This window comes from Cynocephalus volans, chromosome 15 (genome assembly GCF_027409185.1).
Source record: "Cynocephalus volans isolate mCynVol1 chromosome 15, mCynVol1.pri, whole genome shotgun sequence".
Taxonomy (NCBI): Eukaryota; Metazoa; Chordata; class Mammalia; order Dermoptera; family Cynocephalidae; genus Cynocephalus; species Cynocephalus volans.
In genome coordinates this window covers 39,351,016-39,423,104 of record NC_084474.1, presented here as the reverse complement: position 1 = coordinate 39,423,104, position 72,089 = coordinate 39,351,016, and positions in this window count along the sequence as shown.

The following is a 72,089-nucleotide window of genomic DNA, read 5'->3' as shown; positions in this document are numbered from 1 at the left end:
CCAGAAAAAGACACAACAACAACAACAAAAAACCTCTACAGACTAATATCCGTAATGAGCACAGATACAAAGATCCTCAACAAAATACTAGCAAACAGAATCCAACAACACTTTGAAAAGATCATACACCATGACCAAGTGGGGTTTATCCCAGGCATGCAAGGATCTTCAACATGAGCAAATCTATAAATATAATACATCACATCAACAGAATAAAAGAAAAAAAAAACCTACAATCATTTCAAAAGATACAGAAAAAGCATTTGATGAAATTCAATGCCACCTCATGATAAAAAAACACTCAACAAATTAGTATAGAAGGAATATAACTGAACACAATAAAGGCCATATAAAAACAAATACACAGCTAATATCATACTGAATGGACAAAAATTGGAGCCTTTTCCTTTAAGATCTGGAAAAAGACAAGTATGTGATGTCCACTTTTCCCACTCTTATTCAACATACTATTAGAAGTTCTAGCCAGCTCAGTAAGGTAAGAGGAAACAATAAAGGGCATTCAAATCAATAAGCAGGAAGTCTAACTATCCCTACTTGCAGATGACATGATTCTATACATAGAAAACCCTAATGACTCCACCAAAATATTACTAGAATTAACAAATTAATTCAGTATAGTGACAGAATACTAAGTTAACATGCAAAAATCAGTAGCCTTCCTATATGCCAAGAACACAATAGCAGAAGAAGAAATCAAGAAAATAATACCATTCACAACAGCAGCTATTGAAATACCTACAATTAAATTTAACCAAGGAGGTGAAAGACCACTATAATGAAAACTATAAAACATCGATGAAAAATATTAAAGAGGACACGAACAAATGGAAAGATATCCGATGTTCATACATGGAAGAATTAACATCATCAAAATGTCCATATTACCTAAAGCAATCCACACATTCTCCACAATTTCAATTGAAATAGCAGTGACATTCTTTCAGAGAAATAGGAAAAGTGACCTTAAAGTTTGAATAAAATCACAAAAGATCCAGTTTAACTAAAGCAATCATAAATGAAAAGAACAAAGTTGGAGGCATCACACTCCTGACTTCAAAATATACTATAAAGTTGTAGTAAACAAAATAGTATGGTACTGGCAATAAAAACAGACAAAATGAGCAGTGGAATAGACTAGAGGGCCCCAAATAAACCCACTCATTTACAGCCAACTGACTTTTGACAAAGGTGCCAAAAATATACACTGGGGAAAGGACAGCCTCTTCAACAAATGGTGCTGGGAAAAGTGGATATCCACATGCAGAAGACTGGAACTAGACCCTTATATCTCACCATACACAAAAATGAACTCAAAATGGATCAAAGACCTAAATTTAAGACACAAAACTTTGAAACTACTAGAAAACATAGGGGAAACACTACACAAAATGGGAGTGAGCAGCACTTTCTTGAGTGAGACTGCAAAGGCACAGGCAACTAAAACAAAAAATACATAAATGGGACTACATCAAACTAAAAGCATCTGCACAGCAAGTGACACTATCAAAGAAGTGAAGAAACATCCTCCAGAATGGGAGAAAATATTTGCAAACTACACATCAGACAAGAGGCTAATATCCAGAATGTATAAGGAACTCAAACAACTCAACAGCAAAAATAACAATAATATTAATTCAATTTAAAAATGGGCAAAGGACCTGAACAGACATTTCTCAAAAGAAGATATACAAATGGCCAACAAGCTCATGAAAAAATGCCCAACATAACCAATCATCAGGAAAATGCAAATTAAAACCACCGCACTCCAGTTAGAATGGCTATTATCAACAAGACAAAAACTAACAAATGCTGGTGGGAGAACAAATTGGTACAGCAACTGCAGAAAACAGTATGGAGATTCCTCAGAGAACTAAAAACAGATCTACCTTTTGACCCAGCTGTACCACTACTGGGTATATACCCAAAGGAAATAAAGTCAATATGTCAAAAAGACATCTGCACTCCCATGTTCATTGTAGCACTATTCATAATAGCTAAGAGATGGAATCAAACTAAATGCCCGTTAGTGGATGAATGGATAAAAAAATAGTGGTATATATACACAATGGAATACTACTCGGCTATAAAAAAAAATGATGCCTTTTGCAGCAACGTTGATGGAACTGAAAACCATCATATAAGTGAAGTAAGTCAGGCAGACAAAGACAAATACCACATGATCTCATTCATATGTGGAATCTTAAAAAAAAAAAAAAAAAAAAAAAGTAGTTCTCACAGAAGTAGAGAGTAGAATAATGGTTACCAGAGGGGAGGGAGAGAGGAAAAAGAAAAGTGATGGACTAATGGTTACAAAACTACACTATCTACCCTAAGTGAATCATTGTGCAATATATGCATGTATTGAAACAACACACTGTACCCCACAAATACATACAAGTAAATGTTTAAATGTTTTGAATTTTAAAAATTAAAATTAAAATTAAATGGGGAGAAAAAGAGATGAAGAGGAGAAACCATGCAGATAAAGCTATTTTCCTAATTTGCATATCTTTATAATATTTGGTTTAAAAATCACTTAAAAAACAGACTGCCACAGCACTTATCTTTTAGCCTTGAAACATTTTAAATAAATTTTTATCAAACAATTACATAATGGTTAGCACTCCTAAATTACTACTTGCTTTATTTTTATACTTTTAGATTAAATTAGTAGAACAATAAATGTTTTATAAATACCAGATGTAATTTTAGCTACATAAATTCAGGTGAAGTATATTTTTAACCATGTTTTTGGCACATTTATTTTAACTACATATTGTGTCTAATATTTTTCAGTGTCTATTACTTGTCTAATCAATTATAAGTTGCCTATATATTAGAATTTATATATATTAGATAGAAATAAATATTACCCAGAAATATGTATTTTATAGCTATTATACAATAGAAATATACATTAAATAATATGTATTTCATAACTATTATATATATATTAGAAATATATTTTTTATTTCATTTTTGCCATTAATAAGAAAGTGAGATTTCCCAGAAGTCTGTGTTCCTGATAATGAAGGATTATCTTATTAACATAAATACCTGTGTGTGCATTTAACCTTATTTTTCTTCCTGTTTTTCCCCTTTTCCACTCACAGTCAAGAGGAAGACACATTGCCTCAGAGGAAAAATATTTGAGGGTAGAAAAAGACAGAGTCTACAGTTCTTGTGTTCTCTTGGGGAAAGGAAACTTAGGCAGAGGCAAAGCCCATTGGACATACGCAATAGAAACAGCAGACTTTTTAAATCCGAGTAATAACCCTGACTGGAAAGAATTCCCTGGATGGTGGCTGGGAGAACAGACTGAGAAAGACTAAAGGGACTTGAGGTCAAACTTTTATTAGAGAAAAAGGACTGTGTAGCTGATTTAGGGATATAGAAGCTTAGGCTGCCACATCAAGGCATTTCTAAAATCCAAACACAGTTCATAAGTCACAGAGAACAGCAATTCATGATGGGGCCCATTAAAACCTGAAACAGATATCTCAGTAAACTTATGTGTAGATTGGCGATCAATTCCTACAGCCTTAATTGAACCTCTCCTCTCTACTGAAATCTTGGCACATGTAAGTTCTTACAACTATACCATGACCTCTGAAAAAGGAGTGAGTATCCCAAGAAAGACTAAAATGAAGCTTTTCAATGGAACATCAAGATGATTATCTGGATTCAGATATTTTAAAAATAATTTGAGAAAAGTTTATTTTTTACGTGCTTAAATTTGAAGACATTTTAAGCTCATACTCTAATTTCAGTTGTTAACATTACAGATAGGATTCATACTAAATTACATTTAATCTTCCCAACCATATTTATATGTAGTAAACCTATGCAGTTTCTTATTGAACTGTGGCTATATTAATGAATAATAATTGTGCTATCCTGAATAATAATTAATTAGTTTAATGATATTATAGCCTATATGTTAAATACAACGCAAAATTTTCGAGTTTTATTCCTTGCCATCAGATTTGTTAGCCCTTACTCTTAACCTCCAGTAAATTTCCTCTTTCCACTTAATGTTCATCTTGTAAGCTTTATATATTGAGAAATATCATAACTAATCATTTTGCAATTATTTTTTAATAAGGATAGATTCTGAGTTATGGTATGAAGATTTATTCAGCATGTAACAAGAGTTAAGTTTAGCAAATTTAACTGTGACCACCACATTACTTTCCTGCTTTTACATATGGAATTTGAGTTTTGACTCTCTTAGCAGGAAGGTAGACATACTCATTTGATACTGAATTACCAATAAATATATTTCTTTTCTAAATAGGAATCAGATCTTATTGAAATGAATCATGAAGAAGAAACTTAGACAACTTTAGGTTAGCTTCTCAGATTTTTGTTCACTTTACCCTAATCCAAAGGGAGGGCAGGGACTTTCTTTTAAAATCTCAGTCTCCCCAACATCTGGCACAAGAAACAAGTCAGTCAATTACCTACTCACTTCTTCTTGTTAATGGCAAGATTTACTTATTTTTCTAAATCACCCTCAGGCTAAGAATGTGTCCTTTGTAAGATCCCATTTTTTTATGAGGGAGAGAGGCACTGTTTCCACTTTCAATCATTTCACAGGGTCATAGCCTTGTTTCCTGCTACTCAAGAGTTATTTCTGAGATATTTCTGTTTTAGTAATGGTGAGGAAGTATATTGTAGATCAATCAACTTAATGTACTCTACAAAAACACAAGAAAACATTTATTTGAAAATATTGAAGGGCAACCATGGCAGCCAGTATTTGAAATGATAAGATCCAAGAGAGAATGAGAATGTGATGAAGGAAAGTTGACAAGCTGTAACACCTTTTTCCTCTAGGCATTTCTTATATGTAAGTCACTTTAGCCAGAAAGGGACGGGCTTTCAGCAATGAAGAAGTTTTCAAAAACAGTGTTCATCCAATTCTTTGTCTGCACCACCGTGATAAGAATCAGCAATCAGAAATTAGAGGTCAGATTTCCAATATTTGGAGGACAGGACCTTTTTGCCTTTGTTGGTTCCTACAAACTGTGTGCAGATTACTTATGAACACGTGCCCAGATGCTTCACATAAGACTGGGGGTTGGTTGCAGGGTGGGTAGCTGTGAAATATAGTGGTGTGCAAAGACATGAAAATGACCAAAATTAACTATAATCTGCCATTCAAGCCTTTGGAAGCTACAAGTCTTCTATATTATCCAGAATTCCAAAATAGTTACACTAAATAGAATCCACCAGTGAAATTGTTGTTTAGATGGAAACAGATTCCTGATGTTTCCTGCTCTGCCATCTTCCCAGAATCACCCTAATTGTAACTTCTTTTTTGTTGCTCAGTAGAATTCCATAGGTCTACAGTTACTTTTTTGTACTGTTTTTGTCTTCCTTTAATATCAGTGTAATACTGTGTTCTCAAAATGAGCCATGATGTGTTTTCTTCACTTCTATATCCTGAAAGCCAGGCATTAAAATATAGGACATTCAGAAGAAACTGCATATATGGGGAAAATTGGAGAGTGACCAAGCATGCCTAGGGAAAGGTGCAGTCTTGGAAAAGATCTGAGAAGACCTTTAGTTAATATGACAAGCTGATTCTGTGCACAGAGACAGCCTAAAGCAATAAAAAATAGAAACAAAAACAATAAATGCAATAATTAAACATAATAATAGAAATGGCAAATCTTCTGGAAGAAGAGGGAAATCTGATATACAGAGTTACCATATTATTAGATTCAAATGTCCAATTTGCAAGAAAAAAAAACATAAGGCATACAAAGAAACAGGAAAGTCTGAAGAAAAAAAATTAATCAACAGAAACTCACTCTGAAAAAAGATCTGATGGCAGATCTACTAGACCAAGATTTTAAAGCATTTGTCTAAATAATTCTCAAAGAACCAAAGGAAAGTGTAAATAAAGTCAAGAAAATGATGTATGAACAAAATCAAGCTATCAATAAAGAGATAGAAAACCTAAAAAGAAACCATAAAAAAATTCTAGAGCTGAAAATTAAAGCATCTAAAATTAAAAATTTACTAGAAGGATTCAAAGGCAGATTTGACCAGGCAGAAGAAAGAATCAGCAAACTTAAAGATGGAAAAATGGAAATTATTGAATCAGAGGAACAGAAAAAGAAATATTGAAGAAAAATGAACAGAGCTGTGGGATACCATCAAGTGCACTACCATATGCATGGTGGAGTACCACCGTAAGGAGAGGAGAGAACTAATGGGACAGAGAGAATACTTGAATAAATATTGTCAGAAAACATCCCAAACTTGGTGAAAGACATGAATATAAACGTCTAAAAAGCTCAACAAACTCCAAATGATGTCATCAAAGAAGACCACACCAAGACACATTATAATCAAACTTCTAAAAGAAAAAGACAAAAAGTGAATCTTGAAAACAGCAAGAGAGAAACAATCATCACATACAAGGGGCTTTCAATAGCACTATTGGCAGTTTTCTCATCAGACACTTTGGAGGCTGGAAGACAATAGGTTAATATATTTTAATTGCTAAAAAAACCCAAAAAACAAAAAACAAAAAAAAGTCAACCAAGAATCGTATATCCAGCAAAACTGTACTTTAAAAGTGAGGGAAAAATAAGAATTTTCTTAGAAAAAAAACTGAGAGAGTTAGTTATCAATAGACTAGCCCTGCAAGAAATGCTCAAGGGAGTCCTACAGGATGAAATAAATGGACACTACATAGTAACTTAAAACTGTTTAAAGAAATAAAGATCTCAATAAAGGTAAATACATGGGCAATTATAAAAGCTAGTATTATTATAAAAATGGTTTGAAATTGCACTTTATGTTTTCTACATGATTTAAGAGACTTTTAAAAAAGGCTTAGTCCAAAAGCTAGTATTATTGTATCTTATGTTTATAACTCCTCTTTTTTTTTCTACATAATTTAATAGACTAATGCATTTAAAAGAATTACTAGTTTATGCTTTGAGGCATATGATATATAAAGATATAATTGTGTGAAACCAACAACTGAAAGGGATGGGGACAGAACTCTTAAAGGAATAGAGTTTTGTATGTTATCGAAGTAAAGCTTATATAAATTTAAATTAAGATGTTAGAACTTTAGGATGGTATGTACAATCTCCATAGAAACCAGAAGGAAAATAGATGTAAAATACATACAAAAGGAAATGAGAAAGGAAGAATACACAAGATCTTGGAATAATATTTCTTACTATTGCAAGTATGTCTCCAATTGCCTCAAAAGAAAGCATTCAATTGAGAAAAGCTAAAATAAAATTACAAATAAAATTATAAAAATAAAAAAATGCCTGAAATGAAATACCAAGTAAGAATATAAAAGAGCAAATTAGATATATCAGGTAATAAAACTAGAGAACTAGAAGACTAGAAGATAAAACAGTAAAATTATCCAGCATAAAACACAAAATCAAAAAAAGGTAGATAAATAAATAAAACATTAAAGTCATTGATTTAAATATTCATCTCAAGAAGTTAGAAAAGCTATAAAAAAATCAAAAAAGGATTCAGTGAACAGAATTATAAACATAAAATAGAAATAAAGAAAAGATAAAACACATACTGAAAATTAGGAAAGCCAAAATTGGTATTTAGAAAAGATTAATGAAATTGAAAAAAAGTGATAAAGCACAAATTATCAAAATCAGGACTGATGGGCCGAGCCCGTGGCGCACTCGGTAGAGTGTGGAGCTGGGAGCGCAGCGACGCTCCCGCCGCGGGTTCGGATCCTATATAGGAATGACTGGTGCACTCAACTGGCTGAGTGCCGGTCACGAAAAAAAAAAAAAACGACAAAAAAATCAGGACTGAATGATATCACTACTACATATTACAGTAATTAATAACTAGTGAGTCATAATAATCTACCTTATACTACAAATTTGAAGATTCAGATGAAATGAATAAACTCTTAAAATCACAATTTGAAAGTGACACAAAAAGAGTTAGAAAATATTTTTCAAGGATTTGAATGTGTAATTACAAACATTGCCATAAAGAAATATCTAGACCTTGGTGAATGTTAATATACACTTAAAATAGAATGTAGTTTCCACAAACTGATATTTTATACAGTCGGAATAATGGTTATCAGAAAATCTGACACAAATACTATGAGAAAAATTATATGTCTATATTACTCATGAACATAGATGTAAAGGAATTTTTTAAGTAAATACAAGGACACCAAATCATACTACATGTAAGAATAACACATCATATGCAAATTGAATTTGTTATGAAATACAATTTTGGTATAACATTGTGAAATTAATGTATCACATTAACAGAATAATATAGAAAGATAATGTGGATCTCTAATATATAGCAATAGCCACATTATCAACTCGTGATAACATATTATAGAAAAAACTTTATTTTTTTTTATTTTTTTTTATTTTATTTTTTTTATTTTTTTTATTTTTTTAATTTTATTTTGTCGATATACATTGTAGCTGATTATTGCTTCCCATCACCAAAACCTCCCTCCCTTCTCCCTCCCCCCCTCCCCCCCAACAATGTCCTTTCTGTTTGCTTGTTGTATCAACTTCAAATAATTGTGGTTGTTATATCTTCTTCCCCCCCCCGGTTTGTGTGTGTGTGTGTATGTGTGTGTGTGAATTTATATATTAATTTTTAGCTCCCTCCAATAAGTGAGAACATGTGGTATTTCTCTTTCTGTGCCTGACTTGTTTCACTTAATATAATTCTCTCAAGGTCCATCCATGTTGTTGCAAATGGCAGTATTTCATTCGTTTTTATAGCTGAGTAGTATTCCATTGTGTAGATGTACCACATTTTCCGTATCCACTCATCTGATGATGGGCATTTGGGCTGGTTCCAACTCTTGGCTATTGTAAAGAGTGCTGCGATGAACATTGGGGAACAGGTATACCTTCGACTTGATGATTTCCATTCCTCTGGGTATATTCCCAAGAGTGGGATGGCTGGGTCGTATGGTAGATCTATTTGCAATTGTTTAAGGAACCTCCATACCATTTTCCATAGAGGCTGCACCATTTTGCAGTCCCACCAACAATGTATGAGAGTTCCTTTTTCTCCGCAGCCTCGCCAGCATTTATCGTTCACAGTCTTTTGGATTTTAGCCATCCTAACTGGGGTTAGATGGTATCTCAATGTGGTTTTGATTTGCATTTCCCGGATGCTGAGTGATGTTGAGCATTTTTTCATATGTCTGTTGGCCATTTGGATATCTTCCTTAGAGAAATGCCTACTTAGCTCTTTTGCCCATTTTTTAATTGGGTTGCTTGTTTTCTTCTTGTAAAGTTGTTTGAGTTCCTTATATATTCTGGATATTAATCCTTTGTCAGATGTATATTTTGCAAATATTTTCTCCCACTCTGTTGGTTGTCTTTTAACTCTTTTAATTGTTTCTTTTGCTGTGCAGAAGCTTTTTAGTTTGATATAATCCCATTTGTTTATTTTTCCTTTGGTTGCCCGTGCTTTTGGGGTCGTATTCATGAAGTCTGTGCCCAGTCCTATTTCCTGAAGTGTTTCTCCTATGTTTTCTTTAAGAAGTTTTATTGTCTCAGGGTGTATATTTAAATCCTTAATCCATTTTGAGTTGATTTTAGTATACGGTGAGAGGTATGGATCTAGTTTCATTCTCCTGCATATCGATATCCAGTTATCCTAGCACCACTTGCTGAAGAGGCAGTCCCTTCGCCACTGAATAGGCTTGGTGCCTTTGTCAAAGATCAGATGGCAGTAAGTGTTTGGGTTGATTTCTGGATTCTCTATTCTATTCCATTGGTCAGTGTGTCTGTTTTTATGCCAGTACCATACTGTTTTGGTTATTATAGCTTTGTAGTATAGCTTAAAGTCAGGTAGTGTTATGCCTCCAGCTTTATTTTTTTTGCTGAGCATTGCTTTGGCTATGCGTGGTCTTTTATTGTTCCATATAAATGTCTGAATAGTTTTTTCCATTTCTGAGAAAAATGTCTTTGGAATTTTGATGGGGATTGCATTGAATTTGTATATCACTTTGGGTAGTATGGACATTTTCACTATGTTGATTCTTCCAATCCAAGAGCATGGGATATCTTTCCATCTTCTTGTATCCTCTCTAATTTCTCTCAGCAGTGGTTTGTAGTTCTCATTATAGAGATTTTTCACCTCCTTGGTTAACTCAATTCCTAAGTATTTTATTTTTTTGGTGGCTATTGTAAATGGGCAGGCTTTCTTGATTTCTCATTCTGCATGTTCACTATTAAAGAAATGCTACTGATTTTTGTGTGTTGATTTTGTATCCTGCTACTGTGCTGAAATCATTTATCAATTCCAAGAGTTTTTTTGTAGAGGTTTTAGGCTGTTCGATATATAGGATCATGTCATCTGCAAACAGGGACAGTTTGACTTCATCTTTTCCAATCTGGATGCCCTTTATTTCCTTCTCTTCTCTGATTGCTCTGGCTAGTACTTCCAACACTATGTTGAATAGAAGTGGTGAGAGTGGGCATCCTTGTCTAGTGCCTGTTCTTAAAGGAAAAGCTTTCAGCTTTTCCCCATTCAGGATGATATTGGCAGTGGGTTTGGCATATATGGCTTTAATTATGTTGAGATACTTTCCCTCTATACCTAACTTATAGAGGGTCTTTGTCATGAATGAGTGCTGAACTTTATCAAATGCTTTTTCAGCATCTATAGAGATGATCATATGGTCCTTGTGTTTGAGTTTATTAATATGGTGTATCACATTTATTGATTTGCGTATGTTGAACCAACCTTGCATCCCTGGGATGAATCCCACTTGATCGTGATGAATAATTTTTCGTATGTGTTGCTGTATTCTGTTTGCTAGTATTTTAGTGAGGATTTTTGCATCTATATTCATCAAGGATATCGGCCTGTAGTTTTCTTTTTTGGTTATATCTTTACCTGGTTTTGGTATCAGGATGATGTTTGCTTCATAGAATGAGTTTGGGAGATTTGCGTCCGTTTCAATCTTTTGGAATAGTTTGTAAAGAATCGGTGTCAATTCCTCTTTGAATGTTTGGTAAAATTCTGCTGTGAATCCATCTGGTCCTGGGCTTTTCTTTGTTGGGAGCCTTCTGATAACAGCTTCAATCTCCTTTATTGTTATTGGTCTGTTCAAATTTTCTACGTCTTCACGGTTCAGTTTTGGGAGCTTGTGTGTGTCCAGAAATTTATCCATTTCCTCCAGATTTTCAAATTTGTTGGCGTATAGTTGTTTATAGTAGTCTCGAATGATTCCTTGTATTTCAGATGAATCAGTTGTAATATCGCCTTTTTCATTTCTAATTTTTGTTATTTGAGTCTTCTCTCTTCTTTTTTTTGTTAGCCATGCTAATGGTTTGTCAATTTTATTTATCTTTTCAAAAAACCAACTTTTTGATTCGTTGATCTTTTGAATTGTTTTTTGGTTTTCAATTTCATTCAGTTCTGCTCTGATCTTAATGATTTCTTTCCGTCTGCTAACTTTAGGATTGGATTGTTCTTGTTTTTCTAGTTCTTTAAGGTGAAGTGTTAGGTTGTTCACTTGCCATCTTTCCATTCTTCTGAAGTGAGCATTTAATGCAATAAATTTTCCCCTCAATACTGCTTTTGCAGTATCCCACAGGTTTTGGTATGATGTATCATTGTTTTCATTAGTTTCAATAAACTTTTTGATTTCCTGCTTGATTTCTTCTTGGACCCATATGTCATTAAGTAGAATGCTGTTTAATTTCCATGTGTTTGTATAGTTTCCAGAGTTTTGTTTGTTATTCATTTCTAGTTTTAATCCATTGTGGTCTGAGAAGATACATGGGATAATTCCAATTTTTTTGAATTTATTGAGACTTGATTTGTGACCTAATATGTGATCTATCCTGGAGAATGATCCATGTGCTGATGAGAAGAATGAATATTCTGAGGTTGTTGGGTGGAATGTTCTGTAGATATCTGCCAATTCCAATTGGTCTAGAGTCTTGTTTAGATCTTGTGTTTCTCTACTGATTCTTTGCCTAGATGATCTGTCTAATATTGACAGTGGAGTGTTCAGGTCCCCTGCTATTATGGTATTAGTGTCTATTACCTTCTTTAGGTCTAATAGAGTTTGTTTTATAAATCTGGCTGCTCCAACATTGGGTGCGTACATATTTATGATTGTTATGTCTTCTTGATGGATCAGTCCTTTTATCATTAAGTAGTGTCCCTCATTGTCTCTTTTTATGGTTTTTAGTTTAAAGTCTATTTTGTCAGATATAAGAATAGCCACTCCAGCTCGTTTTTCTTTTCTGTTTGCATGGTAAATCTTTTTCCATCCTTTCACTCTTAGTCTGTGTGAATCTTTATGGGTGAGGTGGGTCTCTTGTAGGCAGCATATAGTTGGGTCCTGCTTTTTGATCCAGTCAGCCAGTCTGTGTCTTTTAATTGGGGAATTTAAGCCTTTAACATTAAGAGTTGTTATTGAAAGGTGTTGATTTATTCCTAGCATTTTATTGGTTGTTTGGTTGTCTTAGGTGTCTTTTGTTCCTTGCTTTCTGATTTACTGTTTGGTTTCTTTGTTTGTTGGTTCCTTAGGTTGTAGATAGTGTTTTTGTTAGCTTGTTTTCTCTTCATGAATGCCATTTTTATTGTACTAGCGGGTTTAGATTTTTCTTAGGTTTTTATGGCAGTGGTAGTTATTTTTCAGGAACCAAACCCAGTACTCCCTTGAGGATTTCTTGTAAGGGTGGTCTTGTGGTAGTGAACTCCCGCAGTTTTTGTTTGTCTGAGAAATATACTATTTGCCCCTCATTTCGGAAGTATAGCCTTGCAGGGTAGAGTATTCTTGGCTGGCAATCTTTGTCTTTTAGTATTTTGAAAATATCATCCCATTCCTTTCTAGCTTTTAGGGTTTGTGATGAAAAGTCTGATGTTAACCTGATTGGGGCTCACTTATAGGTGATTTGACGATTCTCTCTTGCAGCTTTTAAGATTCTCTCTTTGTCTCTGAGTTTTGCCAATTTGACTATGACATGTCTTGGAGAAGGCCTTTTTGGGTTGAATACGTTTGGAGATCGTTGAGCTTCCTGGATCTGAAGATCTGTGATTTTTCCTATACCTGGGAAGTTTTCTGCCACTATTTTGTTGAATATGTTTTCAATGGAATCTCCATTTTCCTCCCCTTCTGGAATACCCATGACTCGGATATTTGAGCGCTTGAGGTTGTCTGATATCTCTCTCAGATTTTCTTCCATGTCCTTGATTCTTTTTTCTTTCTTTTTGTCTGCTTGTGTTATTTCAAACAGCCCATCTTCAAGTTCAGAGGTTCTCTCTTCAACTTCGACAAGCCTGCTGGTTAAACTCTCCGTTGTGTTTTTTATTTCGCTGAATAACTTCTTCAGTTCAGCAAGTTCTGCTACATTTTTTTTCAGGACATTGATTTCCTTGTATATTTCCTCTTTCAGATCCTGTATACTTTTCCTCATTTCATCATGATGTCTAGCTGAGTTTTCTTGTATCTCATTCAGTTTCCTTAGAATTATCACTCGAAATTCCTTGTCAGTTATTTCAAGGGCTTCTTGTTCTATAGGATCTAGAGTATGAGATTTATTAACTTTTGGTGGTGTACTTTCTTGATTTTTTGTATTTCTGGTGTCTTTTTTTTGGTGTTTATTCATTGTGGCAGGGGGTTTCACAGTCCACCGGTTTGAGACTAATGACTAACTAGGATGTTGCTGTGGTTGCCAATTTGGTATGGCTCCCGCCGTGACTGCTCAGTTGGCCTCTAGTGTCTTGTGTGTGTGGTTGCCTCGGGTCTTGGGCTTCTCCGGGGATCCACCTTTCTGGTCAGCTTGTACTCTGCTGGGCTGGTGGATCACGCACCACAGGGTGTGTGATCTCTGTTGAGCTTTCACTTTCTGTACAGGACTTCTCCCCGTTCCGTGTGCTCTGGCCCAGGCTGTTAGATCCTGCAGTGGCGACCCCACCGGGTGTGTGGTTTCTGTCGAGTCTCCGCCTCCCTGGCCGCACGTCTCCCCCCTCTGTGCACACTGTGCTGGGCTGGGGTGTGTCTTCTGCACCCCTCGTCTATCAGCTGGGCCTTCAAGACCCTGCTCAGCACCGCCTCGCCCAGGAAGTCTACCAGGTTTCTGCTAGGCACAGACGACCGGTCTCTCTGGGTGCCTTTGTAGCACTGTGTAGATCTTTCTCGGGTCTTGTTCACCTTTGTATCCCCCCAGTATAAACCGAGTCTAGTGCCCGCCTGCAGCCTGCTCTCCGGCAGGTTCTAGCGGACCTGGGAACTCTCCTACCACACTATTCCCAACCAGAAATTCATTAGGCTTTTTTCCAAACTGGTGGTCGCAGAGATGGTATCTGCCTCCCAGTAACAGGAAGTTTACCGGGCCGGAGTCCAGGGTGTGGTGGAGTGACAGTCGGCCCGCCCGTATTTCCTAGCCCTCCCAACACTGGTCGGGACGCCCCACACCCCCAGCCCTGCCAGAGAACCACGGAGGAAGTGGGAGAGGAGGCCGGCCCGCAGGGTCCGGAAAGCCCCGCGCCAGGCCAAGCAAATGGGCTCAGTGATGGCCGATCAGGGCGGAGCTGCCCGCACCTGGGAAAATGGAGGCAGCACTGGGGCAGTGAGTGGCCTGGTGGTGCAGGCGGGAGCCGGGTGGGCAGGGATCACTCACAGAGCTGTGCCAGGGATCACTCACAGTGCTGTGCCAGGTCGGGCGCTCGCTCTGTCTCTGGTTTGTTGCCTTCCGTGTTCTCGGCGCTGCCGCCTCGGGCTGTTCAGTCGCGGCGCCGCTCGGGCGCTCCCAGGAATCTTCTTTAATGCCGGCCTGAAACCTCGAATCCTGAATAGGGCAGCTGGCCGCCTTCAGTGCGGCCCCAGCCTCCGGGATCCTGGCTGCATCCACAGCAGCCCTGGCGCCGTGTTCCCTGTTTCAAGACTCGCTTTTGCAGCTAAGAATCAGTTCTTTTCCTGCTCCACACTTCAAAGCTGTTGCCGGTAAATGAGGCAGCCTCTCCTGCCGGGGGCAAAGTGGCGTTGAGCCCCCACGACCGGCCAGCAGCAGCAGTCCTCCCTTAAGAGATGGCCAGAGGAAGGTCCACAAGTTTCCCGGCTGCCTGAGGCCCAGTGGCCACCTTTTCCACCTCAGCTACTCCGCGCCAGCCGCCGCAGCCGCCGCCATCTTGAAACCCTCTCATAGAAAAAACTTTATGTATAAAGACCAGAGATATGCTATTGAGCAAAGTTGTCTTTTATATATTCTTGTTTATTTTATTATTATTATGTTATTATTTTTATTATCATTTATATATAGTGTCCTCGGTTTCTGTTAATGTGTTTCACATTAAAATTCATTTTTTCTAATGTTAATATAATTTCTTTAGCTTTACTTACGTCATTATTTGTGCAGTGCATCCCTTCCTTTATTTTCTATCTTTCTGACATTTTCTTTTACTTATGTCACTCATAAAGAGCAGATATCTGGATTTTAAATTTGTAAACTAATGTATTAATTAATAAAGTCACTCATTATTTTCTACAAACTTACTTTGCATTTCTGCATCAATCTCTCCTTTCATCCTTTTCTTTTTCCTGACTTGTGTTAGACAGAATAATTTTTCTCGAGAAACACTTTTTGGTTGTTAATGTTCATTTTGAAACTAAATAGCACGTGGCTATTCTTTTAGTAATTTTCCTTAAATTTAAAATGTATGTAAATAACTATGAATTAACAAAATGCCAGAGTTTTTCCCTACATCTATTTTCCTTCCAAGCACAGGAAGAAATGGAATACATTTGAAACAGGCTCCAATTTCCTCCCTCACCACATCCTAGCCAGTGACAATTATCTTTTTAGAAGTGAAGGAAAGGAATTATATTAAACTTATGGGTATAAAGGTCAATTTTAATAACAATACTTAATTACATTTGCTGACATATTTATCAATGTACATGTTCAGTAATGTTCTGAGAATGTCACATATTCCATTTTGCTCACTTTTCTTCTGAGAAACTCCAATAGATATCTTACAGCTGAGCAATGTGGGGAAATTTTGATGTACATGTGTCTGAAAATGTTCTCATTTTCAAATAATATTTTAGCCAGAATAAAATCCTAACTTTTCAGTTCTTCGTATTAATAATTTGGACCTATTATTCCACTGTTTTCTTTTACCCACTGTTTTGATGAGATATCTATTGCACATCAAATGTCTTTTATTTTACAATGTCTTTCACTGTAGTAATTTTAAAAAATTGTCCCTGACTCTTTTAGTTTCATTATGATGCTTCTATATGTGTAATTGCCATGGGTAGTATTTTTCCAATCTAAGTTCTCTAGTGTTAAATTAGGAAAATTTCAGGTATTACTATTTTTTAACTGCTTCTCTGCCATTCACTGTTTCTAGATTAAGACAACTTCCAAAATAATATATTCCACTACTAGAAATTAAATGTTCTGTGTTTGTTTCCGAATGAATGCTGAAAGTGGAAAGCTTGGAGTAGTTTGCATCACTTTCTCTGTAATATTATGTGATACCTTAGCAATGAAAAGATTACAAACTGGAGTTTGATTAGTTCAGACCCTATATTTTTGAACAGAAAACCCACAGTGAAAAAGCTAAAATGATTTTTACCTGCTTCCAGATGGGTAAGATTGCTCCATTTTTGCGGTTGAAACAATTTAATTCAACCATTGTATTTTTCAATATAATGCCACCAGTCCCAGTGGTTATTGGAAAATACTCCCATATTTTATAAATAAGATAAATGACTGCCTTAGTTTTCCATTTGGTGTTGTATTTGTATGTATTTTCTATTTTTATAGGGATTTTTGGAAAAGACAAAAGAAAATATGTCAAGGATTGGTAGCTGTATGTTTAAACTAAATCAGTGATATTTTAAGGTAAAGGATAGAATTTGAAGAAACCAATCATTGACATGTCAGTTTACTTCAACTAATTATACTCAGCTAATTAACTCTACCTATTAGGGAGGGTGTTTGCATAGCTGGCTGTGAAACTGAAGCTAATATTATCAAAATAATAAACTGAGTTTGACATTCAACCTGAAATGGGCCAATATTGCTTGTGTTGCAGCATTTCACACAAGTAAAAGAAAGAAAGGGGGAGAAAAAGGATACAAATGGTGAATATCTAAAATTTTAAAAACTTCAAGAATTCAAAATATGATAAAATGAAGCTGCATCGCAGCTTTCAACCTTGGTTTTTAAGGTGTACAAAATATTTAATATTTGTTTTAAATTATTTAGACTTCCTATGTAATAAATGATGAAGAGCATATCAGCTTTTTCTAAGAAGAGCAGCTTATTTCTGAATTGAATAACTATAGTATGTTTTCTATTTTTTTTTTAATCTAAGACAAAAAAATGATTTCAATCAAGGTATGTGTCATGAATGTGAATAAACGCAATCTCAGTCCATTAGACTGAAAATGTCTAGGGAAAAAAAATAAGGTGATTTTGGTTAGTATAAAGGCAAGTTTCTTAAGAAAACAATTTTTTAAAAGAGAAAGATAGGAATTCGACCTTCAAAAGATATACATGTTCAACAATATAATTGTTTGCCCTTTGACAAGATATAAATCTGATTAGAGTTGGGGGTTGATAATAGTTATTTCCTCTGACACTTCAAAACCAAGAGTAAGAAAAGGACAAAGCAAAAAAAAAAAAAAAAAAAAAAAAGAAAAAAAAGAAAAATCACTTTATTATCTAAATTATAGCAATATGTACTGCTTTTCTTTTGGTTGCTTTTTAAAATGTTTAAAATACTTCAATGATCATCTCACTACTGACAAAAAGCTCTATTTAGTAGAAAATTATTCTTGCTCATAGAAATAACATTTTCGTTTTAGACTGCCAAAGTGAGTTTTATTAGTGTGTCGTTAATCACTGCCTTGAGGGTGACACCTGGGGAAAATGATTTAGTGCAGATTAGAGCATTTGAATATGATACTGAAAATATCTAATTTATTTCTATTTGTGGTCAGTGAAATGGATTTCAGTAAATAATGACACTGACAAAGATTTAAATTGGCTAGAGATTTCATTCATTTCTATTTATTAATACTATGACTCAGATTTTGATGATTAAATAAATTGTCATTAGTCAACTTATAATTATTAAGTACTGTAAAATAATACATAAAAGTTAAAAATGTAAAGTTATTAATTATTATGTAATACTAAGCATGTCAAAATTTTCAGTTTATTGTGAATTTTTACTCTTAAACTTTCCTCTCTACTTCTCTTTTTCTATTAGAGAAATTTTCTGTTGTCTTATAAAACTAGATATTTTTAGAGTATTTAAAATATAATATTCAAATTGTACCTGATAATCAAGTGAATATAGCATATTTTTTCATTCTATTATTTATTATTAAATGTATTCTTAATTTTTAAATTAACAGTTGCTTATAGATCCCCTAATATATATACCATGTTAACTGGCTTGGTAATAAAATGAGGAATAAAACAAACAAACTAAATAACCTTATCCTTATTAAGATTACTGACTCTTGAGAGAGACACCCATTTTAGTCAAGTACTGCTACAAACAAGTTTAAATTTACAAGTATGATGTGCACTAGATATGCATAGGTCAATGCTAGTAAATAATAAGGAATTTATCTTTTACCTCGAGATTGTTTTAGCCTTTATTGGAAAGGGGGTAAAATGTCATTTTCAAAATTATACATGTGAAAAAGTATTTGTAGTATAGGGTATGTTGAATTAAAATTTACTTTTAATGAGACTAAAAATCTTAACTCTTACTATCTCATGTTTAATTTATTTAGAAAGTTCTAAACTAGGATTTGTAAATAACAAGGAAAGAATGCTAACAATGTCACCAAGCAATTCCCTAGAAATTTTGCAGGATATATTTGCATAATGCCTGAATTACATTTTGCAACATACATTCCCCATACTTGCTCACTTCACCACATACACGCAATACTGCAAATAATAATACATTAAAATGTCAGAGAAACAAAATTTCAATGGTCATAGTAGTTTTTGACATCTAATATTAAAGTCATTTTTAAAATAGCCTTCATGCAATATTTTCAAGTAATCTGGTGAAATAATACATTCAAATAAGACATGTAAATACTCAAAATGTGAAATAATATTCAAAATACATATCCAGAATTTAATAACCTCCAACTCAATTAATCAAAATATAAGTAATGTAGATATTAATATTTAATTGAATCCATTTTGCTTGTGATAAAGGTCAGAGATTCATTTACAGCACCATTATCTCTCAAATATGAAACTTTACACGGCTTGGCTCTCAGTTCTTCGACAACCGCTGAATGTTGCTACAGCAACCAGAAAAGGTAGAAAACAAGGAGGATCAATGCAGTCAGAAAGTAGGACGGCTAACGTTAAACCATGTTTTGGAAACAGGCTTGCTGTTTTTATTGCAAGATGCATGAATTGGCCTACTAAATATTTTTCAAACAAAATATGCACTTATTTCTTTCAAATAAAAAGAACAATTTTATGTTTTATTATTCATTTATTTAGATATTGTTTTAATGTTTTATAATTGTTAATCTCAACATGAAATTAAATTAATCCATTTGCATGGTAATGACTTCACATTATTAAACTCAGCTCTATGAGGTCTGATCACTAATCTGGTATGTTTATTGAATAAAAGCCAATACTTTCATCATGTTCCAATAATGAAAAATCAATCAGGTTTTAAAATATACCTAATTGACTTTTTTCTTCTGTTGGATACACTAATAATAATATCACATTTAGTTCAAATTTAAAACTCATACTTTTCATTCTGATGGTTAGTCACAAGAGTTAGAACATCACAGAAAGAGGGGATAGAAAACAGCTTAAAGATTTCCTTCAAGGTTCTGTCAATAGTTAGTTGCATATAGAAATAGTACTTTGAAATATACAACATGTTATTGTTTGCTATAGTCACCCTACTGTGCAATAGAATACTAGTACTTATTCCTCCTATCTAACTGTAACTTTGTACCCATTGACCAATCTCTTCCTGTCTGAACATCCCACTACTCTTCTCAGCCTCCAGTAATCTCTATTCTACTCTCTACTTCTATGAGATCAACCTTTTACTTTGAAAATAACCAGAAGAGAGAATGTTCTCACCACTGTCAAAGTTAAATAAAAATATACAGACAAATCTCTAAAGGAAGGGTTGGGGGTTTCATTAGAAACAGAAATGCTATACATTGTTTTGAAAGAAAGATAAGTGGCATTAGAGAAGTTTTTGGCAAGCCGATTGGTGAGTGTCAGTGGTAGATAAAACTAGTTTTACAGTCAACTGGAGAGCCTGTGGAATACTCCCCTTTATTTTTAAGGCTAATAATTTATTAATATATCTCATATATGGGCCTTTTTAATAAGTAGATTTGTCTTCTTTTCCTGAATTTTATTATTTTTTTAACTTTTTACTTTGAAATAATTTTAGATTTACAGAAGAAATGCAAAAATAATTCAGAGAATTTGTGTATACTTTTATTCCAGCTTCCTTTAATATTAATATTTTACTGAACTACAATAACATTTAATTTAATTTAAGAAATTAGCATTGGTATACTATTAACTAAACTGCAGATCTTATTGGATTTCCTCAGCTTTTCCACTAATGTCTTTTTTCTGTTCCAAGATACAATACAGAATGACTCTTTTATCTCCTCTAATCTGTGACAGTTTCTAAGTCTTTCCTTGGTTTTCATGGACCAAACATTTTGAAGCAGATTAGTCATGTATTGTACAAAAATCTCTCTCAATTTCGGTTTTCCTCGTATTTCTTTGTGATTAGTCTGATGTTATAGATTTTTGAGAATAATACCAAAGAGCTGAAGTGCCCTTTTTATCACATTAAGGTCTTAACAATATTGACATGACTTGACTGGTGATGTTAGCCTTGACAATTTGGTTAAGGTAGTATATGCCAGTTTCTCCAATGTAAAGTTTGTCATTTGTTTTTGTCAATTTTTGTCTACATTTGCTCTGAGTTTTTGCATTTCTAATTTGAAAGGATTTTCTTTGCATATCTATAAATTTTTTTTTTTTTTTAAGGATATATAACCATGTTCAGGAATGTGTAACCATTTTATTTGTTTCCTGTTTGGTTTCGGAAAAGAATATTTACCATGTGAAGTATTTCAATTCTTTTCCTGTTTTATCCACACATAAATTTTGTATGGTTACTTTTCTCTTTTATTTTGAAATATATTTTCCTGGACATTGAATAACAGTAGTATGCAGGCAGGTATGAGTGTTTGTGATTGCTTACCTTCAAGTTCTTGACTGAATGCTTCTCTGTTCTACTGGTAAAATTAGTCAACGTTATGCTTATTGGGTTGTGAAATGTGTTATAGGACTTTTAATTTTCTCCTCTTTCTTATTCTTCCTCTTTGCTGCATAATCTCCAGTGGGTGCCTCTCCCTGTGAAATTTTTCCACTTTTCCAAGGAATGGTACTTTTCCAATACTGTCATCTGGAATTTTAGCCTTTTCTTTGTAAAGAGAGTCTTGTAGTCCCAGCTCATCCCCAGGTTTCTGGAGTTGGCTCAGCTAGATTTGGGTTTATTTTCCTACTAACAGATAATTTGAAATTTGTAGTATTCTCTGCCTCGTTGTTATTCCCAAAGTGTGGATGATATTATCCTCTCCTTGTTCTTCAGTGTGGTTTTAATGCAAAATGTGTGGGGAGATTCAGATTTAGGAGGCTGTCATTGTGTGAACTCTTTATTTATTGTCATTCTGATCTCTAACAATAGAATTTATTTTGAATACAGAAGAACTATTATATTAAAGATGATAATTATATGTTCTGGATTTTCCAGTCAGTGATTATAAAGACAATACTTAAAACACAGAATTTGAGAAACTATTTTGGAAGGAAAGAAGATGACATTTCCCATCTGATTTAATCTTGAGTGTTTTTCACATTTCAGACATAAAACATTAGTACAGTGTGTTGATTCATTTCAATCATATTATTAATCAGTATTTTTTTGAAGTTTCCTGTCAAAATTTTAAAAAGAGAGAAACTAAAACTTCCAATAAAAATTGTATAGCAGCATCACAATATACTTGTTGACTTACAACATCATAAAATACTCTTTAAATGGTCTGATCTTGTAGGATTTTTACCTTGACCTCTTCCTATTTCATGTAATTCTTCAAAATTGATTATTCTAAGAAACACTTCAATTAGTAGAAAATATTATTTGAACAAAAATAATCTTCTGCTTTATTTTCTTTAGTTTTCACTTATAATTACAATAGTCAATAACTATCAAAAGGTCCCAGAAAAAAATGTTATGGCTTTGAAACTCTTGACAAGAGGATATCAAAACCAGATTTCTAGGATGTAGAATGAGTGATTTCAATAGCATTTACTGTTTATATTAATTATGAAAGGTAATAATACTGTTTATGTTAATTATGAATAGCACTCTCTAACTTTGTTAGAGAGTATGAGGTTATATTTTATTACTAATATCATTATATTTTCATTACAAATGCCCGAAAACAGGCTTATTATTATAAATTCTTTTATCATTTATTCAACAAATATTAAATCAGCATCCACTGTGTTTGGTTTAAAAAATAGCAATGAATAAGTTATTGTCCCAGTATACAGGGCAGCAGTAAAACTAGCTTTCTAATGCAGGAAAGTCTTAAATCAGCAATATTTGCATAGAAAAGAAAGGAGACATTTTTATGATAAAACTAAATTTCACCTGAGGCTGCCATATACTTTGAGTTCCTAGTAGCAAACTGCAACCTAACTTGAGCATATTCTTGTAACAAATAATTGAGTCTTAGCCAATTATAGCAGCTGAGCTTCAGCCCATCATAGGCTGCCAACTGAATCAGACTGGGTCCATATAAGGCCAATGCCTCATCACAACATACCCAAAAAGACAAATACAGACCTTTAGTTAATCAAGCTGTTTCTGAATGCCACTTCATTTTTCTGGCAAATAAATACTGCTTGCCCATGTTGCTGGGTGGAGCTCTCTGAACCTCTCCTGGTTCTGAGTGCTGCCTGATTCATGAATCTTTCTTTGATAAAATAACCTATGCTAAATTTAATTTGTCTAACTTAAACATCTAGCTTAACATCTAGAAGCTTAATTTACCTGGATTTCACTTGTTTTATTTAGGATGAATATTTATTCGCAGTGGATTGTGGCACATTGATAGAAATTAAAGTCAGATGATCTGGCTTCCCAATTTCCCAACGTATTACCTAATTATTACATCAGGGATGTTACAAAGTAAGTAATAAAGAAAGAAAGAATTAAAGAAGGTGGTTGAAATTCAGTGACCTAATGAGAGCTGGGAGTAGCAGAAGGTACTAAGAAGAAAAACACCTTTGTCTTCTGGAAGAGGAGTTATCAAATCTAGGATACAACCAATGGACAGCAGTTCTTCAGGCATCTTATGTAGAATAAAACACCAAAATTACAGGCAAAAGGAATAAAATAAATCTAGAAATAAGACCTTTCTGGAAAAGGAATGTTAAATAACCCTGGTATATAATGTGTGGAAGATGAGAGAAGACAGATTGAAAAACTAGAAATTAAAAAGAATTGATGAATTGCATAGGTCTTACAGGCCATATTATAATCATGGGATTATCACAAGAGCAATGCAAGTTTCAAGCAGCAGAAAATAAATTAAATTCATGTTTAGAATAACTACTTTGCCTAAATTATGTGAATGGGAACGGCCATGGCAGTGAAAAGAGTGGAGTCTGTACATTAGTCTAAAGAGATATGATGCCATAAAAATTTAAATAACACATTAGCAAAATAGAAACACTGCAGTTAACTTTAAAAATTTACTTGAAATAGTGCAATCAATTCTTTTTAAACAGTAGCTTTAGCAACCATGAGAGACACATTTTAAAGCAAAGTATATGAGCAAGAAAAGGCATTAGAAAGTTAGTAGTGAGTCACATTGATGCACACTGCTCACATTGAATTGTGCCACACTAAAATCAATATTTTGAATGATTTAATACCAATTTTACTTCATTTGGTGCAAAACTTTATTTTATGATAATCAAAAGCTTATTCATATTAATAGCTTGCTATATTCTTATTGTTTTATATCTAATGAACTAATCAGTTAAATTAAAAGTAACACAATAATGATGGTCATTGAAGTACCTATCAATGGACAATTCTACAGAGAAGTTATTTGAGATCATCACTACTATCTGTTTATCTCAAATGAATAAATAAATGAATCAAATAAATGGTATATGTGTAAAACAAATGTATTCATACATACAAGAAATATTTTGAACAGCACAATATATATATTTGTATCAATTTAAAGATTATTCTTTTTCTTAGTGACATTTTCTTTATTTCCCTTTTTATTTCAAACATCTCAAAAAGGAATTCTGCCATGCATTTTATAACTGTGAGTGTACCTAATTCACTGGCCTTATGAAATCTGTATTCTTTCTTACCTCTAATCTTCTACCTCTATTCCCTTGATATGTTAGCTTTCACCAGCTTCCTAAAGTAAGGCATTTGTTCCCCCAGAGCTTGCAAAACAATTTAAAGTAATGGAGGGTTGGCATAAAAGAACACCTGTGCAGTAATGAATTAAAAGCAGATAGTTTACATGAGCAAAAAAATAGAATACCTTGTTTATCTTGCTTCTTTACATTTTCAGAGAAAATAATATATTAATATATTATTAGTAATATATTAATGATAGCATATAGTTTGATTAATAGCACTCCTTGTAGAGAATATCCTTTTATTTTTCTTATTCTTAGAGACATTTTTTGAAAGGTAATTTGACAAAAAGTAACCAGATTTTATAGGAGAGATAATCTTTCATCTTGCAACATTTGCTTATTTGCAAATAAGAATATGGCAAATAAAGATGATTAGAAAATTTAAATTATGTTACCTGAATTGTTAAAGTTGATCACTTTGAATAAGACCTAAAATTTGTTTTTGTACTTTCTGCTAGGTTATATTCTCATCAATGATGAATTTTTGTGAAGGAGGTAAATAAAACAGTGCAGCAGTAATACTAGACTTTGTTTCTAGAAGTTGACATCCAGAAGGTTTCAGATTCAATAAGAATTTTGTTGAGTGACATATATATATATATACGTATATATATATATATATATATATATATATATATATACGTATATATATATATATACACACCCACACATATAATGGAGTTGTCACCTCCTTCTAATGGTATGGTTTAGGTATCCATACAATATTGTTCATTTTTCCAGACCTAAGCCAGTTGGAAAGACCTACATTGAGGGAATGCGTGCCTCTTTTTACCAAGATGATAAGTAAGTATTCTGCTCTTATGTCTTCCATTCAGTATAGAAAAGAGTGATGGAATAGACCTTTACAGTTGAAAAACAGTGCTCTATAGAGGGAAATAAAGGAATATGTTACCTGCCAGGCTTATTTTCAGTCCAATCATCTTTCATCATTTCAAGCACAGAGAGGTATATATGTGGTATCTCATGGGGCACTATCTACTCAGCAGTCTATGCATTGCTGTGTATCAGAAAGGAAGGGCACAATCATAGCTTTTATGTGAATTTAAGAAAAAAGTCCTTTGACTATTGAGATGATCTCATCTAGTTGTATTATATGATATAATTCATCTGAAAATATGCTCCCTAAATACGTGACACATGAACAGCTTTTGCTTCTTCTGTGCTTCTAGTATTAATAAATCTGTGGCCCAATAAACCCAGATAAGATGTCAAAAGCTTGCTCACCATCATATATTGTGCCGTTACAAACTGTCAGTGAGCATTAGTACTCCAGATGAAACATTTTTGATGTTATAATGCTAACCTTAAGAATTTATGAGAAAAGCTTCAAGATAAACTGGGCCAAGCCCCACATGGCCATTCCTTGACCAAAACAAAGCTATCAGAATCGCTTGTTGAGCCATAAGACTTCATGAGTACCAGCCAACCATTTTTATTTTGTTCATTTCTGGATTACAAATGAAAATTTCATTATGTTTGCAAACTTTTTTAAAAACCCTGATACAATAAAGATTTTTAAAAATCTGACATCTATAATTTTATTAAATGCTTGTTTAATTTGTTAAAATTGGCTTGTGTTTATAAGTTAATTTTCTTTTTCTGGCAATTTTCTTTTGTTCTATCAGACACATGTAAGCCAGGCAGAGTAAATTTTCCCTTGCTTGATATGTAAAGTTCTTTAACTAAAGCTTTTCAATATTTTATGCGCTTGTCAAAATAAAATTAGGTAAAAGAGCTAATCAGGACTGCAGACATCAAAAAATTCAAAGGAATAGGACTTAAGTGTGAAATTGATTTCATTTGGCAAACAAAATCATATATTAAAGGATTCAAGGTCTTATACTTAAGTCTTTGATCCATTTTGAGTTGATTTTAGTATGGGATGAGAGGTGAATATCTATTTTCATTCTTCTGCATATGGATATCCAATTTTCCCAGCACCACTTGTTCAAGAAGCAGTCTTTTCCCTAATGTAGGTTTTTGTTTCCTTTGTCCAATATCAGATGGCTGTAAGCCTGAGAGGTAATTTCTGGGTTCTCAATTCTTCTCCACTGGTCTGAATGTCTATTTTTATACCAGTACCATGCTGTTTTGGTTACAATAGCTTTGTAGCATAATTTGAAGTCAGGTAGAGTTATGCCTCCAGCTTTATCTTTTTTGCTCAGGATAGCTTTTGCTATTCAGGGTCTTCTGTTGTTCCATAGGAAAGGTAAGATTGTTTTGTTTTTTTGTTTTCTTTTTCCATTTCTGTGAAGAATGTCATTATTTTGATGGAGACTGCATTGAATCTTTAGATTGCTTTGGGTAGTATAGACATTTTCACAATGTTAATTCTTCCAATCCAAGAGCATGGAATATCTTTCAATCTTTTTGTGCCTTCTTTAATTTCTTTCAGAAGTGGTTTTAGTTCTCATTGGAGAGGTCTTTCACCTCCTTAGTTAAATTGATCCCTAGATATTTTATTTCTTTTGTGACAATTGTAAATGAGCTTACTTTCTTTATTTCTCTTTCTGTTAGTTTATTATTTGAGTATATAAATGCAACTGATTTAGGGGCATTTATTTTGTATCCTACAACATTTACTAGCTCTAGGAGTTTTTTGATAGAGTCTTTAGGTTTTTCTATATATAGTATCATGTCATCTGCAAATAGAGAAAGATTAACTTCATCTTTTCCATTCTGGATTCCCTTTATTTCCTTCTCTTAACAAATGGGACTATATCAAATAAAAAGCTTCTGCACAGGAAAGGAAACAATCAACAGAGTGAAATGACAACCTACAGAGTGAGAGAAAATTTTTGCTAACTATGCATCTCTCAAGGGCTTAATATCCAGAATATGCATAAAACTCAAGCAATTATACAGTAAAAAAATGAATGACCCAATTAAAAAATGGGCAAAGGAGCTAAATAGACATTTTTCAAAGGAAGACATACAAATGGCCAACAGGTACATGATAAAAATGCTCAACATCACTAGTCACCAGAGAAATGCAAATTGAAACTACATTGAGATACCATCTCACCCCAGTTAGACTGGCTACAATAAAAAAAAACAGTGAATATCAAATGCTGGAGATGGTGTAGAAAGAAGGGAACACTCCTACACTGTTGGTGGGAATATAAATTAGTACAACTACGATGGAAAACTGTATGAAGGTTTCTCAAACAACTACAGATAGATCTTCCATATGATCCAGCAATTCCACTTCTGGATATATACCCAGAGGAGTGGAAGTCATCATGTTGAAGGGATACCTGCACTCCCATGTTCATTGCAGCTCTGTTTACAATAGCCTAGACATGGAACCAACCTAAATGTCCATCAGTGGATGATTGGATAAGGAAACTGTGGGGTGTGTGTGTGTGTGCGTGTGTGTGTGTGTGTGTGTGTGTGTGTGTGCACATATAACATGGAATACTTACTTACTCTGCCATAAAAAAGAATGAAATATTCCCCTTTACAACAACATGGACGAGCCTGGAGAAACTTATGTTGAGTGAAATAGGCAAAGCACAGAGGGATAAATACCATATGTGCTCACACACATGTGGGAGCTAAGAGAGAAAGAAGGAAGAAAAGAAAGACCACAATAGTGCATCGGTCTTGCAGAGGGAGAGAACATTCCTTGAGCTACAATGTGGAGGGGTGGGGAGGAGAGGGGAAGGGAGGCGGGGGTAATTGATTTCTGATAATGGGTATCCTGCCAGTATGAATCTGGCCCTCACATCATGCCATGAGAGGTGACAATCAACATTGTATCTCATGAATATTCATAATAAAATAAATAAATAAAAAATAAAGGATTCAAGGCATCATATTTATTACAAGAATAAAATATGGTACAAAATGTCCTGCATTAAGGAATTTGAAAGTGAAAGAGAGCTCCGTGAAATTAAAATTGACTGAAAAAGTGTAAAAGGAACTATAACTATAAAAGAAACACAAATTAAATCTATAATTGAACATGCTTATCTATGCTGGTTGCTCACTTAAATAAGGAAACATCACATTTGATCTTCATGGTCAAAAAGATAAAGCGACCTTAAAACTGACCCTTTCATGAAAATGAAGCAAACTTGCTAGCCCAATTAATGATCTATAAATGAAGCCAAAAAGTTATAATCTCTCATTAAATGTCACCTTCTATTGATTTCTTGCCATCATGATGACAGTAACAGAACAGAACTGAGAGCGGTTAAAAGATAACAGTTCTGACTTTAAAGCAAATGAAGCCTTTAGAAGCATCATTGCTATAAGATACTGAGCAATAAAAATGACATTGAGCTAGTCAATTAATGTTGGCATTTATTTTCACCCATAAAATGAGGAGGATGAATTGGTTGATCTGATCATTGCATGCTCCTAAACAAGCCCAGGGAAATCTCATATTTTCCTATTTCTGATATATTTTTGTATATATTCAACTCCCAATTTAACAAATTCAATTTGTAGATTCTATTCAAAGGTTGCAACCAAAACTAAGTCGGGCAACATTCTCATATGTTTTTCTAGGAAATTCTACAAAGATATCCAAAATCGTTTTCTTAAAAATATCTGCTATAAGTTCATATGCTTTGCAAGTGAAGGATGAAGTTCTTTGGTATGATAAGAAATTTACCTAATAAAATGATAAAGTTCCTAGCACTATTCTCTAGACATAAGATTGTCTCACTTAATTTATTATGCAGAAAAATAGAGTTTTATTACGAGGTTAGAAAGTGCTTCCGGAAATTTTTAAGGCATTTTTATGCTCTCTATATAATGAATGAGTGTTTGACCAAGCCTCACTTAGCAAAGCAACAGGAATTAGCAGAACTGTCAATATCTATGAAACCTGAGAATATGTGTTTTAATATTAAGCTTAGGCAATATGCACCATTTTTAAGAGCACAAACTTTGATACAAGACATAAACACCTTTGATTTAAAACTAAAACAACTGGCTAACTGTGTGACCTTTGGCTATTTATTTAACCTTTATAAACTCATTTTATAAAGTAAGGAAACTTGTAAAATCTGTATAATTGGGATATGTTAGTATTAAATAAGTTAATGTATATAAAGCACATGGTATGGTGATTCATAGATAGAAGGAAGTCAGAAAATGTTAATTGTTATAGTTATTACTTTTGGCAATAATTTGATCCTAAATTCAGATTTTTAAAAAGTATAAAGAAAGATGAAAGAAAAGATGTTCACAGCCCTTGCATTTTAATGGGTAGATTATGCTTACCATCACCATAACTACCAAAAACGTTATTTACTGAGTGAATCTGTAAGTTGAATGAAATAACTTTAAGTGGTGTGCAATTTAATTGGAGATTCATTTTCATACATATAGATATCCAATTGTCCCAGCACCATTGTTTTTAAACTGTACTTACTCCACTGATTTTTTTTTTCCGCAAACTATTCAAAAATTAACTGAGCAGAAATACTACTGGAAAATTGTTTATGCATAAAAACAACAAAAACACTGGCAAGAAATTTGAAATCAACGTTTTAAGAATTCTGAAGGCTAACCAGACTTGCAACAACTCAAGGATGATTAGTAAAAAAATAAAAAGGCTGAATCACTGTAAAAACAGCAAGCTTTGCAGGATTTTTAACTTATTAAAAGTTATGTCTAATTAACATATCCCTCTATCCAGCTCTGTGGTAGCCTTGAAAACCAAGAACTTTGCAACTTTGGTTCAAGGAATTTAAAGAAATCTTTGTCCAGTCACTACTGATTCTGCTAACTGAGCAGAATGATTTCTTATAAGAAATCATTATAATCATTATAATCAATATAATCATTTCTTCAATGACTTCTTATAAGAAATGATGTAGACTTTACAGGATTAATCTATAAGGTCTTTAAACAAATAAACAGCAACAGCAACAAACAAATAAAAATCATGAGGAAGGTGAAATCTTATTTTTAGAGTTGCTGGATTATATTATTTAATATGTCTGTTTCCCCACCCTCCACCACAACATTTAAACAAGAGGTACTTAAAGAAAAAATGAAAGAATGGCTGGGAAAAAAATAGCCATTAGAAACCATTATTGAGGAATCCAGGATTGTAAAATTACTAGAAAAATATTTAAATCATATGATGGAGTTTGGATGTGTTGTCCCCTCCAAAACTCATGTGGAAATTTGATCCCCAATGTGGCAGTGTTGGAAACTGATTGAGTCATAGGGGCTGATCCCTCATGAATGGATTAATGATCTCCCTGGGGGAGGGGGAATTAATGAGTGAGTTCTCGCTCTATTAGTTCCCGGGAGATCTCATTGCTTAAAAAGACCCCGGCACCTTCTCTCTCTCTCTTGCTTCCTCTCACCATGTGATCTGCTCATACCTGCCGGCTGCCTGTCGCTTTCCGCCATGAGTAGAAGCAGCTTAAGGCCCATGACAGATGCAGCTGTCCCAGAATTGTAAGCCAAATACACCTCTCTTCTTTAAAAATTACCCAGTCTCAGGTATTCTGTTATAGCAACACGAAACGGACTAAAACATCATCTATTATAAATATAGTCAAAGAACTAAAGGAAACCTAAAGGATGATGGAAAGGCGTGATACAAAATATCAGTACAGTGGTAGAATGATAAAACCAACTAGCAAAAAACCCTACATTCAGGAATGAATTAAAAACCTAGTTAAGATCAAAAAGGGAATCAAAGATTTAAAAAACAACATAAACCAACTAGACACAACAGATACTTATATGTATATATATATATATGTATATGTATATGTATATATATATGTGTGTGTGTATATATATATATGTATGGCACATGGAATATTCATAAGAGCATATGGCATATTCTCTAAAATAGACCATAAAACAAGTCTCAATTATCAAAAATAATTAAAATGTATGAAATTAAGTATGTTCTCCATCCATAGTATTATTACATTAAAAACAAATAGTAGAAATAAATATAGGAAATTCAAAAATACCTAGAAATTTAAAAACACACATCTAAATAACTGTTCTCTAAAAAGAAAATCACACAGGTAAGTAGAAAATACTTTGAAATGATTGAAAATACCAAATGAACATACCAAGACATACAGGATACAGCTAAAATCAGCACTTCAATAGAAGTTTATAGTCTATCTTAAAAAAGAAAATATATTTCAAATCAATACTAGTACCTCACCTTGATAAGCTAGAAAAAGAGTGAACTAAATCAAAAGGAAGTAAGAAGGAATTAGCAGAAATAAGAAATAAATGAATAATGTAGAGAATAGAAAAAAAAGAAAATCTACTAAACTGAAACCTGTTTCTTTAAAAAGATCAACAAAATTGACAAAAATATAGCTAGATTCTGACTACAAAAATGAGACAGAAAAGACTCAAATTAATAAGATCAGGAATGAAAGAAAAGCCATTGCTAAAAATCTTACAGAAATGACAAAACATATGAGAATGCTATTAACAATGTTTGCCAGCGAATTAGATAACCAGGATGAAATGGACAAGTTCTGAGAAAGACACAAGCTATCCAAACTGATTCAAAGTGAAATACACTTACAACAAGTAAAGATATTGAATTTTTAATTAAAAAAAAAAAAAAGAAAAAATTTTTTTACAAAGAATAGCCCAGGTCCAGATGGCTTCATTGGTGAATTCCATCCAATGTTTAAAAAATTAACACCAATCCTTCTCAAACACTTTCAAAACAGTAAAAGAGGATGAAATACTGCCTATCTTATTCTATGAGGCCTCATATCAAAACCCAAGGCTATCACAAGTAAAGAAAACTGCTGGCCAATATTCCTTACGAATCTGAACACAAAAATCTTCAAAGTATAAGCAAACCAAATGAAGAACATATAAAAAAGATTATCCAAGATGACAAAGTAGGATTGTCCCAGGAATGGAAAATCGGTTTAACATATGAAAATAAAGGACAGGAAAACATATGGCTATCTCAAAAGAGGAAGAAAAAACATTTTACAAAATCCAGTGCACATTCATAAAAAAACAAAAACAAAAACAAACAAACAAAAACTAGGAATAAAAGGGAATTTACTTGACTTGTTAAAGGACATCTTCTAAAAACCCACAGCTAAGATCATAACTAATGGCAAAACCCTGAAAACTTCCCCCTAAGAAAACAAACAAGACATCATATACAAAAATCAACTCGAAATAGGTCATAAATTTTTTTATCATAGATAAATTATAACAGCTGAAACTATAAAACTCCTATAGTAAATATTGGAGTAAGCTTTCATAACTTTGGGTTAGACAGTATGTTTTTTAGATATTACCCCAAAAGTTGTCTCGGTTATCAGATCAACTATAACAATATCACAGTACTTGTGTTCAAGTAATCCTTATTTTATTTAATAGTGGCTCCGAAGTGCAAGAGGAGTGATGCTGGCAATTTGGATGCACCAAAGAGAAGCCATAAAGTGTTCCCTTTAAGTGAAAAGATGAAATCCCCTGAGTTAATAAGGAAAGAAAAACAAATTCTAGGCTGAGGTTAGTAAGATCTATGATAAGAACGATCTCCTATCTATGAAATTCTGAAGAAGTAAATATAAATTCCTGCACACTGTATATAGGGTTCAGTACGATCCTTGGTCTCAGGCATCCGCTGAGGTTCTTGGAATGTATCCCCTGTGGATAAGGGGAAACTTCTGTAATATTCTGCTGCCTGGACGTACCAAAGCTTATTTTTCCATTCACCTGTTGAAGAGGATCTTGGTTGCTTCCAAATTTTGGCAGTTATGAATAAAGTTGCTATAAGCATTCATGTGCAGAATTTTATGTAGACCTATTTTTTAAGTCTTTTGGATAAATACCAAAGAGGATAATTGCTCTATTACATAATACGAGAACATTCAGCTTTGTGAGAAACTGCCAAACTGCCTGCCAAAGTGGCTGCACTCTTTTGCATTCTCACCAGTAATGAAGGAAGGATATTGTTTTACATCCTTCCTAGCATTTGGTGCCATTAGTGTGTTGAATTTTGACCATTCTAATAGGTGTGTAGTGGTATTTCATTGTTTTAATTTGTATTTTTCCTGATTACATACAACGTGCAGTGTCTTTTCATATGTTTATTTGCCATCTGTATATCTCCTCCGATGAGGAGTCTGTTAAGGTCTTTTGTACGTTTTTCAGTTGTGATTTTTGTGTTCTTATTGCCAAGTTTGAAGTGTTCTTTGTGTATTTTAGATAGCAGTCCTTTATCGGATGTGTCTTCTCCAAATAGTTTTCTCAGTTTCTGTTGCTTGTCTTCTCATTGTCTTGAAAGTGCCTCTCACAGATCAGAAAAATTTAATTTTAATGAAGTCCCACTTACCAATTCTTTCTTTCAGGGATTGTGTATGTATTGAAAAATTCAGCACCAAACTCAGCGTCATCAAGATTTTCTCCTTTGTTGTTTTCTAAGAGCTACATGGCTTTGCATTTAAGTCTGTGATCCATTTTGAGTTAATTTTTGTGAAGAGTGTAAGATTCATATCTACAAAGATTCTTTTTTTTTTATGCATACCCAATTGTTCCAGCACCATTTGTTGAAATGTCTGTCTTGTTTCCCTGTGCTGCCTTTGCTGCTTTGCCAAAGATCAGTTGACTATATTTATTTGAGTATATTTCTGGGCTCTGTATTATGTTTCACTCATTGGTGTGTCTATTCTTTGGCAATCCAATACCGTCTTGATTACTGTAGCTTTACAGCAATTCTTGAAGCTGGGTAGTATCAGTCTTCTAACTTTATTCTTCTTCAGTAGCAGCTTATTTTAGATTAGTGTTTGTATGGCATGTCTTTTTCCATGCTTATAATTTTAATCTATGTCTTTATATTTAAAATACTTAATTTTAGAAAGCATACATTTGGATCTTTTTATAAAATCTTGTATTTTTTTCCTCTAATTTGGTGGGTTTACATCATTTGAATTGAAATATTATAATTAATCGATTATAATTAATTATGTAGTTATTGATATAGTTTGATTTTTGGTCTACCATTTCATTATTTTAGATCTGTTTGTTCCTTTTGATTTTTATTCCATTGTTCCCATTTCCAGTCTATATTTGGATTACTTGAATATTTTTAATGTTTTGTTCTGATTTTATATATATATAAATTGTCTATGTTATCTTGCATGCTTTTTTAGTGGTTGTGTAGGCCTAACAATATAAATACCTAAACTTTCACAGATATTTTAGTTAATATTTTACCAATATGTATAAGATATCAAAGTCTTACAGCCATATAGGACCTTTTATTTCTATCCCCCATCTTTACATTATAGTTATCATATGTATTACATCTAGATACACTGAAAACTTACCAGGATTCCTTTTTTTTTTTTTTTGCTTTAGTTACAAATATTTTAAACTTAAGAGGAAAAAAAACTAGTCTTTTACATTTACCCCTATATTTTCTATATCATAAATGATCTTGCATTGTGCCTGTTGGGGTTCTGAAAATGATACCCCAAAGTATGTCACTTTGGTATACTGAGTACTTCTAACTAAAGGAGATCGGAAGTCCTCCAAAACAGACTCAGAAAGAAAGTTTCTCTCTGACCTTCTACCCTCCTGTTTCCCACTCCTCTTTCTCCCCCACAGCAAGTCATAGAAGCCATCATTCCTCTTCCCCAAAGCAAGTCACAGAAACTAGAACCCCACTGCCCCAAAGTAAGCCATAAAACCTAGAAAGGTTCCTTCTCTTTTGAAGACTTTCATTCCAGAGGAGTCCTGCCCCATACCCCAGATGATGGAAAGCTGCACAGAGAGGTCTAGAAGAATCTGAATAGACAGGCCTTGCTCGGTTTCCCCCTCAGTCTATTAACATTAGTTAGACATTTTTGTCTGATCACATTTTTACAGGGCTATTCTTCATCAAACTTCAGCATAAGAACAGACAGCTTTCTCTAGGTCTTTGGGTCTTCATTTCTGAAGGTTCTCATGTCACACAAAATTGATTAAATAAGTCTGTGCAGTTTTTCTCTTGTTAACCTGTTTGTTATAAGAGTTTTGGCTATGGGGTATCATATCTTTCACCTCTACATGCCTAAAGCTCCAAGTTTCTCTCTGGTTTCATTTGCCTTTTGCCTGAAAACTGGGGTGTGTGTGTGTGTGTGTGTGTGTGTGTGTGTGTGTGTGTGTGTGTGTGTGTGTGTGTGTGTGTGTGTGTGTGTGTGTAGAGAGACAGAAAGAACACACAGGTTTTCTGGGGACAAGTTCCGTTAGTTTTTATTTATTTGATAATGTATTTCAGGTTCATTTATAAAAGATGCTGTCATTTTATAGAGAATTATAGAAATTTTATTATAATATATCTACAGTCTACAAATATATTTTTGGGAGTTTACCTTACTTAAAATTTCATGAGTGTTCTGTACCTTTGTATTTATATTTATATCTTTTACAAAAATTATGAATTTTGGCCATTATTTATTTCAATAGTATTTTCTGAGACCTTCATTTTATCCTCTCTTTCTGGTTCTCCAGTGACATAAATATTAGATTTTTTTATGTAACCCCCCTATCCATTCCTGAGTTTCTGTTTATTTTTTTCAATCTTTTTTTCTCTGTTCTTCCAAATGAATGATTGCTATTATCTATCTTCTCTCATTTAACTGAAACTTTTCTGTCATTTTCATTCTCCTATATATCTCCATTATGCTATTTATCCCATCCAGGAAATGTGTCATTTCAGGTATTCTATTATTCAATTCTAAATTTATATTTGGTTCTTTTATAATATAATTTTTACCTCTCTGCTGAGAGTGTCTAGCCTCTCTATTCAATTTATCTTTACTCATTGAGCATTGTTATAATAACTGCTTTAAAATATTTGAGGATTTCAAACTCTGGTCATTTCAGTACTGGCATGCTGATTATCTGTTTTTCTTGTTTCTCTGAATGTTAAAAATTTTGGCTTTTACTGTGAATATTTTGAATATTATATTTTGAGATACTGGGTCCTCTTAAAATCTGAGGAATGTTTGACTTTAGTTTCTTCATTTGTTTCAGCAACGATTCATTAGGTTGAAAATGTAATTTCTGTCTCATCTCCTGTGAGCTTTTATTTCAATGTCACTTCAAGTTTAAGGCCTCTTCTCTGATGCTTTAAACTTGACACTAATATAAGCCACTCAGAAATTAATCTGTGACTTTCTTAGTGGTTTATATTGTAGTTTAGGTTTTACTATTTTGCTGTGTTGTTTGGGTCTGTTCCTTCTTGTGTTTTCTCCTCTCTGTGAATAACCACATAGTATCCTTTTCACAGGGGCCCCTTCACTAGTCCTCTAGCCTAAACCCTGGGGTTTCTCTTATGGTTTTAGCTGGCTACAATACATTACTAGGGTTAGCCCTTGCTATAGACTCAGGAGAGAAAAAAGAATAGAAAGAAAAAAAAGATTGTGAAAGACACTAAGAAGAAAATAAAAAGACGAGTCACGGAGTAGGAGGAAATATTTGAAAAACACTTATCTGATAGAAGACTGGTGTCCAAAATATACAAAGACTTATAAAACTCAACAATAAGAAGATACACAGATGGCAAATAAGCATATAAAAAGATGCTCAACATCATGTGTCATTAGAGAGTCATGATTTTGAACAATGAAATGTCACTTCACCCATATTAGAATGGCTAAAATCCAAAACACAGACAACACCAAATGCTGACAAGGATATAAGCAACAAGAACTCTTATTCATTGCTGGTGGGAATATAAAATACTACAGTCCTTTGGCAGACAGTTTGAAATTTTCTTGCAAAACAAAACGTACGTTTATTCATAGGACTTGCAGTCACTCATCTTATTATTTACACAAGTGAGATGAAAATGTTTATCCATACAAAAACCTATACACATTTGTTTATAGGATCTTTTTTTCAGAACTGCCAAATCTTTGAAGCAACCAAGATGTCCTTCAATAGGTGAATGGATAAACTGAGAAATATCCATAAGGTGGAATATTATCCAATGATAAAAAATATGAGCTATCAGTTACAAAAAGACATGGGGGCAACTAAAGTGCATATTGCTAAGTTAAAAAACTGAATTTGAAGTGGATACATATTGAATCATTTCAACCAATTATATGACATTCTGAAAAAGATAAAACTAATAAGAGACAGAAAAATCATTGGCTGCCAGGATTGAGGGAAAAAGGGAAGGAAAGAAAGATGAATAGGTGGAACACGGGATTTTTAGGGCAGTGAAACTACTCTTTATGATGCTGTAATGGTGGAAATATGTCATATTTATTTGTCAAAACCCATAGAATGTGCAACACAATGAGTGAACCTTATTGTAACTATGGACTTTAGTCAATAATGTATCAATATTGACTCATCAATTGTAAGAAAGGTAGCACACTAATACAAGATGCTAATAATCGGAGAAACCATGGGTAGGGGAAGGGTGGGGAGAGAGAAAGAGTATATGGAAATTCTCTGTACTTTCCACTCAATTTTTCTCTAAACTTATAACAGTCCTAAAATATAGTCTAATTATTAAAATAGTAAAGACAGGGCTTCTATCAGACTTTTTGCTGCCTTGATAGCCTGTCACAACTTCGCAAGGAAGTCACCTTGGGGTCAGTGCCAGAAAAGAAAGTAAGAAAAAAAAATTAAAAATTTTTAAAAAATTTAAATTCACTTAATTCCATTTTCCCCTTCTCCCACTCAGTCCATCTGCTTTGTTGAATTTGTAGTCCTCAGTTGATTGGTGTATGGAGGACTGTGGGGGTCATATTGATAGTTATTATTTGCAGAGTTATATTTTAGTGGGCTTATGTCATCTTGGCCAACATCAGAAATCCTCACTGCATTTGTTTTAAACGTATTATTTAACCATTAATGCGTTAATTTATTGTTTAAAAAAGAACTCCTGTCATTTGAGACAACATGGATGAATCTGATTATGCTAAGTGAAATAAGTCAGAAAGACAAATTTCACATGATCTCATAAGTGAGATCTAATAAAGTTTACCTCATAGAAATAGGGAGTATAATGATGGTTACTAGAGGCTGGGAGAGATTGGGAGTGAGGAGATGGGGAGCTGCTGACTAAAGGGTGCAAAGTTTCAGATGGACAGGGGAAACAGATTTTGAAATTTATTGCATACCAGAGTGACTATAGTCAAGAATAATGCATTACATATTTTAAAAAACTAAGAGAAATTTAGAATGTCTCACTGTAAAAAACTGATAGGTAAGTGAGGTGGTAAATATGTTAATTAGTTTTATTTAATCATACAACATTGTATACACATATCAAATATCATATTGTACCCCATAAATAAATACAACCATGATTTTTCAATAAAAAATAATAATAACAAGAAAAAATTAGTGGGTGTAATTCTCATAGGAAGATATCAGAAATATCTTTAGTCATGATTTATTTGGGGGAAGCTGTTCATTTAAATAAATTAATGCACAAAGTAGTCATTTTGTTGATAGGGGTAACTATAAAATGTTAAGGCAATATATAGTAGGTATTATTTGATATTTTTTATTCATAGGCTCTGATTTAAATTATTATACTGCTGTAACATTGATTTCATTCACATTTTGAGCAGCAAATCTTTGTTCCTAAGTAAAGTATATTTAACTTTATGACTTTCAGGATAAGTTTCTTCTAAAGAGAGTGATAGATAACCAGATTTTCATGGGTGAATATTTCTTCTGGCATAGATGACCCTGGATATTGATAGATTTGTATTATGAACACATGAATTTGTGCATCAGATGGCTTAATTTCCTACACAATTTATAATATTGTAAATGTCCATATGTTTGCAATATACTCATTTTGAACAATGTTCATTACTGGTAGGTATGAAAACAATGTAAATATAATGACCTGATTGAATTCTAAGTATATTCAAGAAGGTTAAGGATAGTTAAGATAGTAACTAAACAGACTTAGAGGTGGAAACATACATAAACATATTTGGCTACAGTTGACATGTTATATCGGTAGATATATTTGGGAGCCCTGATCAGTAAGTGTTATTTGGAGCTAAACAACTTGAATAAAACGTGTATGTAATGGCTAACTGTCTGAGAATATGCACAGAGTGTCTTGAGAAAGTAATGCATATTTTTACAACAACAATTAGAGTTAATTTAGCATTCATTTATTTTTTTCAATGTGTTTAACACTGCCCTAGGACTCTGGGAGGAAAATGTTATTATTTCTTCACTATATGCCTAGGAGATAGGAGATATTTCAGTTGTGTGCGCAAGTGAGAAGGCTGAGGCTTAAAGAGGTAGCATAGAAGTCAAGAGTATGATTTTGGGATCAGGTGTCTCTGCTCACAACAAGTCCTAACCATACATGTTCTACAGGTTCTGCCTTTACCCTGGTGATTGGTAGCATTTTACAGAGCATCTCTTCTTAAGGTGAACCAAGACAAGGCACGTCCCTCTAGGCCTTGTAGCTGCCAGTTTTTCAGACCTAAGGTAATAATAATCATCTGAGCACTTACTTGAAATTCAGATACCCAAGTACTTTTTTTGAAATTCTGATAGAGATGATCTGGACAGAATCTCAGGAATGTATTTTTCAAAAGCTTCATAAATAGGTCTATGAACAGCAAAATTTAGACAGCTCAGCAGTACATTGTGGCAAATGTCCTCTGGCTCTAACTCACAAATTGGAGTGTTTCTCAGTGTATTCACACAAGTGTAACTGGTGTAAACTATATAATACACGTAATTCTTATGATTAGCCTTTTCTTGAGGAGAGATAATGTGCTATAAGACATCTATCTTCAGATTTTATGGAATTGGATATTGTCAGATATTTATTTAGGTGAGAAAAAGTAGTGATGATTTGTGTTTAGAACAAAACATTCATCTTACTTGAGATAGATGTCCCTCCAACATTTTGCAGTCCAGTGGATATGTATCCACAGTTTCTTCACTCAGTGCATACTAATAGAGATTATATTTATGATTTTTATCATTTAAGACAATCAGCAGAGGTGCTACCTCTTATGCAAAAGTCCTAAATATTGGCTTACCTAATGCAAGGCAATAACTTGTCAAATTGCACATATGAGTAGTGACCAATGCATGTTATATCCCTACTTTGTTTAGAAAAGTTCTGTGCCACAGAAAAAATGGATTTGGCGTTTTCAGTCAGTTTAATGATTGACTCAGACCACCAACATCTTAGGATGAATAATTATAATGTTGTGTCTAAAATCAGCCAATTCACAACACTGTAAGTTTTTGTCTACTTTAGAAAATAGTGTCTTATTTGTTTTGAGTAAAGAAATTATCATAATTTACTGATTCTGGTATGCTACTTATAACACATGAGTATATCATCCAGTGCTTTGACAAATACTCATTTTGATAAGTACAAATCATCATCATTTGATAATATACTAGTGATTCATGTCATCATTCCTGTATATGAATAAGCAAAAGAAGTTTCATCAAGCTTAAGATTATAAAAAAACTTGATGTATTTCCTACATTTTTAATTATACATCAACTAAATACAATGACAACAAGTCTGGTATCTTATTTTCTTTAGTTTTCTGTATGTTCAAACTACTAGATAAATTAAAATTTATTAAATAAAATAATTATGGAAAAACTTCTTTATTGTGTTGATGATCCAGCATCTTTTTAGGAACAGTGGCCTGTCCACAACCCCAGCAACCTTGATGGTTTCCTCCAGCTGAGGAGCTGCAGAGCAACCCAGCATCGCTCTTGGGGGTACAGAGTCCTGTCCATTACTACAGTGACCTCATTCTGAGTAGTCCCCTCCAACAGCAGAGCTACATGCTGCCCCAGGGTCTCAATTAGGGATTCAGGGTCTTGCTAACAACCTCACAACCTTGTCCAGAATGGCCCACTTTGGCTGATCAACCAGGTGTCTCTCCTGAGGGTGCAGGGCCCTGCTCACAACTCCAACAACCTCACTCAGAGCAGCCCATTTCAATGTTGAAGAAGCAGAGCACACCAGCATTCCTCATGGGGGTCTAAGGGCCCATCCATGACTGCAGTGGCATCATCCAGAGTAGCCAATTCTAGCTGAGCATCTGTAGAGTACCTCAGTGTCTCTCTTGGGGAACAGGGCACAGCCTAAAGTCCCAGTCACTCCACTCAGAGTTGCTCACTTCATTTGAGGAGCTGCTGGAGTGCCTCATCATCTCCTGCAAAGTCCAAGGTCCTGGCCATGGCCTCAGCAATCACACCAAGGATTGACCATGTAAGCTAAAGAGCTGCAGAGCACCACAGTGCCTCTTTTAGGGGCACAGGCTCTTCCCTGGGACACTGGCAAGCAGTCCCAGGGTCACTCACTTTATCTGAGGCACTGTAGAGCACATCAACCTTTCTCCCAAGAACCCAAGACCTCATCTTTGACCCCAGCAATCCAGACTGGTGTTGCCCACTTCAGCAAGAAGCTACTTACCACCCCAGTGACTAGGTCACAAAGGCAATCACAGACAACTTTGAATTCAAATACAGTCAAAGAAATCACATGGAGACTATGCTACTGTGCTCACCCAGAACCAATCCTAAAATACACAATTCACACTATAGAACACATATACAGGAAAGTCTCTCCCTTCAAAACCTATTCCAGAGAATTAGAAGTGACTGTTCCACCAGATACCCAGATATCAACATAGGAATATGACAAACATGAAAAAAACAAGGAAACGTGACACCACCAAAGGGATAAAATAATTTTCCAGTACCAGAAACCAAAGAAGAGAAAATCTACAAAATGCCTAAAAAAGGAATTACAAATAATAATCTTAAGGAAAATCAATTAGATGCAAGAAAATACAGATAGAAAATGAAACAAAATCAGAAAAACAATGCAAGATCTGAATAGGAAATTTAACAAAGAGATAGATATAAAAAAGAACCAAGCAAAATCTTGCAATGGAAGAATTCATTTACTGAAACAAAAAAATAAAATCAAGAGCTTAAGCTTGATCAGCCAGAAGAATTTCTGACCTTGAAGATGGGCTTTTTGAAATAATCCAGTTGGACAAAAAAAAAAAAAATTAAAACTGAAGAAAGCCTATTAGATGTATGGAACAACTTTGAATGTGCAAACATTTGTGTCATGGTTGTTCCAGAAGGGAAAGATAAGGAAAAGGCATTGAAAACCTACTTAATGAAATAAGAGGTGAAAACTACACAGTATTGGAAGAGATGTGGACTTCCAGATCCATAATGCTCCAAGATCGCCAAGCAGATTTAGCTGAAACAGGTCCTCTTCGAGATGTGTTGTAGTCAAATTATCAAACTCAATAACAAAGAGAGAATTCTAAAAACAGCAAGAGAAAAGCCTTAAGTCACTTATAAGTGAATCCAGCAGACAGCAGAATAGCAGGTTTCTTAGCAGAAACCTTACAGGAGAGAGAGGGATAATATATTCAAAGTACTGAAAGAAAAAAAAACAAACTGCCATCCAGGAATACTATACCCAGCAAAACTATTCTTTAGAAAAGAAGGAGAAATAGTGTCTTTCCCAGATAAACAAAAACTGAATTAGCCCTATTAGACATCCGTAAGGGAGTCCTACAGCTGGAAGCAAAAGAACAATAACCATTATCATAAAAACATATAAAATAATAAAACTCACTGGTAGGAGCAGATATTCAAATGAGAACATGAAATTATATCCTATTACTACAAAAAACACCAAATAATAAAAACAAGTAATAAATTAGAAAGAAACAAAAAATATGTAAAACAAATACAAAAAAATAACACAATGTCAGGCATATGGCAATACCTTTCAATAACAACCTTGAATGTAAATGGATTAAATTTCCCATTAAAAGATATGAATAGTCTGGTGGATTAAAAAACAAGACCCAACTATATGCTGCATGCAAAAAATTCACTTCACCTCTAATAACACATATAGACTAATACAGAAGAGATGGAAAAAGATATTTCCTGCAAATGGAAAGCAAAAATGAGTAGGAGTAACTATACTTACAGTGGATATAATATACTTTAAAACAAAAATAATAAAGAGACAAAGAAGAGCATTATATAATGACAAAAGGATCAATTCAGCAAGAGGATAGAACAATTGCATATATATATACACAGACAACATTGGAGCACCCAGATATATAAATCAAATACTATTGGATCTGAAGGGAGAGATAGAGCACCAAAACAATAATGGTTGGGGACTTTAACACCCCTCACTTAGCATTTGACAGATCAAAATATCAAGATAGAAACAATGGATTTAAACAGCACTGTAGACCATACAGACTTGACAGACATTTACAGAACATTTCAATCAGCACCTGTAGAATATACATTCTTCTCATCAGCATATGGATCATTCTTCAAGATAGACCATGTGTTAGGCCACAAATCAAGTATCAACAAATTTTTTAAAAATTGAAATCATATTGAATATTTTTTCAGGTCACAATGGAATAAAACTAGAAATCAATAATAAGCAAAACTTTGAAACTGTACAAATGCATGAAAATTAAACACCATGGTCCTGAATGACCAATGGGTGAAAAAAGAAATTAAGCAGAAAATCAAAAAATTCCTTGAAACAAGTGGAAATACAAACACAAAATACCAAAACCTATGTGCTATGGAATAGGCAGTACTAAGAGAGAAGATTGCTGCAATAAGTGCTTACATGAAAAGGTAGAAAGATTTCAAATAAGCAATCTACCAAGATTGAACCACAAAGAAATAGAAAACATGAACCAATCAATAAGGAGTAACAAGAGTAAATCAGTAATCAGAAATCTCCCAACAAAGAAAAGTGCAAGACTGGAGGGCTTCACTGCTGAATTCTACGAAACTTTTAAATGAGAATTAATCCCAATTATCTTCAAACCATTTCAAGAAAGAAAAGCATTGAGTATTCTTCTAAGCTCATTCTATGAGGCAAACATTATCCTGATACCAAAATCAGACAAGGACACAACAAAAAAAGAAAACTACAGGCTTATATCCCTAATGAACATAGATGTAAAAATTCTCAACAAAATACTGGCAAACTAAATTCAACAGCACATTCAAGAGATTTAACACCACGATCAAGTAGAATTTATCTCAGAAATGCAAGGATGGTTCAACATATGCAAATCAATAAATGTGATATACTACATCAACTAAATGAAGGACAAAAACCATATGACCATTTCAATAGATGTTGCCTTGGGTTGAATGTCCCCCCAAAACTTAATCCCCACTGTAACTGTGGAAGGTGGGAAATCCTATTATGGTGTTTGAAAGATGGGCCCTTGAAGAGGTGAATAGATTGTAGGACCATGCCATAGTGAATGGATTAATAATGGTGGTCAGTTGGGTGGTCCTGAGGGCTCAGGAATGAGAATATGGAGGCTTTCTTAGGACAAAATTTTTTAGTTCGATTTAACACCACATTGTATACATGTATTAGAGTAGAATTCTGTAACCTTTAAATATGTGTAATCAATATGTTTCATTAAAAAATGAATTCCTAAAAAAATCCCAATAGCCATAACAACAACAAAATAATTCCTGTCTAAGATTTTCACTTCTTTTTTACAATTTGAAAGAATAAAGTAGAAGCAATATTTTATTAATTCAGCATTAATTAAACTCTTGTTTCTGATATATGCCTTAACATCGCCAAACATTTTATTAAGAAATATTTAATGGATTAATATAATTTTTCACTGGTTTACCTTTACAATTTAAATAGTCAATTTCATTTCATTACTTAATGACATTATTGTATTAGTATTGTTTGTGAATTAATAAAAATGAATTATTCCTGAAGAAAAACCAAAAAAATTATTGTGTTGAAATAATAAAATAATCCATTTAATTCTTTCATACAGCTAATAGTATAATAACTAATCAGTATAATCATATATTATTATAAAATGATATTGTATATATAAATTTTGCACTCTTAAAATGTAGGTTTTAGAAAAAACCAAATCTATAGTTTTAGATAATAGAAATTGTGTTTAAATGGAAAGTAAATAATTGATACTAACGAACATATTGGGAAATCAGGTTTAAACAATGTCCAATAAAATAAATCTAGTAATTAAAGCATTAGTAAAACTTACTAAAGTAATTAGGAGATAACTGGTACATAGGTCAGTGTTCAAGAAGAGGTAAAGATAAATAAAATATATATGTAATCATGAATAGACAGATAGATACATAGATAGGTAATAGACACAATCGATAGATGATAGACAGGGGGAAGTAGGTAGATAAATAATTGGCAGGCATTTTACAAGTAGCTTTTTAGTTGAAAAAGAGTCTTCGTTTTCTTCATTAGAGAGAGAGAGAGAGAGAGAGAGAGAGAGAGCACATGTTTATTTCGAGTTCCTTAAGCTTATATCGGAACTTACCTGCTTACCTGATTCTTTCATTAGAAGATAATGGGTCTCTGTGTAAGTCATTCTTTACATTTATTGAAGGAAAGGCTGAAGAGAGTAAAGGAGTGAAAAGGGAAAAGAAAGAGCAGGACAAAAGAAGGAAAGAAGAAAAGCATTAGTGTATTTGACTACCTTTAGCAGAAGGAACTATGACGCCAGCTGTTTAGTGATGTAAAATGGCCTTCACTGTAGAAACTGAAGAGAAAAATGGAAATTTGAAGATGAAATCTGTGTACCAGATTAGTGTCTTGGGTTCTTATAGCATTTCCTTTGTTCTGTGCTGTGTTCAGGTAGTGTCAGAAAACAACTATTCTATTTTCCTAAATTAAGTGAACAATTATGCACATAATCACAATCTAAATTACTTAAAATCACTCCTCTTCTGGCAAAACAATGCCCACACATGTACTGTTTTCCATACTAGAGAATAAGTCTCTTGAGGGTCAGAATAAAAATATAATTCTTTAATGATATTTATATATCTATAAGCTCATGTCAGAGGTCTGGATATTTAAAAAGAACAAAACAGGTTTTAAGATGGCGGCAGCTGTGGCGGCTGGCGCGGAGTAGCTGAGGTGGAAAAGGTGGCCACTGGGCCTCAGGCAGCCGGGAAGCTTGTGGACCTTCCTCTGGCCATCTCTTAAGGGAGGACTGCTGCTGCTGGCCGGTCGTGGGGGCTCAACGCCACTTTGCCCCCGGAAGGAGAGGCTGCCTCATTTACAGGCAACAGCTTTGAAGTGTGGAGCAGGAAAAGAACTGATTCTTAGCTGCAAAAGCGAGTCTTGAAACAGGGAACACGGTGCCAGGGCTGCTGTGGATGCAGCCAGGATCCCGGAGGCTGGGGCCGCACTGAAGGCGGCCAGCTGCCCTATTCAGGATTCGAGGTTTCAGGCCGGCATTAAAGAAGATTCCTGGGAGCGCCCGAGTGGCGCCGCGACTGAACAGCCCGAGGCGGCAGCGCCGAGAACACGGAAGGCAACAAACCAGAGACAGAGCGAGCGCCTGACATGGCACAGCACTGTGAGTGATCCCTGGCACAGCTCTGTTCGGGGGGTGGATGCCCACGTGGCTCCTGCCTGCACCACCAGGCCACTCACTGCCCCGGTGCTGCCTCCATTTTCCCAGGTGCGGGCAACTCCGCCCTGCTCGGCCATCACTGAGCCCATTTGCTTGGCCTGGCGCGGGGCTTTCCGGACCCTGCGGGCCGACCTCCTCTCCCACTCCCTCCGCGGTTCTCTGGCGGGGCTGGGGGTGTGGGGCGTCCCGACCAGTTTTGGGAGGGCTAGGAAGTACGGGCGGGCCGACTGTCACTCCACCACACCCTGGACTCCGGCCCCAGTAAACTTCCTGTTACTGGGAGGCAGATACCATCTCTGCGACCACCAGTTTGGAAAAAAGCCTAACGAATTTCTGGTTGGGAATAGTGTGGTAGGAGAGTTCCCAGGTCCGCTTGAACCTGCCGGAGAGCAGGCTGCAGGCGGGCACTAGACTCGGTTTATACCGGGGGGGATACAAAAGTGAACAAGACCCGAGAAAGATCTACACAGTGCTACAAAGGCACCCAGAGAGACCGGTCGTCTGTGCCTAGCAGAAACCTGGTAGACTTCGTGGGCGAGGCGGTGCTGAGCAGGGTCTTAAAGGCCCAGCTGATAGACGAGGGGTGCAGAAGACACGCCCCAGCCCAGCACAGTGTGCACAGAGGGGGGAGACGTGCGGCCAGGGAGGCGGAGACTCGACAGAAACCACACACCCGGTGGGGTCGCCACTGCACGATCTAACAGCCTGGGCCAGAGCACACGGAACGGGGAGAAGTCCTGTACAGAAAGTGAAAGCTCAACAGAGATCACACACCCTGTGGTACGTGATCCACCAGCCCAGCAGAGTACAAGCTGACCAGAAAGGTGGATCCCCGGAGAAGCCCAAGACCCGAGGCAACCACACACACAAGACACTAGAGGCCAACTGAGCAGTCACGGCGGGAGCCATACCAAATTGGCAACCACAGCAACATCCTAGTTAGTCATTAGTCTCAAACAGGTGGACTGTGAAACCCCCTGCCACAATGAATAAACACCAAAAAAAAGACACCAGAAATACAAAAAATCAAGAAAGTACACCACCAAAAGTTAATAAATCTCATACTCTAGATCCTATAGAACAAGAAGCCCTTGAAATAACTGACAAGGAATTTCGAGTGATAATTCTAAGGAAACTGAATGAGATACAAGAAAACTCAGCTAGACATCATGATGAAATGAGGAAAAGTATACAGGATCTGAAAGAGGAAATATACAAGGAAATCAATGTCCTGAAAAAAAATGTAGCAGAACTTGCTGAACTGAAGAAGTTATTCAGCGAAATAAAAAACACAACGGAGAGTTTAACCAGCAGGCTTGTCGAAGTTGAAGAGAGAACCTCTGAACTTGAAGATGGGCTGTTTGAAATAACACAAGCAGACAAAAAGAAAGAAAAAAGAATCAAGGACATGGAAGAAAATCTGAGAGAGATATCAGACAACCTCAAGCGCTCAAATATCCGAGTCATGGGTATTCCAGAAGGGGAGGAAAATGGAGATTCCATTGAAAACATATTCAACAAAATAGTGGCAGAAAACTTCCCAGGTATAGGAAAAATCACAGATCTTCAGATCCAGGAAGCTCAACGATCTCCAAACGTATTCAACCCAAAAAGGCCTTCTCCAAGACATGTCATAGTCAAATTGGCAAAACTCAGAGACAAAGAGAGAATCTTAAAAGCTGCAAGAGAGAATCGTCAAATCACCTATAAGTGAGCCCCAATCAGGTTAACATCAGACTTTTCATCACAAACCCTAAAAGCTAGAAAGGAATGGGATGATATTTTCAAAATACTAAAAGACAAAGATTGCCAGCCAAGAATACTCTACCCTGCAAGGCTATCCTTCCGAAATGAGGGGCAAATAGTATATTTCTCAGACAAACAAAAACTGCGGGAGTTCACTACCACAAGACCACCCTTACAAGAAATCCTCAAGGGAGTACTGGGTTTGGTTCCTGAAAAATAACTACCACTGCCATAAAAACCTAAGAAAAATCTAAACCCGCTAGTACAATAAAAATGGCATTCATGAAGAGAAAACAAGCTAACAAAAACACTATCTACAACCTAAGGAACCAACAAACAAAGAAACCAAACAGTAAATCAGAAAGCAAGGAACAAAAGACACCTAAGACAACCAAACAACCAATAAAATGCTAGGAATAAATCAACACCTTTCAATAACAACTCTTAATGTTAAAGGCTTAAATTCCCCAATTAAAAGACACAGACTGGCTGACTGGATCAAAAAGCAGGACCCAACTATATGCTGCCTACAAGAGACCCACCTCACCCATAAAGATTCACACAGACTAAGAGTGAAAGGATGGAAAAAGATTTACCATGCAAACAGAAAAGAAAAACGAGCTGGAGTGGCTATTCTTATATCTGACAAAATAGACTTTAAACTAAAAACCATAAAAGGAGACAATGAGGGACACTACTTAATGATAAAAGGACTGATCCATCAAGAAGACATAACAATCATAAATATGTATGCACCCAATGTTGGAGCAGCCAGATTTATAAAACAAACTCTATTAGACCTAAAGAAGGAAATAGACACTAATACCATAATAGCAGGGGACCTGAACACTCCACTGTCAATATTAGACAGATCATCTAGGCAAAGAATCAGTAGAGAAACACAAGATCTAAACAAGACTCTAGACCAATTGGAATTGGCAGATATCTACAGAACATTCCACCCAACAACCTCACAATATTCATTCTTCTCATCAGCACATGGATCATTCTCCAGGATAGATCACATATTAGGTCACAAATCAAGTCTCAATAAATTCAAAATAATTGGAATTATCCCATGTATCTTCTCAGACCACAATGGATTAAAACTAGAAATGAATAACAAACAAAACTCTGGAAACTATACAAACACATGGAAATTAAACAGCATTCTACTTAATGACATATGGGTCCAAGAAGAAATCAAGCAGGAAATCAAAAAGTTTATTGAAACTAATGAAAACAATGATACATCATACCAAAACCTGTGGGATACTGCAAAAGCAGTATTGAGGGGAAAATTTATTGCATTAAATGCTCACTTCAGAAGAATGGAAAGATGGCAAGTGAACAACCTAACACTTCACCTTAAAGAACTAGAAAAACAAGAACAATCCAATCCTAAAGTTAGCAGACGGAAAGAAATCATTAAGATCAGAGCAGAACTGAATGAAATTGAAAACCAAAAAACAATTCAAAAGATCAACGAATCAAAAAGTTGGTTTTTTGAAAAGATAAATAAAATTGACAAACCATTAGCATGGCTAACAAAAAAAAGAAGAGAGAAGACTCAAATAACAAAAATTAGAAATGAAAAAGGCGATATTACAACTGATTCATCTGAAATACAAGGAATCATTCGAGACTACTATAAACAACTATACGCCAACAAATTTGAAAATCTGGAGGAAATGGATAAATTACTGGACACACACAAGCTCCCAAAACTGAACCGTGAAGACGTAGAAAATTTGAACATACCAATAACAATAAAGGAGATTGAAGCTGTTATCAGAAGGCTCCGAACAAAAAAAGCCCAGGACCAGATGGATTCACAGCAGAATTTTACCAAACATTCAAAGAGGAATTGACACCGATTCTTTACAAACTATTCCAAAAGATTGAAACGGACGCAAATCTCCCAAACTCATTCTATGAAGCAAACATCATCCTTATACCAAAACCAGGTAAAGATATAACCAAAAAAGAAAACTACAGGCCGATATCCTTGATGAATATAGATGCAAAAATCCTCACTAAAATACTAGCAAACAGAATACAGCAACACATACGAAAAATTATTCATCACGATCAAGTGGGATTCATCCCAGGGATGCAAGGTTGGTTCAACATACGCAAATCAATAAATGTGATACACCATATTAATAAACTCAAACACAAGGACCATATGATCATCTCTATAGATGCTGGAAAAGCATTTGATAAAGTTCAGCACTCATTCTTGATAAAGACCCTCTATATGTTAGGTATAGAGGGAAAATATCTCAACATAATTAAAGCCATATATGCCAAACCCACTGCCAATATCATCCTGAATGGGGAAAAGCTGAAAGCTTTTCCTTTAAGAACAGGAACTAGACAAGAATGCCCACTCTCACCACTCCTATTCAACATAGTGTTGGAAGTACTAGCCAGAGCAATCAGAGAAGAGAAGGAAATAAAGGGCATCCAGATTGGAAAAGATGAAGTCAAACTGTCCCTGTTTGCAGATGACATGATCCTATATATCGAACAGCCTAATACCTCTACAAAAAAAACTGCTGGAATTGATAAATGATTTCAGCACAGTAGCAGGATACAAAATCAACACACAAAAATCAGTAGCATTTCTTTTCTCCAATAGTGAACATGCAGAAGGAGAAATCAAGAAAGCCTGCCCATTTACAATAGCCACCAAAAAAATAAAATACTTAGGAATTGAGTTAACCAAGGAGGTGAAAAATCTCTATAATGAGAACTACAAACCACTGCTGAGAGAAATTAGAGAGGATACAAGAAGATGGAAAGATATCCCATGCTCTTGGATTGGAAGAATCAACATAGTGAAAATGTCCATACTACCCAAAGTGATATACAAATTCAATGCAATCCCCATCAAAATTCCAAAGACATTTTTCTCAGAAATGGAAAAAACTATTCAGACATTTATATGGAACAATAAAAGACCACGCATAGCCAAAGCAATGCTCAGCAAAAAAAATAAAGCTGGAGGCATAACACTACCTGACTTTAAGCTATACTACAAAGCTATAATAACCAAAACAGTATGGTACTGGCATAAAAACAGACACACTGACCAATGGAATAGAATAGAGAATCCAGAAATCAACCCACACACTTACTGCCATCTGATCTTTGACAAAGGCACCAAGCCTATTCAGTGGCGAAGGGACTGCCTCTTCAGCAAGTGGTGCTGGGATAACTGGATATCGATATGCAGGAGAATGAAACTAGATCCATACCTCTCACCGTATACTAAAATCAACTCAAAATGGATTAAGGATTTAAATATACACCCTGAGACAATAAAACTTCTTAAAGAAAACATAGGAGAAACACTTCAGGAAATAGGACTGGGCACAGACTTCATGAATACGACCCCAAAAGCACGGGCAACCAAAGGAAAAATAAACAAATGGGATTATATCAAACTAAAAAGCTTCTGCACAGCAAAAGAAACAATTAAAAGAGTTAAAAGACAACCAACAGAGTGGGAGAAAATATTTGCAAAATATACATCTGACAAAGGATTAATATCCAGAATATATAAGGAACTCAAACAACTTTACAAGAAGAAAACAAGCAACCCAATTAAAAAATGGGCAAAAGAGCTAAGTAGGCATTTCTCTAAGGAAGATATACAAATGGCCAACAGACATATGAAAAAATGCTCAACATCACTCAGCATCCGGGAAATGCAAATCAAAACCACATTGAGATACCATCTAACCACAGTTAGGTTGGCTAAAATCCAAAAGACTATGAACGATAAATGCTGGCGAGGTTGCGGAGAAAAAGGAACTCTCATACATTGTTGGTGGGACTGCAAAATGGTGCAGCCTCTATGGAAAATGGTATGGAGGTTCCTTAAACAATTGCAAATAGATCTACCATACGACCCAGCCATCCCACTGTTGGGAATATACCCAGAGGAATGGAAATCATCAAGTCGAAGGTATACCTGTTCCCCAATGTTCATCGCAGCACTCTTTACAATAGCCAAGAGTTGGAACCAGCCCAAATGCCCATCATCAGATGAGTGGATACGGAAAATGTGGTACATCTACACAATGGAATACTACTCAGCTATAAAAACGAATGAAATACTGCCATTTGCAACAACATGGATGGACCTTGAGAGAATTATATTAAGTGAAACAAGTCAGGCACAGAAAGAGAAATACCACATGTTCTCACTTATTGGAGGGAGCTAAAAATTAATATATAAATTCACACACACACACACACACACAAAACCGGGGGGGGGGGGGAAGAAGATATAACAACCACAATTACTTGAAGTTGATACAACAAGCAAACAGAAAGGACATTTTGGGGGGGGAGGGGGGGAGGGAGAAGGGAGGGAGGTTTTGGTGATGGGGAGCAATAATCAGCTACAATGTATATCGACAAAATAAAATTTAAAATAAATAAATAAATAAATAAAATAAAAAGAACAAAACAGAATAATTCTCAAACATCCCAATGTTCTCTGCCTAATTCTACATTTGCATCTGTCAACTTTTCTTGAAATAAGAATTAATGATGAGAATTTAGTTTACATATTCTGTAGCCATATGTGGTGTTATCAAAGAAATGACTAATCAATGAATAATTAATGACTATAAACAAGTTAACAACCATTTTTACTTTATTTCATGTGTACATGCCATCTGCTGATACCCATAGCTAATGATCACAGGCACTGATTTTTGGATGTGCTGATGAGAATATTATGATGAGTACTTGTAAGACAAATACTCACAATAAAAAAATCTAGTGATATCATGTCATTAAACTCTATTTGTATAAGTCTGGAAGTTTCTCCTTAAGTATTTATTAGAACCCAATTTGTAGAGTATAATTTAAATGTGTTGAAAGAAAAAGGGACCTTTCTTACATAAAGATTTTATGAGGGTGAAATTGCATTCTGCTCTATTTGTTAATATACTACATCAATATCTTAAGCAATGTAGAACTTTTAATGTCTTTGCTAGGTAATGAAATGGAATATAGAAATATTTCTACAGGTTTTGAGTCTTTTTTTATTCAGTACAAAGTTGAGTTGATGCTCGAGGATATTACTGTAGCTATATCACAGCAAATAATAAATGAAATCATATAAGGATAGATAAAAGTACCTCTTGACAGCTTCCTCTGTCAGCATGTTAAGAGATTATTGATGGCAGAAATCTAAAAGAAGCTTAAAGACAGCTAAGGAACCAAAAGAGACAATTTAAATGGAGAAGAAAGCTGTCCCAATTTACATCCCTCAAACTGGCGAGCAACTGAGAATATGTCAAAGTAACGTTATACGAAGAAAATAAATGCCCCTCCCAAAATTAAAAAAAGATATCTATAAAATCATAAATATTATTTTCACACACTCCATGATAAATGAATATATATATATATATATATATATATATATATATATATATATATATATATATATATATATATATGAGATAACAGAATGCTGATCAGACTCAGCTCTTCCATAATAATGGAAATTTTAGTATATAAAATTGAGGGCTAGGAATTTTGATTAGCAATTAGAAGATTAAAATATACACAAGTGGCAATTGGAGCTTTTGAGACAAGAAGTATGAACAGAAATAAAGCTGAAAATGGAGCAATATTTTCTAGGAAGTAATGAATAAGCTATGGAGCAGTTATTTTAAATTTTTGAAGTAACTGATATGTAATAAGACCAATGAATATGTTCAAATACTCATCCGCTTATCCTGTTTTAATACTTCTGTTTTTTTCATTTCTCCATAATCATTACAGAAGATAAACTTGGTTTAAAAAATCCTAACTTTGACTATATCCCATAAATGGATAAATTGTTATGTTAATTCCTGAGAAAATACAACTAAGCTAAACTATTTAAAAAGAAAACTGTATCTATTTGAGATAACAATAAAAGGAAAAAAAATAGTGTAGATATTTGAAAAGATAAAATTTATTTCTGAAATTAAAAACAAAGAAAAATGTTCCTTGAATTATGTTTAAATCCTAAAATGAACAAAGTTATTGGGACAGAGTAGTAAATGGAAATTATTTGTTCCTTATCATTGGGTGTTCTAAGGAGATCAGTACTTGTAAATCGTTGCTTTGTATTGCTTCGCCACCCATGGATTTGTCACCCTTCTTCCCCTGGGTGATGGAGATGCAAAGGATTACTCAAAGCCCATCTCTTCTGAGCATTGAGAAGCCCCAAAGTGGTTAATCTCCCCTGGAACCCTCAAGCAAGAGGCATTCCTTCCATTTGGGAAATTAACCCAGAATTGGGGTTCTCTTCCTGCATTTATTTTCCAGACCAGGAAGTTACAGGAAGAGAACATAGGTGGGGTTATAGTTTAACAATATAGGCTGGTAACTTTCAGTGAAACAAGCCATTTGACATTCCAGTAGATAATTAAGTGGTCCTATCAACAACAGCTTGATTGTAGCAAACATTCCTTCTCCCTCTAACAGTTTCTCAGTATCTTTACATAACCATCAGTAACTAGTCTGTCTATGAGCCAGCAACCCTGCTGTGCCACAATTCTTTATCTTACACCAGAGACTTATAGCCTGAGGAAAATTTCCAGTCCTTGCAAGGTCAACATTTGAAACTACAAGGCTTTGGAAAACCAGACCCTGTGAGGTACATTTGCATTATAGTATATTCCACAGCAAATGGTATTTCATTATTCATATAATAGTAAAACAGAGGAAATTTAGCAGTTATTTGGCTCAAAGAGTGTAGGGAGTCTCAAAGAAATTACTTTCCTTTGAGAAATTTGGATTTAAGATTAAGGTAGCTTATTTAAGTGTCTAGGATAAAGGACATTCATATAAAAAGTGTAGGGTCCGCCGCCGGCCGACCCGAACAGCTCTAGCCTCGTTCCTTTCGGTGGGCGAGCGAACAGCCGGGATTCCTCTTTCCCTCCTGTCCCCTTTGGAAGGAGACGGGGGAAGAGAGCAGTGAAGAGAGGTGAGCACACCGCCGGCCCCCCCAAAAACAGCCTGGTTAAAGGACACTCGGATGCAGCGGGGGTTCTGTCAAGCAGTTCCGTTTATTAGCACACAAGCACTTGTTTTTAAAGGTAAATGGGGAAGGCAGGGTTTTTACATCCTCGAATCAGCTTAAGGGTCCTGTCTCAATGCCTATCTATTGCAATCACGCAGTGTTCACAAGTGCGGCCAATTAAGGGCTAAGGCAAGGTTCCCGCAGACGCTTCCACCCTACTTCCTCCCGGTGCCATCTTAGCCTGCCACGTTGATACGCCCTTATGGGCCCATAATGGTGCCGCTTGTAATGTCACTTAAGGTGGTGTTAGTTTTTAAAGCCCGCCAAAAAAGCATACGAGGAAAGAAATACTTTCAATATGTGGAAAAGCTTAGACTAGGAAATGCAGTTTAAAATAAGATTTATTTTCCCAAAGGGTTAAAGTGTTAAAGGTTATTGTGGTTTGTCCAGCATATACAAATTTAGAGAAGCAAAATTAGAAGTAAATGATTATTTACTCAGAGGTTATGCTTGTGTCAAACCCTCACACATAAATGATCATGTTCTAGGTATTCTTATAATTAGATGTCAATGCTAGTAGATGTACTAGCTAAAGATCACCAGTTATTGGATGTACAGTACTTCCTGCAGTACCACTAGCATTTACTGAAGGAATGAATCTTGAAACATAGAGTTGCTTTGCAATTGATATAACTGAGGAGTCTCAGAAGGTGCCATTCTTTTTTTTTTATACATTACAAATTTATTTATAATAGTAAAAACAAAAACAAACAAAAAACAGAAAAACAACCCAAATATTTATCAATTGTAGGTAGAATGGACAAATGTCGGTATAGTCATTCAATGGACTACTACTCAGCAGTAAAAATAAACTACCAAAATACGCAAGTGTATGGAATCTCAAAAATATCATATTGGACTAAAGAAACAATATACAAAAGAGGAAGATTGACTAGGAAGAGGAAAGAAGGAATTTTTACAGGGGTGATGAAAATGTCCTATATCTTGATTGGGATGATTTTGTTGTTTTGTTTGCAGCTGGCTGATACAGGGATCTGAACCTGCGGCCTTGGGGTTATAAGTCTGTGCTTTAACCAATTGAGCTAAACAGCTAGCCTTAACTGTGATGGTTTTATTACAGGGGGCTTACTTTTGTCAAAGCACATCAAACAGCACACATAATTTACATTCAGTAAAACAAACAGATTTTAACTCAAAAAATAAAAATCAGTGGCAGAGACATTCTAGGCACCAGAAACCCATCACAGTATGTGCATGTATGTAGTAGACATAGAGATAAGCCACCCTTACCAACTCCTTCTTTGAGAAGGAACTTGCTACCCAACTATGGAGACTTCAGTCAGCAGAGAGGCTCCCAGATCTCTGCAGCCAACGCAACCCCTGAAGGAGCAGACTTGCCCAAGGTCATGCCCTTAATTATTTCAGCCTGACCCAGGCCATACTGACAGACAGTACTTGTTCTGGTCCTCCGCACTGCATTGGCCACAGCTTTGCTGAACTGTAACGCAGGTTTGATTTCTCCCTCTACCCAATCCTGCTTCCTCTGCCTTCCTTTCACAGGTGTTCGCTCCTAATACATATACTACACCATAAAATCCACATCCATACCCACTTCCAGACAACCCACCTTGCTACACTATGTAAAAGCATTCCTACAGAATTTCTCTGGGAAGTTTTTTTCCCACATGCCTCAAAATCCTTGCCTTGCATACATCACACCAAGCTTAATTTGGCAGGATGTGAACAGTCCTTCCATCTGGACTTCTTTAAAACTGGTACCCTTTTGTCTTCTCTTTTCTGATACCATAATGGGATCTTTTCTGAAAGGTGCCATTCTTAAACCCTACAGCTTCAAAAACATTTGTTATATGCTCAGTACAGTTCAGAGCATTGGCAGTGTCCTTTTGGAGAAGATGCGTCATCTTCGTTGTGCCTGATCTTTCAAAACATTATAGTTTGTACATTATTTTTCTCTTAATAATATAAAAAAGCAAGAAGACCTTGCCAGTAAATGTGGTTAAGAGTTAAAGAAATATAGAATCCTTTCAGGAATGAATAAACAAATCTCAGCAACAAAAACTGCCTTTTTAATTCCTGCCTTTAATTCCTGTTTAACATGGATGAGCCTGAAAGAAATTATGTTGAATGAAATAAACTAGGAACAGAGAGACAAATACTGCATGATCTCACTCATATTTGGAATCTAAGAAATTTGAACCCATAGAAGTAATAGTAGAATAGTGGTTACCAGAGGCTGGGAAGGAGAGGGGAGAGGGACACATGGGGAGAGGTTGGTCAGCAGGTACAAAGTTACAGTCAGATGGGAAGTATAAATTATGGTGTTCCATTGCACAGTAGGGTGACTATAGTTAAGAATAATGTACTGAATATTTCATAATAGCTAGATTTTGAATGTTATCACAACAGAGAAACAATAAATGTTAAGAAATGATAAATGTTTGAGTTGATGGATGAGCTAATTAACCCTAATTTGATCATTACACATTTTACACTTGTATGTAAACATCTCACTGCACTCATAAATATGTACACTTATGTGTAAATTAAAAATAATTTTCTTTAAAAAAGAGTAATATTTGGTTTCAGTGCTTGACCTCATCCCTTTCCTCCAGACCAAGCAAACTGTTTCTTGTTTACAGGTTTGCCAAAGCGAAAGCAACAACTCAATCAGCAGGCACTTAAATAAGAGGCAGATATCTCTTAATCCAGAGATACAACAGTTATTCTACAGGTCAAAGATTATGCACAGGTCAAAGATTCCTAGTGGTTTTTGTTTGTTTGTTTATTTGTTTGTTTGTTTTTTGTAAAGTGTCTGAACCTTCTCAAGCAAATCCACTACTATTAGGATAAAGAATAATTGTTGATCTAATATGTTTTACCTGGAATAAGCAGGCAAAGTAAATGAGAGGCAGGTGTTCTGTGTTTTGAGCTTGTGTTCTGGTAGGAAAAATATGAATTGATATTCCTGATATAGGTTTCTTCTAACTTGGTTATTTTATTTAAAATTAAAAAAAGAAGTCTGTCTTGTTTTTCACATGCTGGTTTTATCATCTCTGTGGGATTAGAAAATTGCTGTTAAAAATGGTGCTTGGCCACTTACATGTTTGTCTGTCAGAGGAAGTAACTGGTTCTCCAGTTACTAGCAGGTGAGGAAGGGGCAGTGAAGCTCCCACTTTCTGAGCATCTTGCACCAGAGAGCTACTGTTGCCACTCAACACTGGTAGCTGTTCTGCTGGAGGGAATCAGGAAGGCATTGTGCACTGGAAGTCCAAGTATTATCCACAGAGCAAGGTGTGCCAGTGGAACAACCAACTACCCACTCCCGCGCTCTTTCTTTCTCTCTCTCATGATTTTAAAAATCTTTTGATGAGTCAATGCCCCGTTATATCTTTTTGTGTGTGTCTGTTTTAAAATTATACTTTTTAAAAGAAATAAAGGACATTGTTGTCAGTTTAGCCCTTATCTTTTCAGATATTTTTGTTTCTGGATATTTATCATCCATACTTATATAAATGTATAGCAAAAATATGTTTATATATATTGTATAAATTTTTATTATTTATATTAGTTTTCATAAATATGATTAAGTCTTATGTATTATTCCTCCTTTCTTACCACTCAAAAATATTCTGTGGAGATCATTCCTTGTAAGTCCATGCAGTGCTTTCTAAACACTGCATCATATCCCATAAGATGGATGCAGCACATTTAACAATTCTTCTGTTGGTAATCATTAAGTTATTTACCTTACTTATTAATACACACAGATTGTAGTGATCATTTTTATTGGTAGTTACTGTATACCTAAGTGTGTATTTCTCTAGAAACATGATTCATAATGAAATTGATGAGTTAAAGGATATATACACCATAGATTCTGCCAAATTATCTCTAACTAGGCTCTATAAATTTTTGTTTATAATAGAGTAAGAGATTACCCATCTTTTCACATTCTTACCAACCCTAAATATGATCAGTATATTTTTATTTTAAATTTCTACCAATTGGATGAGTGAAAAATATTTCTTTGTCAGTTTATCTTTCCAGATGACTATGGAGGTTGAAAACATTTGTATCTGGTTACTAGGCATTTGTAGTTCCTTCTTTTTAAGTTGTCTGCTCATAATCTTTGCCAATTTTTTCTCATTAATTTTGACAATTTATTACACTGTCATAAGTGAATGTTGTATGAATGTTGACTAGATTTTGGACTTTTAATAAATTTACTTCGTGACCTACAACGTGTAAATTTCATATGTGATTCCTGTGTACTTGAATGGAAAGACTATTTTCTGTTTAAAAATAAATGAGTCTATGTCTATGACAAATATATTCTTTTTTAAAAAAATAAATCTTTATAAAAGTAATGAATAACTTGCAATCAGAGAAGTGCATAGTTCTTAAGAGTACAGTTTGAGTTTTGACAAATGTATATACCTGAGTATAATCCAAATGCCTATTAAGACTTAGAAATTTTCTATCACAAATTTCCCATAATCCCAGAAAATTTCTGTGTCATTTCTAGCAACCCCAGGTCCCCAAAACTTCTCATCTGATTTTTATCTCTATAGATACATTTTGCCTGTTCTTTTTTTTATATAACAGCTTTACTGAGATATTTGTATACCATACAGTTTACCCATTTAAAGTATACAATTCAGTTGTTTTTAGTTTATTCACAGAATTGTGCAAACCCACAACCAATTTTAGAACATTTTCATCACCCCATTAGCAGTTATGGCTCCCTGGCTTCCTCCATTCCTACTCCAGCCCTCAGCAGCAACTAAACTACTTTCTGTATTCTAGATATTTCATAAAGATATAATCACATGATATGTGTCCTTTTGTGACTGGCTTTTTTATCTTAGCATAATATTTTCAAGGTTCATCCATGTTGTAGCATGTATCAGAACTTCACTCATTTTCATAGCTGCATGACATTAAGTTGTGCAGATATATCGTACGTTTTTTATCCATTCATCAGTTGATGGATATTTGGTTTGTTATGTACGTTCACATATAAGATTGCATGGAAATAATTTTTCATTTCTCTTGAATATATATGTAGGAGTAGAATTGCTGGGTCACATGGAAATTCTGTGTTTAACCATTTGAGGAACTGCCAGGCTGTTTTCTGAAGTGGTTGCACCATTTTACATCCCACCAGCAGTGTGTGAGAGTTTCATTGTCTCCCTGCTGTCACAAACACTTGTTATTAACTGTCTTTTTGATTATAGTCATTTTAGTGGTTGTGAAGTGGTATCTCATTGTGGTTTTGATTTGCACTTTCCTGGTGATTAGTGCTGTTGAGCATTTTTTCATGTGCTTATTGGCCACTTATAGTTCTTCTTTGGAGAAACGTCTATTCAGATATTGTGTCCATTTTTAAATTGGGTATTTTTGTCATCTTATTTTTGATTTGTTACAGTTTTTTATTTATATTCTAGACACAAGTCTCTGATGATTTGCAAATATTTTCTTCCATTCTGTGGGTTGTCTTTTCACTTTCTTTTTTTAAATTAATTTTATTTTGTCAATATACACTGTGGCTGATTATTGTGGCCCATTACCGAAGCCTCTCTCCCTCCTCCCTTTCCCCCCTCCTTCCCAACAACCTCACATCTGTTTGCTTCTCATATCAAATTCAAGGAATTGTAATTGTTGTGTCTTCTTCCCTCCATCCCTCAGTTTATTTGTGTATTTATTTATTTATTTTTAGTTCCCACAAATAAGTGAAAACGTGATATTTCTCTTTCTGCGCCTGACTTGTTTCACTTAATATAATTCTCTCTAGGTCCATCCATGTTGTTGCAAATGGCAGTATTTCATTCTTTTTTATAGCACAGTAGTATTCCATTGTGTAAATATACCACATTTTCCATGTCCACTCATCTGATGATGGACATTTGGGCTGGTTCCAACTCTTAGCTATTGTAAAAAGTGCTGCAATGAATATTGGGGAACAGGTATACCTTCGACTTGATGATTTCCATTCCTCTGGGTATATTCCCAGCAGTGGGATAGCTGGGCCATATGGTAGATCTATCTGCAATTGTTTGAGGAACCTCCATACCATTTTCCATAAAGGCTGCACCATTTTGCAGTCCCGCCAACAGTGTATGAGAGTTCCTTTTTCTCTGCAACCTCGCCAGCATTTATCATTCACAGTCTTTTGGATATTAGCCATCCTAACTGGGGTGAGATGGTATCTCAGTGTGGTTTAGATTTGCATTTCCCAAATGCTGAGTGATGTTGAGCATTGTTTCATGTGTCCATTGGCTATTTGTATATCTTCCTTTGAGATATGCCTATTTAGCTCTTTTGCCCATTTTTTAATTCGGTTACTTGTTTTTTTTTATTCTACTAAATGAATTTTACTGCCACATTATGTATTTTTATCACTAAGTAGGAGCAAAGGTAATCTTTAAGAGAACTATTGAAGTAAACACTCTAGGACAGTAGTAAAAATTTAGAAAGCTTGCCATGGAGAATGATAGAAATAATGAGGAACTAGACAAGGTTTTAAGCCATGATTTAGCAGCTGTATAGACCCACAACACTGTGTAATGTATGACATAAATAAGTAGGACATAGGCAAAGGATATATGTACAAGAATGTGTGTACAAGCACAGGAAAACATAACAATATATAACTGATTAACATGTATAATGGCAAGAATCCAGCCATTAGAAAACTGCAACCAAATACTTAGGATTGAATAAACAGCAAGAATCACCTCAATACTGAAGTAGTCTCTTCTAAGACAGGGAATCTTCATAAACTTCTAGAACAGGTCAGAGGTAGTGTTCATTCATTGTTGACTTAGATACTAATCCTAATACCTTTTTCGATCAGAGAAAAGAGCCTAACTGAAAAAAATCTGAATAAAGAAAATAAGGTCTCTGTGATTAAATAAATTTAACTACAAGGAGCTGTGAGTTAAATTTTTTTGTGTTCCTCTTTATGTTAAAAGGAATGGAATTCTCTGAAAGGGCTTCTCTGGACTGATATGAATTTCATAACTCTAAAAATCAATATTAAAAGTGTGCCCGTGATTCCAGTATCCCTGTGGATTTTATAACAAAAGCAACTTTGTTTAAATAATAGTAATAGAACTAGTTTGTGAAATTCACTCCTTCCCACCACACACAATAAAATATTTTGTGCTATTGTGTAAGCCACTAATGTGATATAATTTCCCAACTTTTGGATTATGATTTTCTTGAAATATTCTGAGGATGTCCTCACAGGAGAATTGAAAAAGGCAAAACTCCAGTACTGCTAGAAATTGAAATCTATATTTACTGCAAGTTTTGAGTTGATTTAACTAAAGTATTTCTGTGTTTTATACAGCTATATAAGAAAGAGGGAGGATTTTAAAAAGCAAAAAATTAAGCTACTGAAATGTGTAATAAAAATGAAAATGTTTATCACAGAATCCAGCCAATAGTTATTATAAACATTAAATCAAAAGTCTAATTATTTATTTTATGCATTAAAATTCTCCTCTAAAAAATTAGTTGAATTACTATGTGAGAATATTTTTCAGTGACTTTTCTAAAAAATTTTAACCTCTGCCAGCAAAGACTGAAAAATGGCTCTAATAGTTAATGAAATCTCACAAGAGGCAACACATTTTTACAATGTTTTACATATAATTGCATTTTTATCTTATAAATTTTGGAATAATTATAGCTATAATTTCTCTTCAACTTCATCTAAAAATAGAATTAAATTGCCTCAGGTCTTTTTATGTGAATGCAAACTATAAATGTATTTTTCTCCACATCTTGGAGAGAGGAAGATGTCAGTAGTAAAAGAAAAAAATACATGTATTCAGTGGTATTTGAATAAACTCACTTGTATCTGTGTCTACTCATGTTGCAATAAAATTGATGAAATTTCACAATATAGAAATTTCAATTTCTAGATAATTATGCAAAAAGCATATTATGCTCAAATATGCTACTTTTTCAGATTTTATTTTGAAGATTGTGTTTGTTGGTTAAGATAATGAATAATATGGAGCAATTTCTTCCATCTGTTAAAATGCATGTTTTAAGAGTAGTAACCATTTGAATATATTCAATTCAGTACCAGGAGCAGCTGCAGTATGCATTTATAAAACACCATAAATTCAAATTAATTAGTCCAAAATGAATTACAAATTATTTTTGTAAACTACACATTGATTCTTAAGGGTTATTTAAACAGCTGAACTTGCTGTCATTTGCCCCATCTGCTTCAACAGATGCTTTATTCCAATATGAATATTAAATGAATTTTGAAAGCAATTTCCATAATTGTAAGAAACATTTACAAAATAAAGACAAAACTGATAGTCTTTCTGATAACTGGGAATACTTTTTAAATATGTTATTATGAAATGCATTAAAAAATGTAAACTATAACACAAATCTAAGTTTACCTGCAGAACACAAGGGCATAAAGTACTCCTAATGAGGATAATTTTCAGAACTGCCATTCTTTCATATATTATTCAAGCACTTTAACCCTGAGCATTAGTTGCTCTTATAATTTATCAATTGAATATACCAGCTTCTTTCTAAATAATGCATTGCAAGGTTACTAACCATGTGTTACTTTTGTTTGTTTCTTTTTGGGTTTTTTGTTTTGTTTTGTTTTTCTTTTGATTTTGACAATTCTGTTGAGGAAAGTCATATTTGGCATATAGTCACTCAAAATCTATTTTTAGAAGAAAATTCTCAAAGTCTCATACTACCATAGTAGATTACAGGCATTCATTATAAACTGAGAGATATAAGACATTGAGTAAACAAAAGCTGTAGAATAAAGAATATGAAGTGAACGCAATAAAGAAATACAGGTGAAGAATGATGTATTATTTGTGGTGGCAATGAGATGGGGACAAGCTGGGTTTCCATCACAGAGAGAAATGTTAAATATAATGTGGTAGATGAGCACTAGGAAGTATTATGCAACAGTTAGAAGCACAGAATAGATATAAGATAGCAACAGGGATAAAACATTATAGTATAGTGTTTAGTGAAAAAAGTAGAGAGCATGAGTTTCATGTAATTGATTTGTGTACTCATTGCTGAACATATGTTAGCATTTCCATGAATTTTTGATTTCTTTAGATGACAGATAATTTGAATTTTACATTGTTGTTATGGGAAAAAATTAAGTTACTTAAAAACAGTTTGACCCCTTTGGATCTTCCTTTTCAGATGTGTTAGACAGAACAAAAGTGTAGCCTCAAGTTAATTATTACCCACTACTGAGGCAAGATCCTTATGAGTACCTCATGCATTATGAGATTTTCCAATCTTGTTGGTGGGAACAGGCACTATTCATAGCCCTCTGTGAGTGACAGGTACTGCTACCTTTAATCCTTTTGGGTGATTTTTTTTTTCTCAAGCCTTGGGTAGTTTCCTCATGTGCACTTGCTGATCAGCCTTCACCTGAATACTTGAGTGGGAACCCTCTGTAGGTCTCTGGGGTTCCTTGTATGCAGTTTTTTCCTCTTTGGTGTTACAGTTTGTAAATTCTAGCCACCATGAACTCCCTGGATTCTCAACTTTATCTCCTCATCTCAGGGAGTCTGCAAAAATCCATCTGGTTTTTACTACACTTTGCCACAGGCTAGAAACTCTTTTAAAAAATATAATTTGGGGCAATCATAAGGGTTGCTTATTTGTTCAGCATCTCTCAGGGATCACTATACTTTGTTACTTGATCCCTGAGATTCTTCATAATTTCAGAATCTATGAAGTCATTATGTGACTAGTGTCTGGACAGCAGTTGTTTCAAATATTTTTCTGATTTTTATGGATGCTTCAGATGGGAGGGGAAATCTAGTCCCTGTTACTGCATCTTGATGAGAAATAGAAATTCCCCACCCATAAAATATTTAAAGAGGAGTGATATCAGCAATGTGGAAGTATAAAAAGTCAGGTTCCACTTCCTGTCACAGAAAGTTTACTTAGCAAATATCCACAGCCTAGAACATCTTTTTGAAAACCCCAATATTTGGAAACAAGCCTGATATACTCAAGTGGTCTACAGCAGCTGCACTCTGCCCAAAAACCCACCCAGTGATTCTGCCCAAGCAGGGAGCCTGTCACCATTGTGTATTTTGGAGAAGTTTAGGGGCTAGATCTGCTTGATCATGGAGGTCAAACAAACACTCAACTCATCCAAAAGTCTACTTCACAGCTCCACCCTCACAGGGAGGCAATCCTCAATTAAACAGGTTTTATTGAAAATAAGACTCTGGTCCTGCCTGTCCGTGGAAGAGAATCTACCTAACCTCAGAGCCCAATCTGCATCCTTGCCCAACTACAGATCCTAAATAGTGAAACTGCTTAGCCAGGGAATACATCCTGTGAATGGTCTAATTGAAAGTCCTCACAGTACTCAGCCAGAAGCTCCACCTGATAGCAAAGCCCAGTGGTCTCACTGGATAGTGAAGCCCAGCCAGCAGCCCCATTTGGCATTAAAGCAAAGACAGAAGCCAAGCCATGTACAGAAACCACAACATCCTCTACATGCCTGGCTTTTCGAGAATCACGGGCTAGAGAGTTAGTGAAGGCATATCGCTGTCAAAGAACACCTGTAAAGGCCACAAGAGAGGGATTTCTTCTCAAATGCACAGACAATGACACAAGGACACAAGAATTATGAAGAATCAGAGAATCATCACATCTCCAAAAAGAAAACTAATAATGGACCCTAAAATATGAAGATCTATAAAACAACTGACAAAGAATTCAGAATAATTCTCTTAAAGGAGTTCAGTGAATAACAAGAATAAACAGATAGAAAATTAAATAAAATTTAAAAAACAATGATGAACAAAGTGAGAAGTTTGACCAAAAAAAAAAAAAAAAAAAAAAAGAAAGAAAGAAAGAACAGAAAAGAAGCAATAAAAAAAGAAACAAATAGAAATTCTAAAGATGAAGGCTATAATTATGGGACAATCAAGAGATTAAACCTTTGCATAATAGAAATTTCAGAAGGAGGAGAAATATATAATGGCCCAAAATCATATTTAAAAGAATAATAGCTGAAAATTTCAATAATTTGGAAAAAGATACCAACATCCTGGTACAGGAAATGTAGAGGTTCCCAATCAAATTTAACCCAAAGAGGAATTTACCAAGATACATAATCTAACCATCAAAAATCAAAGATCAAACATACAATTGGAGCAGGAAGATATAAGAAACATACCTCATATAAAGGAGTGCCACTATGAATATCAGTGGATTTCTCAGCAGAAACTTTGCAGGTCAAGAGAGAGTGGATGACATCTACAAAGTGCTGAAGAAAAATACTGACAACCAAAAATACTTTACCCAGCAAAGCTGTATTTCAAAAATAAGGGGGAAATAAAAATTTTCCCGAAAAAGAGCTAAGAAATTTTATCACCACTATACTTGCCTTGCAGGAGTTGCTAAAGGGAGTTATTTAAGCTGAAACGAAAGGCAGCTATTTAGCAAAATGAAGCATAGAAAAGCACAAAACTCAATGGGATAAGTAAAACAGAACCAGCTTCAGAATATTCTAAGATGGTAATGACGGTGTGTAAAACAAATTTTATCACTAGTACAAGTGTTAAAAGGTCAAACTATTAATATCAACTATAGCTAAATAAATTGTCAAAGAATACATATTACAAAATGATGTAAATTCTGACAGAAAAAACAAAATGTGAGTGGGAGAGTAAAAGTGTAGAGTAGCTGTGTGTAATCAATATTAAATTGTTGTAAGTTTGGAATGAGCTGCTATAAGTATAAAATGTTCTATGTAAGCCTCATTGTAACCACAAAACAAAAACAGAAAAGATTCAAAGCATACCACTACAGAAAACCATCAACCAGAAAGAAAGGCAGCAAGAGGGGGAGAAAGAAAGAAAGTATCTAGAAAACAATTAATGAAATGGCAGTAGTAAGTCGTGCCAACCAATAATTACCTGTAATGTAAGTGAAATAAATTCACCAAAAAAAAGACAGAGTGACTAAATGAATAAAAAATTTTCAAAAAAAGACACAACTATATGCTGCCTACAAGAAACTGACCTCACTTTTATACTTATATCAGACAAAAAAACTTAAAATCGAAAACTGTAAAAAAAAAAAAAAAGACATAGGATATTATATAATTATAAAAAGGTCAACTCATCAAGAAGATATGACAATTATAAATGTATATGCACCCACATCAAAGTAGTTAAATATAGAGAACAAATATTAAAGGATCTAAAGGGAGAGATGAATTGCAATGTAATAATAGTAGGGGACCTCATACCCTACTCTCAATGATGGACAGATTATGCAGACAGAAAAGTAATAAGGAAATATTGGACTTGAGCAACACTTTAGACCAAATGGACTTAATAGACAGAGAATATTCCATCCAACAGCAACAGAATGCACATTCTTCTCAAGTGCACACAAAATATTATCCAGGATATATTACATGTTACAGCACAAAACAAGCCACAGCAAATTTAAGAAAATTGAATTCATACCACATATATTTTCAAACCACAATAGTATGAAACTAGAAATCAACAACAGAAGAAATTATGGAAAATGTGTGCATGCATGAAAATTAAGCAACATACTCCTTAGCAACCAATGGGTCAAGAAGAAATTAAAAGGAAACTATGCATCCAAAAAAAGATTAATATCCAGAATATACAAGGAACTCAAACAACTTAACAGTAAAAAAAACAAATAACCTTATTAAAAAATAGGTAAATGAGTAGGCATTTCTCAATGGAAGATATATAAATGGCCAATGGATAAATGAAAAAATGCTCAACATCACTCAGCATCAGGGAAATGCAATTCAAAACCACATTGAGATATCATCTCACTCCAGTTAGACTGGTTATTATCAAAAAGACAGAAGTACAAATGCCAGTGAGGATGTGGAGAAAGGGGAACTCTCCTACACTGTTGGTGGGACTGTAAATTGGCACAACCATTATGGACAATGGTATGGAGTTTCCTCAAACAACTGCAGGTAGAACTGCCATACTATTCAGCAATCCCACTCCTGGGTATATACCCAAAGGAATGGAAATCATCATTTCAAAGAGATACTTGTACCACATGTTTATCACAGCTCTATTTACAATGTCCAAGAGTTGGATCTAACCTAAATGACTGGATAAGGAAAATACAGTATGTGTACACAATGGAATACTACTCTGCCATAAAAAAGAATTAAATACTGCTATTTGCAACAACATGGATTAACTTAAAGAAAATCATGTTAAGTGAAATAAGTCAGGCATAGAAGAAGTACTGCATGTCCTCACTCATAAGTGGGATCTAAAAAAATAAACAAACAAAAACAAACAAACAAATAAATAAAATATACAGCAATCACAATAAGACATCGAACTTTCAAAAGTAGAGAGCAGGACTGAGGTCACCAGAGGTGGGAAAGAGGGTGAGGGGGTAAAGGAGAAATTTGTAAAGGGTCACAAACAACAATTACATTGTATAATGTTGAATATACTAATTATCCTGATTTGATAGCTTCACATACTGCACACAGGTATTGATATTCAATTCTGTACCCCACAGATATGTATGATCAATTATGTTTCAATAAAAGACAAAGAAAGAAAAATAGATAAAAGCAAATTTTAAAAAATATCTTGAGACAAGCAAAACAGGAAACATAACATACCTAAACTTATGGTATTTATTACCTAAAAGCAATTCTAAGAGAAAAGTATATAGCAGTAACACTTACATTAAAAAAGAAGAAAGCTTTCCAATAAACAATAGAATGTGACCCCTCAAGAAACTAGGAAATGAAAAACAACAAACTAAGCCCAAAGTTAGAAGAAAATAATGATCAGAGCAGAATATGCAAAATAGAGACTAAAAAAATAATAGAAAGATCAACAAAGAGTTGTTTTTTTGAAAAGCTAAACAAAATTGACAAACCTTCAGCTATACTAAGAAAAAAAAAAGAGAAGACTCAAATAAATCAAATCAGAAATGAAAGAGGAGACTTACAAATGATGCCACTAAATGCAAATGCTCATAATAGACTACTATGAACAATTATGTACCAACAGACTGGATAACCTAGAAGAAATGGACAAATTCCTAGGTGCATAACCTACCAAGATTGAATCATGAAGACATAGAAAATCTGAACAGACCTATAATGAGTGCAGAGATTAAATCAGTAATAAAAAGTCAAAAAAAAAAAAAAAAGTCAGGACATGATAGCTTCACTGCTGAATTTTACCAAACATTTAAAGAATTAGTACCAATCCTTCTCAACCTCTTCTAAAAAAATGAAAGAAACGAAAATATTTCCAAACTCTTTTTATCAGGCCAGCATCACTCTGACGCCAAAGCTAAAAGAGGACATTACAAAAGAAGAATATTACAGACCAAAATCCTTGATAAATATAGATATGAAAATCCTAAGCAAAAAACCAGCAACCCGAATTCAACACGTTGAAAGGATTATCCACCAAGATCATGTGCAATTTATTCCTGGGATGGAAAAATTATTCAACATATGCAAATCAACAAATGTGATGCATGACATTAACAAAATAAAAGACAAAAATTATGATTATCTCATAAAATGCCAAAAAAGCACTTGACAAAATTCAACATTCTTTCGTGATAAAAAAACTCTCACCAAATTAGATATAGAAGAAATGTATTTCAGTACAATAAAGGCTATATATGAGATACCCACAGCTAACATTATACTCAACAGTGAAAAATTGAGAGTCTTTCCTCTAAGATCTGGAACAAAACAAGGATACCCACTCTCACCAGAAGGCCTTTCTTTCTGAGCAATTAGGCAAGAGAAATAAATAAAAGGCATCCAAACAGGAAAGGTAGAAATTGTCACTGTTTACTGATGACAGAATTTTATATGTATGGAAAACCCTAAAGACTCCACCAAAAAATACGTTAGAACTAATGAACAAATACAGTAAAGTTGCAGAATGCAAAATCAATACACAAAAATCAGTAGTGTTTCTATACACTAACGACAAACTACCCAAAAAATAAATTAAATGAACAATCTCATTTACAATAGCTACAAAATATATAAATAAAATATTTAGGAATAAATTTAACTAAGGAAGTGAAAGGCTTGTACACTGAAAACTATAAAATATTAATGAAATATATTGAAGAAGATGCAAATAAATGAAAAGATACCATGTGTTCATGGATTAAAAAAAATAAACATTGTTTAAATGTCCAGACTGCCCAAAGCAAGCTACAATTCAATGCAATTCCTATCAAAATTCCAATGCCATTTTTCATAGAAATTGTAAAAAAGCAATCCTAAAATTCATATGGAACCACGCACACAGAAAAATCCAAATGGCCAAGGCAATTATGAGTGAAAATAACAAAGCTGGAGGCATCACACTACCAGACTTCATACTGTAGTACAATACAAGCCTTATAGTGTTTAAAACAGCATAGTACTAGCCAAAAAAAAAAAAAAAAAAAGTCATATCAACCAATGGAACATAACATAGAGTCCAGAAATAAATCCATCCATTTACAGTCAATTGGTTTTTCAGCAAATGTACCAAGAATACATAATTGGAAAAAAGTAGTCTCTTGGATAAATGGGTTTGGGAAAACTGGATATCCACATGCAGAAGAATAAAACTGGACCCGTGTTTCATACCATATTCAAAAATCAACTCAAAATGAAGTAAAGACTTGAATGCAAGACTAGAAACTATAAAGCTACTAGAAAAAAGCATAGGGGGAAAACTACATGACATTGATTTGGACAATGATTTTTTGGATTTGACCCCCAAACAGGCAACAAAAATGAAAATGGACAAATAGCATTATAACAACCGAAACAGCTTCTGTAAAGCAAGGGAAACAGTATGAAGAGACAAGCTATGATTGGAAGAAAATATTTGCATATCATACATTTGATAAGGGGTTAGTACATACAAACACAATATCAAATGGTGCAGAACTGTAGCAACTAGAAGAACTCTCACACATTGCTTGTGAGTATACAATAAAATGATGCCATCACTCTGGCATTCTCTTATAAAGCTAAACATACGTACCCTGTGACCTAGTAATTCTGTTCTTGAGTACTTAACAAAGAATAATGAAAATATATGTCCACAAAGAGACTTACACAAGAATGTTCACAGGAACTGCATTCAACCTAGC